At 42.9% G+C, this 72,089-nt stretch overlaps 1 protein-coding gene across 1 annotated transcript; it reads left to right on the top strand.

Annotated features, from left to right (window-relative positions):
- The first annotated feature begins 28,328 nt into the window (after positions 1-28,328).
- PCDH10 (protocadherin 10) lies at positions 28,329-67,516 on the top strand. The gene is given in 6 exon segments (XM_037495830.1): positions 28,329-29,426; positions 29,429-31,381; positions 32,967-33,025; positions 33,572-33,678; positions 41,236-41,541; positions 66,058-67,516. Coding segments are annotated over 6 exon segments (3,135 nt in total). The 5' UTR covers positions 28,329-28,736; the 3' UTR covers positions 66,078-67,516.
- The last annotated feature ends 4,573 nt before the right edge of the window (positions 67,517-72,089 follow it).

Here is a 72,089-nt window from a genome sequence, read left to right as displayed (position 1 = left end):
CAGAGGCTGTGGGCTGCTTCGCAACCCAGTGCTCAACCGCTGCACCACAGGGGAGGCCCTAGCCTCTATTGTTTAAGGATGCACACCCGCCTTCCAAAAGTGTAAAAGCAAATTCTTCCCATTTTATGGGTGAATTTTAAATGCCAGGAAGCAGGAAAAGGCAAACAGTCCTCAAATACACAAAGAAGAGTCTTGGCCTTACTATCACAGTGGCAGAAACTAGTTAACAGTTGACCTAGTATTATCCACAAAGGCAATGATGATGATAATTGGTTTAAAGTTTCTGTCATAATTTTCATGATGTGATATAACCAAAAAATTGCTACTTTTTGAAACAAATACCAAGACATATATTTATAGAGGCTACAATTTTTTCTACTCACATGAAAATAGCCACAAAGTCTCCTACACTCATTTTTCTCAGACTGAAATGATAAATGAAATTTGAAAGGACCTCACATGACTAGACCCTATGAAGATGTCTCTTCTCAACACAGAGCCACTGAAAGATTCTCACCAATGTGCACCTTTGCTAAAGATACAATAAAAAGATTCTTTATGATTTATTGTAGAAATGTCACAAAAGGATGAACAGAACAATAAGGAATCATATCTGTTGATGACCTCAAAGAGACATGAGTCCCTCAAAAAATTCAAAATAGAAATTCTACATGATCCAGTTATCCCACTTGTGAGTATTTACCTGAAGAGCACAACTACTAATTTGAAGAGACAGTTGAAGCTGTGTCTATTGCAATACTGTTTACAACAGCCCACAACTGGAAACAGCCTGTTTTTATCAGCTGATGAATGAACGGGAAAGAAAATATGGCATATTTGCACATGGAATACTACTCAGCTATAAAAAAGAGGCAATCCTGTCTTTTGCAACATGGATGAACCTAGAGCATCGTATGCTTAGTGAAACATCAGCAAAAAACAAGCACCATAGGACTTTATTCATAGGTAATATATAGAGGAACCAAGCAAACTAATAACCTAAATAAGCCAAAAATAAAATTTCGAACTATGAGACAAATGAGTAGCTTCTAGAAGGGAAGGGGAGAGGAGCTGCGTACTTCAGGAAAAAGGGAGCAATGGTTTGATGAGCGACAGATTTGGACTTTAGGAATGAACTTAATGTAGTCCGTGTACATGTTGATTCTCAAGGGTGAAGACCTGGAACACATAATATTATAATGCAATGTTACTTCAATCAATGCATGTATTAAATTAAAAATAAAGATATCTGAGGTGCTAGATGACCTATTATTTAAATTTTAAAACACATTTCCTTTATTGAATGTGTGTGAAAACTAAAGGTCCTGGCGACCTGGAAGGTGAGAGTGTTCAGCAAACATCCCTGGAGCATCACACCTATGCTCACGTGCATAGTCATTAAGAAACTCACAGTATGATTGTGACTGGTTATGTCTGCACTCTTCATATTAAAAGCCCGAGTTTATCCTTGGAAGATAAAAAATCTGTGGCTTATCGCCATTAAGACAGCAACCCACTGAGCTTCCCCTCAGTCTCCAGGGCCACAAGCAGGGCAGGGAGTGTGGCGCTCAAAGGAGTAAGAATCTGCCTTTACTTCTGCCTCTTGTTCCCAACACTGGAGGCAAGACCCACAGTTGGATTAGGAATCTCAACGTTAGTCCTTCACCGTCCACAAGTTTGCCTATTGCTGATAACTTCGACACTGAGAACCTGATGTTTAGTGACACATGTAGTGGATGTTGATCGTGAACCTTGGAAAATTTATTTTTTAAAAGTTAAAAAAAAAGAAGGAGGAAATAGCCTTTGAAGTGCCCTTCGATCCATGCTTTAGTTGTGGACATCAGACTGCCTTTTCTCCCCATCTCTGCTCTCTATCAGATCACATACAAAATAAACATTTCAGGCAGAGGAAGATCACTAACAGGAATGCTGGGATTTTGTCAGCTAAGAAAATCAGAAGTCTCTGGGGCTTCCTCTCCTCTTGCTCTCCTTGGTTGCTTCTGTCAAATTTTATAATAAAATATATCACTAAAGTAAAAAAAAAAAAAACTATATATTCTGTTTCTTCTGATTTTGTTGAGAAAAGAAATACCTAAATTTTATGCAGCGCTTTGAGAATTGCTTAGCCTGCATAATTTCTTTGATATTTTTAAGGAAAACAAATGTACTAAAATCCTACTCTTAGAGGAGATGGTTCACATTTGCACAGATTTTGACTTAATTTGATATTAGATTTTGTTCAAGGGAGCTTAGTAACCAAAAGGATTCTACCAATTACCAAGAATAAGGGCTTTGATCCCAAGAACAAAAGGCTGGCGAAGCTGCACCATTTTCTCTTCTGCTCTTCAATATAATTAGATTGTCTATCTGGACTCCATTTTCCTATATTTTCACATAATGTCCCCACTTTATTCTCCCTGTAAAAGCATTTTTCATTTCCTTTAGCCTTCACTTCACATAGGCAGCACTGGGGGGAAAAATCTGAAAACCATATATTAGAGCTCAAAAAAAGTTCATGTATTTCTTCTTTTTAATTTTTTTATAAAGCTGAAGTACTCCTTTAAAAGCACTACCTTGATGTACAATTGATTTTTCTTTCTTTATATAATATATGCTTGTTCATAAACTTCCTTTTAGGAGAACGCACTCCCAAACTGACCTTTAATTTCGGCATTCTGTTAGCGATCTTATATTTGCAGAAATGAACATTTTCCTGTTGGTTCAATTGTATGTATTTGAATACACTCTTTGCCACATTTTTCTTTTGAAGCTTAATAGTATACTCAGGTTTGCCATGAAGAATGCCATTAGCTGGAGAATGGCAGAAAGGACCCCGATACAAATTTAGGACACTCCAAACGTATTTCACCTGCGCGGAAATTGTGGCAGCCTATTTTCCCTGCGAGACCGGGCACCTGTTTCCTTTAGTGAAAGACTTTTCCAGTGTGTGTTCATTCACTTGTGTACATCTCTTTAAAAAATAATAAAAGCATGATGTATTATACTGTGTCTTCAGTTATAATAGAGTCTGCACATAGTTTGGTTAAGGAAATACTATAATTAAGGCACAAAGTCTAAACTAATTAGACACCCTTTTCATCCAAAATGGAACATAAAAGGCCCATTTTGGAACCACAGGGCACATTTTCAATGCTTTGACATATTTTTTTATCTGTTTTCAAAAGAATTATTATATTCACTTAAATATCTAGTCATGAACATATTAAAGAGCATTGATTGTCTATTATATGGAAAGGATCCCCATAAAAGAGCTTGTGAATATAACAAGAAATATCTTTCCAAAAAATATAGAGCAAAACATATAATTTGACATCTATTCTCAATGGGTGGAGTTTCAGTGTTCAAATATGCTATTTTCAGAATTATTAAATAAGGATGGATGCACCTATGGGCTTCCTCTGCATTGACAGTACAGTTGCTACCAAAAAATTGGACATGAATGAAATTATGCTGCTAAGCGATTAACCTTGAAGAAGGTGGCATGAACGCACATTGCACAAAGGAGAACCATTGCCATCCTGCCGCTCCGAAGGTGAGTGTGAAACTGCTAGAGACATTCCAGAGGGTGTAGGATTATGTCACCCTCTATGTGAATTCTAAGGGTGACTCCTCCAGATTTCACTGGAAGAATGAAGCTATCATTTAATTTAATTATAAGTGACTTTACACTATGTGGGACTACCCACAAGGACTTTTGGGTGTTTTGTGAAAACACTACATGAGCACAAAAACAGCACAGAATGCCTGCAAAGAGGGGGTGCAGGCCTCCCAGCAGCACCAGCACCTTTAGACACAAGCATGTAACATGCTTCCTACGCAAAGTCCCACCTGAGCGGAAATTGGACACTGAAATGAGTGTTGTCCACTTGGAGAAGTGCTTGCAAGTGTGTCTCTAAATGAGCAGACAGGCTTTGTGGTAAAAAGACAAAACCGTAATAAAGTGAATGTATTTTTTTTAATTTGTAAGTTTCCCGACCCTCCTCACATGAGTCTCATTATTCAGAAAATCCCATGGTACCCAGCACACCGGCAGGACCTCGGAGACCAGGGTTCTAATGGCCATTTACTATCATTTCACTCTGTGACGTGAATCAATGACCCTCTCTAAATCTTAGCGACCTCCTCTTCCAAGTTGGGAAATAGATTAGATGATTTCTATGTAGCACTAAGAGTCCATGATCCTGATTATCTCCTGGCTTGAGACCAAAAATCTTTACAGCAAGATCAGAGGTCGAGCTTGGCAGCACTTTATAAAGGATTCAGCCTCGCGGACACGCGGGCAGGGGCAGGGCCCAGCGCAGGAGACCGCGCGGCCCCCCCGAGGCACCTGCTCACGCCCTCGCTTCACCCCGGCCCTGTCGACCCTGTCAGAACACCCCTTCCCTGAACACGCCTGTCAACCCGCTTGTCTCTGCTTATGACCTTATTTTTTCTTCCTAGCATCCCTCGTCACCCCCCATCTTAGATTTTGAACATGTTGGATCTCTGTCCTTCCCCCACCAGGACAGACTTCAGGGGAGCAGTTTTGTTCTTTTTCTTTTAATTTGTGGTTCTGCCCGCACTGGAATGGGGCTCCCCAACAGGAGGTGTCGATGGGAGTGTGCTGATTGCACGGTTGATGCTTCAGACACTCTGTAGCCCCACACGCCCGGATCGCATAGCTGCGTGTCCATTGGGTTGAAGAAAAGGCAGCTGAAAACGCAGCCAGGGCCGCTGGATGAAACGCTCTGGTATGATGGGGTCTTCTAGATTGGTGCTGGGGGTCTCCAGGGTGATGTGGCCAATTCAGGCATCACTAGCCACATGCAGTTGCTTTACCCATTGGGGTAGAATGAATATACGCTTGTTCATAAACTTCCCTTTAGGAGAACACACTCCCAAACTGACCTTTAATTTTGGCATTCTGTTAGTGATCTTATATTTGCAGAAATGAATTTCATTCTTCCATTGGGGCTGGGGAACCCCATTTCTTTAAATAGCTGTGCATAACCAGCAGCTGTTGTGTTGACCTGTGAACTTTCCTTGAAACCTTAACTCATAACACAACAGGAAGCCAAGGCAGGAGATATAAAGGATGAGAATGAGAGTTTTGAGAGATGATACTCAAAGTAATTTTTCCCAATAAACCGGAGTAGAGAGAAACTGTAAAGTAAAATTGGCCTGCGAGACCCCGGCAGAGAGGTGGCTGTTAGGACAGAGGACCTGAGCTGGGCTAATGACAGTAGAGAGTGGAAGAGAAACGCTTGGGAAATACCACAGAGATAAAATCAAGAGGAGCGTGATGGTTTTAACTCTAACCCAAGCGGGCAGCTGTGATGAAGGGTGGATACAGGAACAACAGAGCCAGGTGGTGGAGACAAAACAAAGCAATCTCAAGAGAAGTTCACTGATAAAGACTGAGTTCACTTTGGATACTTTTTAAATCCAGAGACCCAAATCTCAATTATAGTCCCCAAAAATAATTGCTTACATTTTAAAAAGAAAGACGAAAGAGCTTGTTTTTTCAGTTGTTTAAAGAACAAACCCAAATAATGTTTGTATCCAGTTCAAAGTTGACACTAAATTGAGACTATTTCTAACATTGAATTGGAGGGAAGAAAAATCTGCCACCCCAAAATATGTCTTCTTGACAACAGTCGGATTCCACTGGACGCGGTCTGGTGGCTGTGTCAGCTTGCTTTGGAAGAAGACATTCGCATACAAACTTCTGTAAGAAAATGCCAGGAGCACCTGATCTCCTCAGCTGTTTTCAAAGAAGACAGAACTTAACCTGCAAATGTTTGTCTACTGTGCCTTTCCCAGTAACCTCCCTGACCGACCTTCCACCTCACCCCAACACCCACAACCCCCACCCACTCCCACCCGCCCCCCTGACAAAGTCCAGAGTCTCAGTTAAGCTGCTTAAGTTGGTGTCTATGTTAGTCTTGCTGGTCTCGACCACGTGTAGAGGCAGACGTGCTATTATTAAATTTCTACAGGGCTTTTTCACTTACGCTTGTGTTGATGCTTGTTTGATTATTTACCAACCTAGCAGAATTCTGAGGGGGACAAGCTGATCATCTTCTTCCTCTCTGAAGGGATATGTGTATCTAGCTATCTAACCCTGTGCATGCAGGTGTGTATGCATGCGTGTTTATCCGCGTGTGTGGATTGTAAGCCCACACACATATAGAACATATATTGTTAGAAAAATAATTTAAGATTTAAGATGTTATCCAGAAAACCCACTCTGTCCCTCATTCCTGGGGAAAGCCATCTGGGAGAAGCAGACTCTGCTTTCCTTAATGGAGAAATACAATTTTAATTTAAGTTTGCATCTAAACAGTGAAACCCTTTCTGTCACAACACAAGGACGACTTTTCCCATATTGGCAGCTGTTTTTATATGGTTGGCAGGTTTCAATGGGTCTGAACATGAATAAAATCCAGCCACACCACTGGATGAAAAGCTCATGAACTTCCGCCTTTCAAGATGAAGTAGAAAATAACTGTCAGATGTAAGAAAGCCAACGAGTGATTTAATATTTCATCAACAAAGAAGCCTTGACCCTTATTTGCACTATTAAAATCTTAATATAACAAAGCCCTATAACGGGACAGTCAGGAGTTAGCAGCAAATAAAATCCTTGGCAGACGAAGGTATTTTGCCATCTGTGTCTCAGAGCAGGAGGAAACACACTCTGTGTCCAGGCTCTGTAATGAGCACATTAAAGTCAAAGGTGTATCCATACATCCCAAACTAACTGAAAATGAAAAGAAATGCCAGAAGGGCTCATGTTTTGAACAAAACTATCTATATTTTGAGAAATTCCATGGACTTCTAATGCTTACAACAGCAGGAGATGGAACCAGAAGGACTCAGGGTAAATCAAAAAGCATGATTTTAAGGGAAGCCCCCAGCTCCCTATGGAATGATAACACAGATTTACTCAAATTGTAATCTATATGAAGTAGTAGGACACATGTTTGGATGTTAGAATATAATTTATCTGAGAGACCAGCCCATCACCATCATCACCTTTTCTATTGTCCTTTGCTTAGTTGTGATTACAATTATAAAGAAAGAAACTCTTGTTTTAAAGATGTGTATATATCATGCATTACTTGAAGGTTCATAAGTAAAATGTTTATTTAAAAGCAAATTTTCCATGGAGTCATGGAACTCATGTGACGAATGGCCAACAGGAGATTCTTGCTGGCATCTTGAGTATCCAAACTGAGTAAAATTGATCTCAAAGCAAACCCTCTTTTATCCACATTTATTGGATGGTTAAGACCCACCAAAAACAAATCTTTCAAGGAGATGAAAATGGAGAAGTTGAGACTGGCCTCCAAGCCCACCTAGAAAAAGACACATGTTTGTGTCTAAGAAGTACACAGCATAGCTGGGTGCGACAAAACAAGACTTGGTTTCACCATCACTAAGAAAAAGAGAGTCAATTACAAAACAATCATAATTATAAAAGCAGAAGAAGAAGGACTACAAACAGAAGCTCTGGTGGATCAGAGTGAGACAATATTTTTTAAGCACTAAAAACACTAATCACAGAGAAAAAGATGGATAATTTCAGGAACATCAAGCACCTGTCCCAGCGGGACTTAATTACCATAAAGTGGGGGTGTCTCTATTCTAGTCTGGTGTCTGTTAGTTATTTGTCATTGTATTTTAGAATTAAAATCTGCTAGCAAACATCCACCGGATACTGTTTGTCAAAGAGAAATGATAGCAGGGAAACAGAAATAATTTCAAAAAAGTCAAAGCATCAGACTCGTAAGCCAAACTCTGGCCCACAAAAAATCCATCTAAGTGAAGGTTTTTGGAAAACAAACCATTGGCCCTTCCTAAAAATCAACTGTCACTTTTTCTGTTCTGTACTCTTATTTGAATTCCCAGGGTAATGCCGCATGGTTCTTAACATAAAATTGTGGTCATTGCAACATAGGAGCCCACAGCATCTTTTTTACAAAAATAAAAATAATTCTAATTAAAACATCACCATAGTTATTGTGATTAGGCTTTATTGAAAGATTTAAATGACCAGAGACCAAGCAAAGCAAAAAAAAAAAAAAAAAAAAAAAAAAAAATCAGATGTAAAACCTAATCTCTGATTCCCTGTTTTTAAGGCAATACTTAAAGTTCACTAAAGATAAGCATTATTAACTATACTTACAGCGTGATGATCAACCTCTGCTTGGGAACCATCATTAGAATATCTTCCGTGGACATCTGACCCATTTTCCTGGTAAAATTGTTTTAAAATTTGTCATCATTACAGAGCTTCTTTTTTTTCCCCACTGAAAGCTTATTCATTTTTCAGAATTGTGAGGCCTCAAAAACATAACTCCCAGGACCCCTTTCTGGAGAACATTTCGCCTAAAATCAAGGTGAGATGGAGAGAAAGGATAAACAAGAGACCAAACACGAGTGAAAGGAGAAAGGAATTTGGGGATGATGGAGGCAGGAATCCTGGGTTGATGGACAGCCAAGTTGGAGATTAGAGTCATAGACTGGCATGAGAAGCTGACAGTGAGAAATGGAAGAATCTAGATAACCGGACATGTTCGTATCGAGAGGATTTCACAGCGTTTTTGGAGAATCTGGAGTGAGGTCTATGCAAATTAAGCACATCACAAAACAAATCACTAAAGTCAGATAAAAACAGTTGCACTAGAAAGCAATTATGTTCATAGTATATATATGGCATTTAGCTCAGTTATAAATATTAAGTACTCACAACAATATAAACACTGAATAATATTTTAACCAAAATTATAATGAATCTCTAGTGGGATAGTGGAGGTAGGGAACATGGGTTTTTCATATGTATCAGCAGATTGTTAAAAGCTTTCGATTCTGGTGCATTAATAAATATATACAGTCTAAACTTGGGAAATAAATAGTCATATCCCTAAGGTATTTAGATATGTCGGTACAAATAACAAAAGACTTACCAAGCTCAAATACTTGTCCCTAGTGATTGGGCTGTTAGATGGGGTTGGGGGAGACAGAAAATCTGTTTTTTTCCAGTATATTATTCAGTAAAAAATGCTAACAGATTACATTGAAAAACTAAATTTAAAAAATGTTTTTAAGAGACTATCGGAACTTGAAATATGTTAAGATCTAAAATAATCAAATATTTCTTGGGAAGATAAATGCTGTCATTAGTTAAATGAGTGGAAGCTGTCATATCTAAGTGATTGAAAAAGAACACTTTTGACTATTTTTAAACCTTCAAAAACTAATCTCCAAAGAGAGGAGGGAACACATGGACTATGGGAGAAGTTTGTGGGTGCTGGGGGTACGGTGCCCCCTGGAGGGAGGACTTGTATACCTCTAGTCCACAAAGGACATTCATTGTAAGTCATTGTTACCTCAATAGACAAAAGGAAAATGTTCAAAAAATGGCATACCTCTCAGAATGCATGCCATTCCGACCTAATTTTGGCTCTATTTGTTTAGCACACTGTCCACTGTGTCAAAAAATTTCAACATTGGGCCTCGCTGTTGAATCAAGGGGTTAAGTACAGCACTATGAAGCAATCTGCAGCCTCTGCAGCACAAGTTCAATCTGCGGCCGGCCAGGTTGCTACGCACATGGTGCATCAGACCTCTCCTGTCTCCCTGCTGCTCCCCTCAGCAGTGCATTCAGTCAGTCTGCCTGTTCTGTTCCCCACTCTGTCGCTGGTCAGCCCTCTCACCCCCCACATCTCTGGCCTGTACCCCAGCTCTTGTATGCATAAATAAATAAACCTTAAAAAAATTTCAACACTGACCTCCATCTTCAGAAGTTCTAAATGAAATGTGAATGAGTGTATGATAGATGCTAGACAGCAACATCCCAAATGCTGGAAATAGTCTGCCTTTGAATCCATCTCAGATGAAAAGTCACAACTGATAATAACCACCATTGAAGCCCCATATTTTACAACATGAAAAAATCACTATTAAGAAAAACCGTCTTGCTTATCTCTCTGGTTAGAGGTAGGAATCATATAAAATGAGGTTGCCCCAAGCCACTCCCCGTGCATTGTCAATTCTGCGATTTACATTCCCCTTGTCAGGTGTTAATTTTAAGATGCTGTGCTTTTTTACTAAAGTAGGAGGGAATTTGCAAACGTTTCTGGATCAGGCCAGGTACCGTGTGCATTTGTAAAGGTGAAACAAAACAAAATCATCGAAGAGGGCACAGGAAATCAAATGAGCTTAAGGATTTAACTAGAACCAGGGAATAAAAGGTTATTCATTTCTGCAAAATCAAAGCAGTCTGTGGTGAGTCTAATTAATGAATAAAATTCCTGTTTCTTTGACAATAGACCTTTAAATTATTTCTACTCAGCAGTCTCGGAATGATTTCACTAGGACTGGAGTGAGTGAGTGAGCTGACGTGCAGCTGCTGTTTCTCTCCCTTTCCATCATTCCAGAAAAGGACTGATAACTTCCATTTGGCTTCCAGACACTTGGCTGGCAACTGCCCTCTGCTTTGTGGATTCCTCCCAAAGTTTAATCTAATTTTGAGTATTCAGAGGGGAAAGATCTAGGTTCTTTTTCCAAAAGTAATTAGGAGTATGGTATCTTTTAGTCACTTGTTTCTAAATTCAGGTTGCCCTTTCAAAGAAATATGAAGCTGAAACAGATAAGGTTTCTCTTAATAAATACTAGAGTTATCTGGAGGAGGAGGGCTCTGAAGACCAAGCCCACTTGGGAGTTAGAAGAAGCAGCATGTTGCCAAACCCTTCCCCTCAACGATCAGCGGGACCTATTTTCATATTTGAACATTTCTTTACCATAAACGTATATTTGGGATCTTTCTGGTATCAGAACTGGACTGATGTCAACCCCAGATCAGCTCATTGTTGTCCAGCCTTCAATAAAAATTGTCTTTAGACATAAGAACGTAGTTTGGAATTTTTGAGTGAGTCATTTTAGAGCTCACAAAACTAACCCAAATGAGTGGGAAGAAATGCAAAAAAGGTGAAAAATCCTGATTCAATTAGCTAAGGGCAAGCTCCCTCAGACTTTTCACAACCAAAGATTCTGCTGAGGATACAACCAGGCTAATTAAATAGGTACCTTTGTGCTTCTTAATTACTCTCATGTCTCCCAGAAAGATATTATATGAAATTTAACCATCATTCTACAGAAACTAAAACACATAGGTCCAATTTTATGAGATAAAATTACGTTAGAAACAAGACATCCACAGGTAAATATGGATAAAGTCATCCTGAACAAGCTGTGCTAACATAGAGCTCCTGACTACAGATGGAAGATTTAAACATGATTCTTTAAACATTTAGAAGGATTATCCATGTATTTGGTGATTTGTAAATCTATAAAATATAGGGAATTCTTTATAGAAAAAAAAAAAACAGGTTTTGCCACACACCAGAGAAAGGTTATCAGTAAGCTAAATATACATGGAGCATTAAAAAAAAAATGGATTGAATACAATCTGTAATCCTGTGATTTATCAAAGTCTAAAAATAAAATAATCCATATGGAATCATTCTCTTTAAAAAACAATCTTAAAGTCACTAATCAAGAACTTTTCATGTACATTTGTATTTACATAATATAATTTGCATTTGTATTTATGCACATATACATATTTATATTTACAGAACTTGATCAATGTAAATAATTATTTCATTCATGGAAGTTGTTAGTCACTGGGTATAAATGTGGAGCACTGAGCAGGAATGACTCTGAAGTATATTAGAAATGTCTACCTTATGAAAAGGTGGATAAGCAGCAAGATTTAACCTTTCTCTTCGTGATGAATATCATGATCACTGAACTGAATTCACCCAGATTTTTGTTTTTCTGGACCCAAATCTTGTGATATTTCCTGCCTATTCCATCTCTCCTTTGCTCATTGCTGTAGGGCTGTCACCCAGAGAGGACTCAACGGAGGGTCTCCCGGCGCTGTATCTCCTCACCGACTTCCCTCGGGAGCTTTTCTATGCAGACAATGTTTTGGCAAGCACCTAATACAGTGGCCCAAATGCAGAGGCGCTCTTCCAGAGCCTTTGCAATAAGTCAGCAAATAAAGAGATGAAAGTGGTAAGTAAATAAGTAAGCCTAGGTCATGGACAAGCTGGGAAGACAAAATTATGAAGTTTTCACTGGAGAAATCTTCTGAGCAACCAGAGAGCTTTTCGTGATTGCAGATTTTGCAAGCAGAGAAGACAAGACCATCGCTGTCATCAGACCAGTGATGGTGAACATAACCTAGTGAACATAACCTTATGAAGAGGGAGTAGGCAGCAGGTCTACACTCCTGGCAGACAGCACCTTCCAGAAACAGTCCTTCCGCTGAAACTTAGCATGTGAGATCACCTGCTTCTTCAGCACCCCTGGAGCACAAAGCGTATTTGCAAAGGCCAGAGGCGGGCTCCTGGGGCAGTCAAAGAAGACAAGGTTCTTGGCAGACAGTGTCCACATGAAACCTTTTAGTTCATGGCAACTGGCTTTTATTTTATTTTCTATTTCTTTATTTCTATTATAGTTTAGCTATTCCCTATGGAAGACAGATGTCGTTAAGGACAAGAAATTGTTCATAAGTCTCCTGCTAAGAATCGCCATCCTAAACCAAACTGTCACCTCCACAGTCTTAAATGCTACCTGAAACACTGCATCAGGTTTCTGCCCCCAAAAGGCAACTATCAAAAAATGGAAAACTGCTCTCCAGCCATCCTCCTACTTGAAAAGACTTTTTGCCATTAGAATGACAGCACTATTTTAGTGGCTCTCCCACTAATTCAGTGTTTGGGGCAAATTGCCTAGTGGGGAAACATTCAATTTAGTGGCTAATGAGAAATCTACTTGAAAGCAACTCCTGCAGGAAACTTATACCAGAACAGCTAAGTTTGTCTGTTTTCTCTTGCCATCGTAAAACAGCCGTCGCTGCTCACCGATACCCCCTTCAAGTTTCAGATGCAAAACGACTCACAAATTACAGCAGGAAAAACAGCGTCTTAATTCAAAATTAAGAGAATAGGGCCTCCCCTGGTGGCGCAGCGGTTGAGCGCTGGTTTGTGAAGCTGCCCGCAGCCTCTGCAGCGCCGGTTCGATCCCCGGCTGCTCCCCGGCCACTGGAGGATCCCACATGGCGCGCAGACCTCTCCTGCAGCCCGCTGCTCCCCTCAGCAGTGTACCTCTGTCCTTCTGCCTGCTCTGCTCCCTGCTCTGGCTCTGGTGAATTCTCTCACCCTCTCACGCTTCTGACTGTACTCAGTGCTTGTATAAATAAATAAATAAATCTTTAAAAAAAATTAAGAGAACACTTTGACCTGTTATAGTTCTTACTTGTCATTGTACTTTTCTGCTTTTCACTAAGATTATGTAATGCATTTGCTTGTTATTTCTACACACACACACACACACACACACACACACACACACGCTTTAAAGCAAGGACACGAATCTCTTTTTCTCACTGATGCACCCCTAACACCTTCTACACATTTTAGCTGAAAAGGATGCAGCTGTGATGCTTGACTTGGAAGTTCTTTAGGGTGAAATCGTTCAAACAGGAAAATAAAACCTGGCACCCGCTGTATTTCTCCAGCCCAAACCTGAGACTTTGGGTTGGTCTCCTAACAGCTTTACAGTGCTTCCTTTCATTGTTAAAATGCAAATGTCTCCTTGAGTTTCTGTTGGCATACAGCTATTTTAAACTTTCATTGCTTAGGGTTTTCAGACTTCTAAATGCTGGAGAACCACACATATCAAAAAATAAAATAAAATTCACTAGAAGGTACTTATGGAACATTCACGTTTGAGAACGTATCTGATTGACCTTGAAAAAAGGGCAGACCAAAAAAAAAACGCCTGATGAATATAGTTTCGTATTCCTTTAGGTCTGCTTACTTCAAATTAGAATTAATAATGCGTATACATCGGCCTGATGATTCCAGAACAATCTGGCATCATTGAGGGACCTGCTCCCAGCCTGCTCCTGCCAGCGCCAGCCCGCAGGTGTGACTACCCACCTGACCCGCAAGTCTCTGAATCTAGTGCCTTCTGGAATTTCTCCTCTGTATGTTGGGAATTTGAATTAAACAAATGTATTATTTTTTAAATTTTTTTTCTTTTTAGATTAAAAGGGAGAGAGAGTGTGTTATTAAAAAAAAAAAAAAAAGGTCCATATGTAAAACAAAACAGCAGGAAAACTCTGCAGGGCGCCAGAGTTTAGCCTCCCTCCTCTTAGGTTCTCACTTCTTCTCCCCTGTCCTGCCACCACCTAACCCCTCAAGTTTCCCATCCACCTTCTGGAAAACTCTGGCTGCTTCTGTGGAGGTCCCTGAAAGGGATGATGTGGATGGAGGCTCGGATGCCTGAAGCTCTTTCTCCCTGGGAGAAACTCCAGTCTGGTTTTCCATCATCAATTTATCCTGTTTCTCTTCATCAGATAGATTTTATTATCATTTTCATGAATATCACATTCAGAGTGAATATCAGTCAAAAATAATAGCAATTTTGTACTTAACATTCTCAAAGATACATATCACACCTCAGAAGAGTAAATCAAGAAAGTATTGCATTTCTACAACTCAACAATCAAAGCACATTTGCTTGTAACTTAAAACAGAATGAAAAGAGAGAGAAAGAGAAATTCTGCTTCTGGTTTGCTATGGATGCTAAAAATTCTTTCAGCTTTAAAATTCTGATCTTAATATTAAATGCACTGGTCAGCGATTGTTGTACACGTTCTACTATAACTTTATTTAATAACATCAAAATGTTTTCTTGACTAACTTTTGGAAGGAACCTGAGATTGCACATAATGCCCAAGAGCTCTATTATCTGAAGCAATTTATTAGATGCCCTTATATTAACAATGAAAGAGGAGAGATTTGAGGGTTTGAGGTTAGATTGACAATAAGCTTAAATGTAAGATTGTTAAGCAATTGAAATACCTTCTATACATCTGCAATAAAATATGGAATTTAGCTGTGTATACTGCCACCTATAATTCACTGAAATATAATACATTCTTCTCAGATGACAGAAGGAAATTCACAAACATATACCTGAACACAATCAAAATTCATTAGTGACTGTGTTTACATCAGCAATGGGACCCTACTAAAAAGATATTCTTCGATGTCAGGGTCCTTATTTTTTTAGTCCTTTTATTCATGATTATTAAAGCTGAAATAAAACTCTAAGAACAATAACATTTTCTGCCTGTAGATAAGACTTAACAATAACATTTCATCTGTAGATAAGACTTAAGAGCAAAGAAATAAACAGAAAAAAAAAAACAGAAGTTTTTCAAGAGTCTCTAATTTACAAATTGGATCTCAGAGTCCCAAATATATTTTTATTTTAAATATAAAAATATTTCATAAGGTATAAGAATGCCAGCTAAGCCCAAACTACTCACATGAAGGGAGAGGAAGAAGAAAATGTTCTACAAGGCGTTCATCTCAAAATTGCTAATGAAATTTTCCATCTCAGTGTAATTTAATTATGAAATACTTAAAAAGAATCATGATAAAGATAAGTAGAATTAATAAATCATATTTATTTAGGCTGATATCTACTCATTCCTTACCTTTCAGAGATAAACATCTTATGTTTTTTAATTCTAGAAAAACACAAATAGCTAATCTGATAGGAACAAAATATTAACATATAAATGAAGAGAAAATTTTAAAAAAATTGAATTTCAGTAAGAAATAATCACAAAACAAACAGTAGCTTAGTTTTCCAAGCAGAAGAGATTGTCAAGGATCTATAAATGTTAGAAACAGATTTCGGTATTCCAAAAGCCCTCTCTAGCTGGAATCTGGAAACAGGTTCCTATTTGAAAAATCTCCAACTGGAAGAAGCCCCTTAAAAGAATTTCTTCAATCTCAACAATAACAAATAAGTAAAAAGGATTTATGTGTCCTTTAGATGAAGGGCATATTGAAAGGCTGACTATCTTAACTCCCCTCTTTCCAATATCAAAAGGAACTTACTGTGCAGTGCAGGTTTCCCCCACTTTCCAGAAGTACAGCATCCTGTGAAACCTTCCATAGACTGAAATGAAGTAAAGGGAAGACACAATCACCATTCATTTACATGAAGAAATGGCCGCTCCCTGACTGCCTGGGACTATGCACATGTTTCTGTTCACAACCTCTCCCCTCTGCAAAGGAGCAGTAGCCGCTCTCCTGGCTAGACCCACCTGTGTCTAGCCAGGTGCCTCTGTTTTGTTTTTTTTTCTTTTTCCTTTTCTCCTTTTCCTAATAAACCTGTCCTTTTAAAGTGTAAAAAATATACATGTGAAAAATTGTTGAGGGCCTCCCAGGTGGAGCAGTGGGTTGAGCGTAGCGCTGTGAAGTTGTCCTCAGCCTCTGCAGCGTGGGTTTGATTCCCGGCTGGCCAGGAAGATTCTGACATGGCGCAGCAGACCTCTTCTGTCTCCCCGCTGCTCCCCTCAGCAGTGTATTTCGGTCTGTCTGCCTGTTCTGCTCCATGCTCTGCCTCTGGTGAATCCTCTCACCTCCTGCACCTCTGGCCTGTACCCCAGCTCTTGTATAAAAATAAATAAATAAATAAATCTTAAAAAAAAAAAAGATGAGTTTTCCCAGACCCAAACATAACCTGTCAATGCCTGCCAAATAACAAAACCCTAAACACACTCACATAGAGTAAAGCAGGAGTTCTCTGATAAATCCACAGCTGGTATTAACCAGCTCTGGCCAAGACTGGGAGGAGCCTTCCTGGCATCACCCTTTGTCTTAATGGTGGAAATCCTCTTGGGTCTTCTTCTGTTTGGGGAAGACAGGTACCAACGTAAATCTTTCATAAAAGTGAAATGGTATCACTTAAAATTTTGAAAAGTGAGGGATACCTGTAATACATGGGGGTCAAAACTTCCAAGCCTGGATTTCCTCTTCCAGAATCACCTGTGTGGCCACCATCAGCAGCTTCAGGGGAGAGTGGCTTCCTAGAGGACCTTCCAGGAGGTTCACTGGTCTCCATTTGAGTGTCTCACACTGTGGAAGAGAGTCCCATTTCTGGGTTCTTCAGATAATTCTGGTTTCGTTTTGTATTCTGTCTTCATTAGACCTGAATGGCATCATGTTAGCCTGCTTTAGGAACTGTACCTGGTGTGATGTAAATGATCAATATAATAGATCAGTTATCTCAGGTTTTATATTTTTAATTAAACCTCACGATCCATCTAGAAGTCAGCTTCACATTTTGTATAAGAAGAAAAACTAGGGCCTCCTGGTGGCGCAGCGGTTGAGCGCTGGGTTGCGAGGCTGCCTGCGGCCTCTGCAGCGCCTGTTCGATCCCTGGCCACCAGGTGAGGGTCCCACATGGCGCACAGACCTCTCCTGCTGCCCGCTGCCCCCCTCAGCAGTGTATTTCATCAGTCTGCCTGTTCTGTTCCCCACTCTGACTCTGGTGAATTCTCTCACCCTCCCGCGCTTCTGACTATGCCCAGTGCTTGTATAAATAAATAAAATAAATAAATAAAAATAAATCTTTAAAAAAAAAAGAAGAAAAACTAAACTTTTCATATAACATCACTCACTTTGAATGCTCTACCGTGTTTCACTGAGAGGTTTATATTTTTCTTATAGTATAAACACAGTTTTTCTTTCTTCTGTGTGTTGTATGTGCTTTACATTTACACATAAAAACTTTCATCCTGGGCAACTCATCCTGGTTTACCAGCCCAGGAAAAGCCTCACTGATTACTCTTAATCCCACACATATAAAGTAATTTCAAACCTAATTACAGATTATTTCTAAATTCCATAATCTCTAAAGCATAAATAAGGTGGGTCTGTCAGTGATGAAATAAGAAAGCTGGAGAATAAGGAAAGAAAAGAGAAAATATAATAACCAAAAGTCCTTTTTGGAAGCAAGCTTTGTCCATTTCTGGACATTGAAGACCAGAGAAGCCAGATGAAGCCATATGTGAATGGGGTCATTTCTGGCTTAACATTCAGGTCATTTTTTAAAAATATAATCTACTAGCAGAGGACCCCTTGCTTGTCCTCATGCCCAATGAAGGTCTGAGACATTTCACAATTACTAGTCAATGTCCTTGCTCTACGCATATAGATAAGGTCAACATAGTGTATAAGAAATAAGATTAAAAATTAGAAAATAAAATGGCGTAAGACGATCTATCCCTTCTGAGTAGCAGCAGTAGCTTGGACACACACTCATTGGAATTTAATGAGTTGTAAACCAGCGATAAAGTGTTTTTAACACACTCTTAGCACTGGGTACTGGACTTTCCATCCTAGGTAAGTTTCCTTTGCAATAACCCATTGTTCTCACATACAGATTACTGCAAACACGACTTGTGGAATTGAGTATAACATCTTAAAAATATCTTTTGAGATGAATAATAGAAAGTTTAAAGGTTGAGCCTCCACTTCCTTAGTCAGCAAATGGCTACTAAGTGCTGGTCAGCGATGGCAGCCAGCAAACGCATCAAGGAAGGCCTTCCCCGCGCCTGCTGCGCTTCTTGCGCTCGAGCGAGGCTCCCCTCTCCAGGAGACAAAGGGGTTCTTGTGAAACCCTTGGTTAGGTAGTTTGACCAGACAAAGTTAAAATCGTGTGTGGAGAAAATCAGCAATCAGCGCTTTCCTATAGTAACAGCAGTAGGCGCGGCCCTCAAGCTCGTGTGCCAACGGGTGTGCCATCACAGGAGGCCTCCTCAGAGCCTGGTAGGCCGCGGCCGCGCCGAGGCAGGCTCGGGAGAGCAAGCAGAACCAGGACCAACCATCTCCGCAGACCTTGGCTTGGGCCAGGTTCTCGCGGGGGGCGTGGGGAGGAATAAATCAAGTCCTACTACATGGACGTTGGCTGCTTCACAGATGTAAGGAACTCAGTCCACAGTCCGACTAGGGGCGCATGATTTGAAACAGTCATGTGCTGGGGTTTTTTGTTTGTTTGTTTTTTATTTAAATATTTTATTTTATATAATTCTTACATCTTTTTTCATCTTTGCACAATGTATGCATTTTCATTTTGGTTATATTCCCCATACAATTGCACCCCCCCTTATTTTGACTCTAGTCCTTCCTCCCCTGCCCCAGTGTATCTCTGGTTTATAGTTGCTTGTTGATTTTGATTTTTGCTTTGTATTGATTAGTCTTTTTCCTGGTCCCTTATTTAGGTTTTCTAGATTTCTGCTATGAGTGAGACCATCCGATATTTTTCTTTTTCTTTCTGACTTATTTCGCTGAGCATGATCCCTTCTAGCTCCATCTATGTTGCTGCTACTAAACATAGAGCTTCCATAAGATCCAGCAATTCCACTCCTAGGTCTTTACCCAAAGGACACAGAAACATTAATTCCAAAGGGCACCTGCACCCCTATGTTTATAGCAGCACTGTTTACAATAGCTAAGCTATGGAAACAACCCAAATGCCCAAAAATAGATGACTGGATCAAGAAGATGGGGTACATATACACCATGGAATATTACTCAGCAATCAAAAAAGCAATGTGCTGTTTTTATGATCTCCATAGAAAAGCTTTTTGCCATCATGTGTGTCTCCCGCTGCGCTCGGTCACCAGGTGAGATCCTACAGCACAAGTGCCCATGGCCCCGTCCTTGCTTCATTATTCCTGCCTAGTCTTGGCCCTCCACGCTGTCAGCCCTGACAGTCCTTACACCTTTGAACAAGGCTTTCCTATGGTTTAAGGAAGCTCCTTAAACCTTTTTATGCCTATCCTTCATCACCTTGAATAGGAATCCTCGAGACACAGGTGCACGGTGACGCCGACCTTCCACTCTGTCGGCCTCCAGCCCCTCAAGAGGGACAGCACACTCCAAACAACAGCACTAGGCAGAAAATGCCAGGGGCGATGGCTGCAGAGCAAGCCAAACGCAACAAAGGTCTGAGGCTCGGAATGGGTCATCCTAACGCGCACTGCTTGAAGCAACTGATTTGCACCAACTTCTTGGACATTTTGCCCATTTCAGTGCTCATCAGCAAGAATGGTAAGTATTCATACTTTACACCAAGGAGTTGGAAGGGAAATAAGTGAATCTATCAAATAAGAGTCTTTAACTCTTAAAATATGATAAATATACAAATGAGAAACACAGTATTTTACAATGAAAAAGCCATGCTGTTATTGAATTTTGAAAAACGATCCGTAGATCCATCTGAGCATGGAAACTTATGGAAAATTTAAATTTAACTGGCAAAAACAAACAGAAGTGTGAAAACAATTTGATTATAAGAAAAGCTCATCACTGATTGTATGTTTTGAAGCTTCATCAAAATTGAGGTTCGTCTTCTTCATTGATTATTTGTATCTAGTCTTCAATATTATGAAATATTATTTTTTTTTTGCAAAACAGGCACAATGTAAAGTGGTTTTGCAACTCACAGTAGTTTGTATTTCATAAAGGAAATAAAACCACCCAGGAGCCTCCCTAGTGGCCCAGGAGGTTGAGCACAGCACTGTGAAGCTATCCGCAGCCTCTGCAGCGCGGGTTTGATCCCCTGCAGGCCAGGGAAATGCCCACATGGCATGGTAGACTCCCCTGTCTCCCCGCTGCTCCCCTCAGCAGTGTATTTCAGTCAGTCTGCCTGTTCTGTTCCCCGTTCTGTCTCTGGAGGATCCTCTCACCCTCCCACACCTCTGGCCTGTACCCGGGTTCTTGTATAAATAAATAAATCTTAAAATAAAATAAATAAATAAATAAATAAATAAATAAATAAATAAAATAAAACCATCCAAAAAACAAACACCAACTAACCTTGACCAGTACCTTATTTATGAACAACCTCTCCCAAACCATCTGGCTATAATAATAATGTCTACTGGGCTTCCCTGGTGGCGTAGGGGTTAAGTCTCAGTGCTATCAAGTTATCAGCAGCCACTGCGGCCTGAGTTCAATCCCAAGTCAGGTTGCTGACCCACGTGACCCACCAGACCTCTCCTGTCTCCCGGCTGCTCCCTTCAGCAGTGTATTTCAGTGGATCCGCCTGTTCTGCTCCCCATTCTGTCTCTGGTGAATTCTCTCGCTTCCCCCTCCCTGCCCCTCTGGCCTACACCCCAGCTCTTGTATTCATAAATAAATAAAAGTAAATCTTAAGAAGAAGAAGAAGAATGTCTTCTGAGAGTCAGCAATGGTTTGGGAGTTTCACAAATACACATTGTCCATGACTCAACAGGCCTGTGTGTGATCCTGTTTTAACAGATGTCAGAACATTTCACACACTTTGAGAGTTTCAAGGAAGTTAAGTAATTGGGCCAAGTTCAAATATTTGGAGAAGCAGGGATTTGAGTCCAATTTGGTTAAGTTCCCAAGTTTGTGTTCTTCATGATTTACCTGTCATCGCTGCCCCGTGCAGTTCCTTGAGAAATGAGTAAACTCCAGCACCAACACTGCACATGCCAGAAACTACTGGGTACACGTCTACCAGACCTATATTTTTTCTGTGTGCTCATTACCAAAGTAACAATCCATATTTTATTAACAGTATGTAAATAAGATTCCACAATCTTCCTTTATTTCTCTTCCTATTTAAAATTATTTTTTAAATGATTCCCTTCCATTTTCTGCTGGCAGGAGATTGTGAAATAAAGTTAGCTGTTTGGTTTTCAGAATTTCCTCACTGAAACAACCTTTTTCTGAGTTACAATGAAGAAGTGACTAGAGTTGAGGTTTTGCTTAAGGAAACCATTGGCGTTTTAAATTAAAGTCTGATGCAGAAATAAATACAAAATGTGCATGGATGTTTACATTTCTTTAAAGGGGTCACTTTTTGTGCTCCTCGGGGCTCTGAACCTCTGATGGATTGGGTGATGCTGCCAGTACCACTGATCACCATGGTGTTTCCAGAGAAGCACAGGTGATTTCTGTTTGGACAGGTTTGTTTTGTTAATTTCCACTTCCGTTTTCAATCATTTAAATCTATGATCCCCAAGTTAGTCATTTTCTTACCAGAATGAGGTGACTGCTCATTCATTTGTAAGAAAACATATTCAAGCTCTGGTTTCCTGACAAAACATCTCACACACACACGCAAACACCCACAGTTATATTTATGAATCCTTCCATGGAGCAACTCAAAGATAGACTCACTGTTTGACTAGAGAAAAAAAAAAAAAAACAGTCCTTCTGTCAGTCCAAAATCTGGATGAAACGCATCTCTAAATTAATTCACCTTTTTTTTTTTTTTTAACCGCCTAAGTAAATGCAACTCAAATAGACCAGAAGAACTTCATGGTGAAATAAAATGAGCCTCAACATGAGCATTAAGGGACCCGGATTGGAACTTTGTATGAACTTAGTGAGTTCCTGAAATTCTGAGCATCCCCAGGATACATCTCTAATGTTGGGATGATGGTACCTACAGCATTCTGTAAGAATGCTCGGTGCACGCTGCCTGATAAAAAACAGGCAGACACACCAAAAACGAATACATAAAATAAGCAACTGTAATAAATAAGTCACTTTACATATAGCACTGCCAAGTCTATTTAAACAAGATATCATGTAAATCGGGTTTCTTATGGAGTGATGCTACTAGACTGTCAAACTGTGAGTTTTCTTTTTTTGTTCATATTGAAGCATATATTTTACTATTTATCCTGATTCACTGCTGTAATTCTAATGTAATTCTAATTACTAATGGAATTCTCAAGCTGTGTTTGATATTCCTTCCATGGCGTTTGTCTCCAATAAAATTCTCAAACTCTTTAGAAAATAACTCCGTGACTTATAACCCTAATCATAATTTGGGAAACCACATCCTGTGTTTATAAAATCAAGGGGCGTCCCCTTAAGAAAACATTTATACTTGCCAGACAAGTACCAGTTTATGCTGAATGGATTAACTCACTGTCAAATAAGAAGCTACCCCACTGGGGCAGAAAACAAGAATTCTAGGCCCCTTTTCTCCTACCCATATCAACTTAATCAAAGCTTGCAATTAATTTTTGAAATTGTTCTCTATCGACCTCAAGTTGAAAGCTTCATTTCTACCTCTGAGCTCCATCAGTAAAACCCACACATCATCCCTGCCTGCAAAGCAGCTGGCTTTTTAAATGTGATGTCTTGTAGTTCTTATTTACAATCCTAATCACATCATTGATTTCAGTAATCTTTCAGTAAGAGTGATTATTAATGCTGTCAAAAGCAGAAGCTGGGATTCAATTTCTTTTTCTTTTTTTTTTATAAACCTGGATAATTAAGATTAAGCCTAATAATTGGGCTCTGGAGGCCTCTGAGTAATTAGAAGTTTCCATATGGTTGAGTACCTGTTAAAGACACTGCCTTCACTTAAACTTCCAAATGCCCCCAAATACTTACATACAAGCCACAAATGGTTAAGTAAAATGCTGTGAGCCCTCATCATCACATGAAGGTACCAGGATTTAAAAACATCCGAACCAAAAAATCCAGCACCATCTAAAATTTTAATTTGACTTGTTTTATATTTGTAATTTAAGACCATCTTAATATCTGTTTTGTCTACTAAGGCCAAAACAACAAAGACACCTGACCTCTTTACTAACTCAGGTGTGTCTTTAACACACTAAGCAACTAAACGATGTTCTAAAAAAAAAATAGGATAAACAGACACGAAGAGGATGAGACATTTTGGAGAAAATAGGTTTTTCACTGCGTATTCAAAGCGATGGGAGAAAAGGGGAAGATGAGGTAATGCATTCTGATTTTCAAACACAGAGGTCATGATGTAATTAAGTTGGTCATTGCAGAATGGATCTATTTATTTGCATCCCGAAAGAAAGTATGCAATAAAATAAAGTTTCCGAAGGACCACAAGTGTGTCACTGCAGAACATCAGGTGTGGGGGCTGACCAGGTTGCAAGTTCAATGTTCCTCACGCTCCCCCACCTCATACTCAAAAAAATATATACCTATCTGGAACCAGTGTCTAGCACTGATGCCTGATTTAAAAATATTCCTGGGCCTCTTATGGATCAATATGTCTTAGGGACGGGATGAGAGTAAAGCATCTGGACTGAAACAGTATTATTAGAAAATGATATCGTGAGCATTAGGATGTATAATTCATGTTGCTTTCATTTGCTCAGACCATTGTAGAAATCCATAAATCATTTTCTTGTTCATGTATTGCTTAAGTGCAATTTGTCATTTTGCATTAGAGGGCTGCTCCAGCTCCTCGGTGCTTTTAATTCACTGTTTAGAGTTTAACAAAATGCTGGCCCTGTTAGATAACTAAAAAGACACTGAAACGGTAAACCACCCAGATCGAGCAGGTTAAACAAAATGGAAGAGGACATTTCTCCTTCAGCATCAGGAGAATGGTGCTTAATGGAACGTTTAGCATCCTCAGCCACCAGACAGGGGTGCTGTCTGCCTGGCTTCCAGGCTGGCACCCAGCGTCGAAAGGGTTACTGCGAACAGAGGTACCACCTGCTATAAATCTCTGGCAGAAACTCCAGTCAACATTCCTTACTGTGGATGCACGAAAACTAACCCACTGGCCATGGCCTTGGCTGCCAGGCCTCGCCTTCCCACCTCTCAGCTAGGTCGCCCAGCTCCAGAAGAGCCTATTTCGTGGCCACCCAGGGGCATCACCCAGGGGCACCGGCGCCCAGCAGGCCTTTAGCTCGCCCCGCTCCCTGGGAACGTGCCAAGCACCGCTCGTTCAAGCCTGGCCTTTGGAAAGACTCCTTATCGACAATTTTAATTTTTTTCTGCCATTTCCTTTTTTAAAAAAGGTCTCCTCTTCTCAGAGCTCTGGGCACACTGCAATAAGAAGAGGATTGAGAAACAAATTGCTTTCAAGTCAAGTTAAATCACTGCAAACACTCGACTGTCCCAGCGCTAGTTAACAAACTTGTTTCCCTCTGTCTTTTGCAGACCAGGGGGGGATGCAAGGAACCCAGACCCCAGTTTCAAAGTTAGGGACCACAGGTGTAAATGCAAGTGGGAGAGCCTCGGCCTCCACCCTCGCCCACGCCCGCTGCTCGAGGCCAACCTGCCCCGCCCGGGCGCAGCTCCGGGGCCAGCCAGGACCTTCTCGAAAATTAATTTTGAAAACCCGCCCTCCGCTGACAGCCGCTTCCCCGCTGCCCAGGAGCAGCTTGCTGTGGCCAAGATGGTTGGCGCTGCTGGAAGGGCCCGGGGCTGCGGGGAGGTCCCGGCGGCAGGGATCGCGCCTCTCTCTCCCCGCTCCGGTGCTGGGGGGCGAGGGGTGGAGGGACCAGGATCTCTCCATATTCTGCGCTTCAAAGGCGTCCCCAGCCCCCCTCGGTCGGTGCTATTTATGCAATCGCGGCCTCGCAAAACCCTCAGCCCACCGAGGGGCGCCTGCAAAGCAAAAGGCAAAGGGGGGAGGGCATCTGTCGGGTCGCCCCACGAGGGAGAAAACAAAGCGCTTATTCTGAGAGGCATTTTTTAAAGGCAAATATACAGGATTTCGTTGTAGGGGTGAGGGGCGGGGTTCAGGGCTCCGGGCCAAGGGGGCAGCGCGGGCGACGGTGCCAGGGTCGGGCTCAGGCTGGGAGCCGCGCGCCCTCGCCGCCGGCCTGGGCTGCAGCTGCCGAGCGCAGGGCGGACCGCCGGGCGCGCGCTGGTTCTTCGGGGACCCCTGTCGGGCCGGGCGCCGCGGGGACCGGGAGTCGGAGCGGCGAGACCTCGGGAAGCCTCGGCCAGGCTGCGCCCTCTCCGGCTCAGGCCTCCGAGACCCAAGAAATCCTGCAGAGCCCCCCACAGGCGAGCCCTCGGAAGCCGCGCGCCAAGCACAGCGCCCGGGCTCGCCCTGCGCCCCTTCCGCCGCTAGGGGACGCCTGCACCCCACGTTTGCCGAGCGGGTCCCGGCGCCGGCTCCGCGGCTGGCAGGGGGCGGCCGCGCCGGCGATCCGGGGGAGGGAGCGGTCCCGGCGGCGAGGGCGCCGCTCTCGCCACGGCCGCGTCTCCACCTCCGGGCGCCCTCGGGTTCGCGGCGCGCACCCCAAACCTGCTGGAACTTCACCTGCACGTCCAGAGCGCCGGCCGCTCCCCCGCGTGCCCGGATCTGCACTGTCACCCGCCGCCGGCCGGCACGCGCGCACACGCGCACACGCGCGCACACGCGCCCCCACGCGCGCCCCGGGAGCGTTAGGCACCACCGGCGCGCTCGGAAGACCCCGGGGTCCTGGCGCGGCGGCCGGAGCGCGGGACCCTTCCCTCCCGGTCCGCAGACCTGGGGAAAAGCGGGGGGCTGGGGGGCGGGGGAAGTGGGGGGGCGACGTCGGATTAGTATTCAGGGGCGCCGTGGCGCCCTCTCCACCGAGCCACAGGTCCGCTCAGCCGCCGCCGGCGCCAGCGTCCCCTCCACTGCGGCGCCGGGTCTGCAGCAGCTCGGGGGGCGCCCCCGCCCCGACCCCCGGCATCCCCGCCGCCGCCCGCGCACAGCCGGACCCGCTCGGGGATGGAGCCGGGCCGGGGGGGCGCCCTCCTGGGGCGGGCGGGGGCGCGTCTTCCCCGTGCCCGGAGACACTGGCCCTCCGGGTTCCCACCCGAGGCGACGGCCGCGAGCCTCGCCTCTCCGCGCCCGCGGGCGGGGGCGCGCGACTCCGGGGTCCGCCAGCTCCCGGCGGCCGCGAGGGCTCCCCTCCCCCGCGCGGGGCCAGGAGGCCGGGCAGGGGCGGCTCCGTGGACAGCTCAGCCCCCGCCGCCCGGCTCCCCAACGGGGACCCGCGCGTCGCCCGGCCGCGCCAGGGCTCGTGCCCCCCACCCTGGCCTGGAAGAGTTGGCGCCGGCTTTAACTTCTCGCCGGCCTGGCGCGCGAGGCCGCTCGCCCCCCGCGCCCCGGGAGGGGCCCCTCGCCCCTCGCCCCTCGCCGGCGGGGTTCGGGGGAGCAGGGCGCCGGGCCGGAGCACGGAGGCGAGCGAGCGCCGTGCACGTGCAGGCGCGGCCGCAGACACCCGCAGCGGCACCCTCGGCCCCGCGTGGGCACGGCCGCCCCCCGCACCCCGCCCCCCGCCCCAACCCGTGGCCGCTGCGCGCCCCCCGCCGCGGGCGGGCCCCGGGCTGGGCCGGCGCCGGGGTCTGGCCTGGGGGGCGCGGGGGCCGCGGGGGCTCAAATTGTCAGAAGACGCAGAAAATCGCCCGCGCGCGCCGCCGCAGCGCAGCCCTCGGCCGGGGAGGCGCGGGGCTCCCGCCGGCGCCTGGCAGCGCCCGGAGGTGCCGATGCCGCGGCCCCGGAGCCGGGCGCGGGGCCGGCGAGCCCCGAGGCGGGCGCGCGGGCGCAACTCCACGGGCACTGGCCAAAGCGCTCCGCGGCGTGGGGTCCCCGGCGAATCCAGCCCTGGGGGGCGGATCTCCGTCCACAGGAAAGGCCGGCCCGAGAGGGGGCACGTCTCCAGCATCCCCCGCTCCTCCCGACGCCCCCGGCCTGCACGGCTCCGCCGGCCCCCCCTCCCCACGCCCCGCGGCGCCCAGCTCTCCCCACGAGCGCCGCCCTGCCCGGCCCGCCGGGGCCCGCGCCGGGAAGCCTCCCCGCGGCGCGCGCGAGTTGCCAACACCTCTCCAACTTTTCCCGGCGCTCGGCGAGGCGGCCGCGGTCGGCACCGCGGAAAATACCTGCAAGGGAAAAGAATGTGGGCGTCACTGGAAACCCCGCTCCCGGGAGAGCGGCGCGCGCGAGCGTGTTTGCGCCCGGCCGATGCCAGCGGGGAAGCCCCGGCGCCCGGGTGCCCTGCGGCTGGGGACCGGGAACTTTCCGCCCGAGTCCCCAGCCGGCGCCGCGGGCGCGCCGGGCTGTCCCCGCGCTCACACTCGCCTCCCCGGCCGCCCGCCCGCGCCCGCCCCGCCCGCGCGCGTGACGCGCCTGCCTGGCAGCCCCGCGCGCCTATGAGCCGCGGCCCGGCGGGCGGGGCCGCGCGCCCACTGGCTGGCAGGACCCGGGCGCTGCGCAAAAACAGAGCCGCCGCGCGCTCGGAGCTCAGAACCGCCAGCCGAGACCGCCGGCGCCGGGGCCGAGGCCGAGGCGCGCAGGCCGGGGGCAGCGGCAGAGGCAGAGGCGGGCCGGAGAGGCGGAGGCCGAGGCGGGCGGCCGCGGGGAAGGCGCCGCTCCGCGCGCCCGGGGGCAGCGGCGGGGCCGATGGACACGGCGCGAGACGCGGCCGCGGGAGCCCGAGAGCCGCGCTAGCGCGCGGGGGGGACATGCCAGCGCGCCCAGCCTTCCGGAGCCATGAAGGGAATCAAAGTTTGCTGCTGCAGAGCCGCCCTGCGCCGCTCCGGCCGCCGGCCCGCGCGCCCCTGAGCCCCCGCGCGCCCGCCCGCCGCCCGCGCTAGCGGCATGCCCGGCGGTGCCCGGGCCTCGGCGCTCGCTCCGCACCCCCCTCCTCCGCCCGGCGGCAGGCAGACGGCCCGAGGACAGGCTCGGAAGCCCGAAATTTCCTCCCTGGGATTTGCCAGCGCCGCGCTGCGCCAAGACCGCCGGGATAAAGGACGCCGCCGCCTGTCTTATTAGCTTATTAATTGGTCAGCGCGAAGCTCGCGGGCGAGGAGAGGGTACGCCTGTCACCCTTCCTGCGCTAGGATTGAAAAATGAGGCTGGATTGGGGGAAGCCCTGAAAGGAGGCGACAGGAACGAGATTTTTCTAAGGACAGCGAGCCGCGGGGGCCCCCACATCGCGCACTTTTATTTGTCATTTTTAATTTTTTATTTTTCCCGTGGCGGTGGGGGAGGCGAGCGGGTGGCTGGCGGGCTGCGGGAAGCTGCTTCCTTTCCCGTTGGAGATGATTGTGCTATTCTTCTTTGCCTGGCTCTGGATGGTGGAGGGAGTCTTTTCCCAGCTTCGCTACACGGTGCAGGAGGAGCAGGAACATGGCACTTTCGTGGGGAATATCGCTGAAGATCTGGGCTTGGACATTACAAAACTTTCGGCTCGCCGCTTCCAAACGGTGCCCAATTCGCGGACCCCTTACCTGGACCTCAACCTGGAGACCGGGGTGCTGTACGTGAACCAGAAGATCGACCGCGAGCAGATCTGCAAGCAGAGCCCCTCCTGCGTCCTGCACCTGGAGGTCTTCCTGGAGAACCCCCTGGAGCTGTTCCGGGTGGAGATCGAGGTGCTGGACATCAACGACAACCCCCCCGCGTTCCCGGAGCCGGACCTGACGGTGGAGATCTCGGAGAGCGCCACGCCGGGCACCCGCTTCCCGCTGGAGAGCGCCTTCGACCCGGACGTGGGCACCAACTCCCTGCGCGACTACGAGATCACCCCCAACAGCTACTTCTCGCTGGACGTGCAGACCCAGGGCGATGGCAACCGCTTCGCCGAGCTGGTGCTGGAGAAGCCGCTGGACCGCGAGCAGCAGGCGGTGCACCGCTACGTGCTGACCGCGGTGGACGGGGGCGGCGCGGGGGGGCCCGGCGGCGAGGGCGCGGGCGGGGGGCTGCCCCCGCGCAGCAGCAGCAGCAGCAGCAGCAGCAGCAGCGCACCGGCACGGCCCTGCTCACCATCCGCGTGCTGGACTCCAACGACAACGTGCCGGCCTTCGACCAGCCGGTCTACACCGTGTCGCTGCCCGAGAACTCGCCGCCCGGCACGCTGGTGATCCAGCTCAACGCCACCGACCCCGACGAGGGCCAGAACGGCGAGGTGGTCTACTCCTTCAGCAGCCACATCTCGCCGCGGGCGCGCGAGCTCTTCGGCCTGTCCCCGCGCACCGGCCGGCTGGAGGTGAGCGGCGAGCTGGACTACGAGGAGAGCCCGGTGTACCAGGTGTACGTGCAGGCCAAGGACCTGGGCCCCAACGCCGTGCCCGCGCACTGCAAGGTGCTGGTGCGGGTGCTGGACGCCAACGACAACGCGCCCGAGATCAGCTTCAGCACCGTGAAGGAGGCGGTCAGCGAGGGCGCGGCGCCCGGCACGGTGGTGGCCCTGTTCAGCGTGACCGACCGCGACTCGGACGAGAACGGGCAGGTGCAGTGCGAGCTGCTGGGGGACGTGCCGTTCCGCCTCAAGTCCTCCTTCAAGAACTACTACACCATCGTGACCGAGGCGCCCCTGGACCGCGAGGCGGGCGACGCCTACACCCTGACCGTGGTGGCGCGCGACCGCGGCGAGCCGGCGCTGGCCACCAGCAAGTCCATCCAGGTGCAGGTGTCGGACGTGAACGACAACGCGCCGCGCTTCAGCCAGCCGGTGTACGACGTGTACGTGACCGAGAACAACGTGCCGGGCGCCTACATCTACGCCGTGAGCGCCACGGACCGCGACGAGGGCGCCAACGCGCAGCTCGCCTACTCCATCCTCGAGTGCCAGATCCAGGGCATGAGCGTGTTCACCTACGTGTCCATCAACTCCGAGAACGGCTACCTGTACGCGCTGCGCTCCTTCGACTACGAGCAGCTCAAGGACTTCAGCTTCCAGGTGGAGGCCCGCGACGCCGGCAGCCCCCAGGCGCTGGCCGGCAACGCCACGGTCAACATCCTCATCGTGGACCAGAACGACAACGCGCCGGCGCTCGTGGCGCCCCTGCCCGGGCGCAACGGCACCCCCGCGCGCGAGGTGCTGCCCCGCGCGGCCGAGCCGGGCTACCTGCTGACCCGCGTGGCGGCGGTGGACGCGGACGACGGCGAGAACGCGCGGCTCACCTACAGCATCGTGCGCGGCAACGAGATGAGCCTGTTCCGCATGGACTGGCGCACCGGGGAGCTGCGCACCGCGCGCCGCGTGCCGGCCAAGCGCGACCCCCAGCGGCCCTACGAGCTGGTGATCGAGGTGCGCGACCACGGGCAGCCGCCGCTGTCCTCCACGGCCACCCTGGTGGTGCAGCTGGCGGACGGCGCCGTGGAGCCCCCGGGCGCGGGCGCGGGCGGGGCCGGGGGCGCCGGGGAGCACCAGCGCCCCAGCCGCGCGGGCGCCGGCGGGGAGACCTCGCTGGACCTCACCCTCATCCTCATCATCGCGCTGGGCTCCGTGTCCTTCATCTTCCTGCTGGCCATGATCGTGCTGGCCGTGCGCTGCCAGAAGGAGAAGAAGCTCAACATCTACACGTGCCTGGCCAGCGACTGCTGCCTGTGCTGCTGCTGCGGCGCCGGGGGCCCGGCCTGCTGCGGCCGCCAGGCCCGCGCGCGCAAGAAGAAGCTCAGCAAGTCCGACATCATGCTGGTGCAGAGCTCCAACGCGCCCAGCAACCCGGCGCAGGTGCCCGTGGAGGAGTCGGGGGGCTTCGGCTCCCACCACCACAACCAGAATTACTGCTACCAGGTCTGCCTGACCCCCGAGTCCGCCAAGACCGACCTGATGTTCCTCAAGCCCTGCAGCCCGTCGAGGAGCACGGACGCGGAGCACAACCCCTGCGGGGCCATCGTCACCGGCTTCGCCGACCAGCAGCCCGACATCATCTCCAACGGGAGCATTTTGTCCAACGAGGTAAGGCTGAAGCGCAAGGACCACCATCTCTCATCTCCTCCATCCGAGAGCCTCCTCTAGCCGCCCGGGGCCCCGGTGCACTGTGTGTTTTTAGGATCTTAGCTCATTTGTATCCCTGGGGGGAGGGAGGGAGGGCTGGGGGCACCCTCGCCCCTCCCCCTTCGTGTGTAACCTCAACCTCCTCTGGGCCCCAATTCCCCCTGCGCTCCCGCTCCACTCGGTGGTCTCGGTGGTTTCCAGGCCCTCCCCTTGGTGCTGTGCCACCAGGGATCCGCTTCCTCCCTCTGGCATCTCTTCCTTGAAAAGCCCGACCTCCTGTCCATCCTTGAAGCCCTTCTCAGCAACCTGGGGGGGCCAGGGGCGAGGGCCGTGCCCGGCCTGGGGTGGGGAGGGGTGAGGGCACCGTGGCCACGGGCCCTTGGGCACTGGCCTTAAAGGTCCTCCTCTTTGCGTGTGTCCCAGGCGTCAATAAAGTTCAACCTGTTTTGCTTTGTTTATGATGCTCTCCGTCGCGCGTGAAAGTAAGCTGTAGATTGTTTCACTTTGCACAGCCGTCTACACTCCAATGCATGTTTTAGGGAATGAGATTCTTGTCCTCTGAACTCGGGTTGCAGAAAAGCCTTCAGTTCGGGCCTGGACAGCATTGACAGACGCTCTTGAAGCCCAACGCCCACCCAGTGTGGACCTGAAGGAAGTTCCTTGGGCCAGCCCCTGGGAGCCCACACTAAGGACAGGCTTAGACACTCTTCTTCACTCTCTCTCTTAGCTCATCATCACCTCTTGCCACTGCTTTTGGTACCTCGCCGCTGTTGGCTTTCTTCATCAGAGATTCGAAAGATTCTGATTTCTTTTGCAAAGATGGAGAAGTGGCAAAGTTGGAAGGGGTGGGGCGGGGGAGCTGATTTGTGTAAAAGGAAGTTTGCACCGGCCAAGGCCAAGGGGGGAGGGGGGCAGGATGCAGAGGGCATTTGGAGGGGACAGCAGGAGTTGGGGAGGGAGCGGTGCTTATGAACTCCTTTCTTGGCAGGTTCTTTTATTTATTTGAGTCTTAGAGAATAATATTAATTGACTTTCATGAATATTTGTACAGCTCATTTGTATCTTAAGCACATTTTGAAAATAAACAACAAAATAATTCCATAAAACATACAAACTTTTTGCTTATTCAGCGTGCTCTTTTTCTTGTGTCAACCAGTATGCACCAGTATGCACCTAAACACTTTTTTAGGCCATGGAAAGAAGGTCTGCAGAGAGTAAAGAGGTCGACTCCACTAGAGAGGTAGTGAGTAGCACAGAAGTCCTGGCTAGGAAGTCATTTGCATTCCCCCTTTAAAAAACACACACACACACACACACACACACACATTTAAAATTGGCCTTTCATTTCTGCTTTTATTTTACCCTTACTGGAAATCTAGATGGAAGCATTTCTGCATGGGGCCCTGCCCTGGCAGGTTATCTCCAGGCTGAGGTCCTGAGGCAGACTGGAAATTCCTGAGAGCCTGTACACATGCCTGGAGCTAAGCAGACTGCTAGTGAAACCCTTAGCACTCAAATGCTCTTGATTTATTTATTTTTTTCCTAGACTAAACACCAGCGAGCAGAGCTCAGCTATCTAGTTGACAGACCTCGCCGAGTGAACAGGTATGGACTCTTTTTTCTGCCCCCTCTATCCGGGTGGCTGGCTGATTTACTGCCTACTCAAAGTAGGAGTTGGCTGTATTATTGGCTATTAAAGCATAAAGGGGAGCCGGAATTTCCAGTGAGGGAAAGACAGACACCCTGGTCCTGTGTATGGTAGACAATGCACCACCCCCCCAAAAAAAAATGGGCCTATTTCATCTGTGGGCAGCTTTCTCGGTATATTCCAGGGTGTCCTCACACAGCCCCTGGTGTCTTCCTGCAGAGCCAGGTGTGTACATATGGTCTGTTTGATGAAAATCATGCAGTGACCTCGGCTGGATCAGGGGGTAACGCCCAAGCATGACCTGCTTCACCAGCTCAATCCAGCTGCTGGGGCTCAGTGTCCAAGAGTTATACTTGAGGTGATGGAAACTAGTTTGGTGCAGAAATAGCAGGCAGCTGAAGGGACGGGTCTGCAGCACCGGCTGCGGCCATGTGGTGGCAGAAGCATGATTTTTGTGTTTCTTCACCTTTTTGATTCTAATATTCGCATCTTTGCACTTGTAGTTCTGCATTCCAGGAAGCCGACATAGTAAGCTCTAAAGACAGTGGCCATGGGGACAGCGAGCAGGGTGACAGTGACCACGACGCCACCAACCGCGGCCAGTCAGCTGGTAAGTGACATCAAGGCCCCGGGCTTTTATAGATTTTTTTTTTTTTAATCAAGCTAGAATGGATGATGTCCTGGCTCATTCTCTGCCAGCTGATTGTCGGTGGCTCTGCAGAGAGCGTGTATTGTGCTGTGTTGGTAACTGCACGGTCCAGGAGGATGGTGACCATGGGACGGTCCTTAGAAACTCCCTGTGGAGCACGCTCCGAGATGAGATGAACCCTGTCTTTATGTTGTTTTAATGGCCTCCAGTTGCATTCAAGCCCCCCTAGAGCGCCATCTGGTCAGGTCCATCTTCCATCAAGCAAGGGATTATGAGCCTTGTTTATGGAAGAGGTCACTGAAGATGAATGAAACTGGTTGACCAGCCAAAGGTCACCAGAGGCTAAGGGGGAGATATGGTGCCTGGCACCCAAAGTCCCTGCTTTTCAGAACAGTGCATTTTGCCTGCCCTCAGGATGGAATGAGGGAAGGAACAGGGTGGAAGTCATGGAGAGTCATCCTCTTGGGGTCCAGCTTCAGGACATTCGTCCCTGGTGACAAAAGTCGGTTTCTGAAGCATCTTAGATCCCCCCGTTTTCTGTGTGTGCTGTCAAGAGCTGGCCTCTGCGTGCTGGAGCGTGGCTCAGTGGCTCATGCCCGGGAGGGTCCTCGGCTGCTTGTTTTCACTTTATTTTGTTTGTCTCTTTGCTTTTCTCTCTGTGCCTTTAACCTCCAAGTACCTCAGGATCGTGACAGTCACTGCCACCTGCTAATAATACTTAAAGGCAACCCTTAAAAATAGAAAATATGAACCTGAAGATAATGGCAATACTTTCATAAACTTTGGGTTTTCTTCCGCTTCCTTTGCATCTTACCTGTGAAGGTGCTGGTTGAACTTCTTTTTTTCCTTTTTGGTGTGAGTTTTGTGCTGATCTGACACCTAAGAAATGGAAGGAGTGATTTTCTGTGGCTTCTGAGAATGTCCACCTTGGGAGCACCTTGCGCCCCCATCTGCTTGAGTCTGAGCTTTATTGTGCCTCATCCTCCCCAAGGAGTGGGAATCTTCTCCTCAGGGAAGCTGGGGCCCCCAGAGCCCCTTCTGCACACCCCCCACACCCGGAGGCCCCCCAGGGCCACGGAGGCAGTGGGTCAAAGGGCGGTGACGCCCCGCGGTCGCCTAGCAGCGGAGACTCCGCGAGCCTCTCCCTTGGCTGGTGCTGCTGTGTCGGAGGCGGCCCTGGTCTTGGGAAAGGCAGGCAGGAGGGGAGAGGCTGCTCAAGGGTCTCTTTATATTGCTGCAAGTCATTAATATGCAGACCTAATGAGACTTGAGCGCTGCCAGAAATCCCGGAGGTCCCTGCCCCTTGCGGGCCTTCACGCTAACTGAACAGAGCATCTATTTAGTGTCTGGGACCTGACAACACACCAGGTCTTGCCAGAAGTTTATATTTGAGCACAAAGTCCCTTTCATTTTTGGCCTATATATGGCATATGATTTATTGTTGTCTTTAAAAAAAAGCTGTACATTGAGAATGGCTCATTCCCATTCTCTTCTCGGGTTCTCATTTAGCCAACAGTCAGCCTTTTAAAACTTTGGAAACAAAATGTTTCATATTGGCCAAAGAGAGTGGGCTTTATGCTCCTGGCTGCTTTCTCCCTCCAGCTCGCTCCCCCTGTGTCTTTCTGAACCGCTCTGATCTCAATGCACATTTCAATTAGTTCAGACCCTCACACTCATTAGCCTCAGGAAGACGGAGAAACCAACCTCTCCCAAATGCTCAATCTGTGAGCCGGAGGGGAGGTTCGCCGATGGGTGGGCCAAGTGGCTTCGGCCCTCCGGGCACTCCTGTTGCCATTTTGATGATGCTGCTTTCAAAGGAGTTGAGATGCCAAAGCATTAAAAGGAAACTTAACATATCAGGGTATGTTCTGGGAAACATTCTTAAAAGTAAGGCAGTTTTTATTGTTCTTTATCAAAATGGCAAAAAAAAAAAAGAAAGAAAATCCTGTCTTTGAATGCCTAAGCATGTACACATTATTGCAGAATCCCTGCTCTGCGCATGCATTTCCTTAGCAGTCACAGGGCGGCCACTGGCTTCCCCATAATTGCCGTTGCCGAGTTGCCATCACACACTGGCGCTAAGAAGTAGTAGCTTCCCCTTTGTGTGCTGAACTGTCCCCGGATTGAATATGTCTGATATCACAGTGAGGATGGTTTGAAGTGTTTTCTGTTTTTAAGTAGAAAGCTCTAGAGGCAGAGAACTAAATGCATTTACTTAACGACTTGCTTCTCGTCTATACTGCGCTGTGTATGATGAACCTCATTCCAAGGAGCTAAAATGTCTCCCCAAAGTTAAGTCCATTTCAGATCAGTAAGTGCATCTGTTTTATTTCCTCATAAAGCCAGGTGTGACTTCCACTTTTGCCTTGTTTAGGAAATTTTGTTCATGGCACATTTATGTCCGGGGTTGGGATATGAACAAAAAAAAAAAAAAAAAAAAGCCACACTAAACAGTAAGCCCCTCTCGGGTCAGTTTTAGGCGGGAAAGTCAGATTATCAGAGCAGAACAAGACTGGAAGCACAGGCTCTGATTTCTCCTGTGCTCTTGTGTCCTGCACGCAGCACACACGATGCAGGCGAGGACCTCAGCTCTGCAAACTTCCTAACTTTCCGGCATCCCCACTTTGCTTGTCTATGGTAACGTGACTTTCTATTTCACGTCTTTAGATATTTCTTCAATTTATTCTTCCATGAATGATTTTCTTCTTTGTTCTTTCTGCCCCCCCGGCCTGGGTCTTCTCTCTCAGACATTTGCAGTCCCCCATCTTGTTCATAGAAAGCTCTGCTCACCCAGGCAGCTGCACACAGACAGAATCACACAAGCTTTGTCCGCTGCCCACTGCACCTGGCTCCATGTGTGAGGCCTTGGGGTCTGGCCACGGCTCTGTGGCACTGTCTCTCCATGTGCTGTCAAGGTGCTGGATGTTTCTTCAGGGCACGATTGATATATGGGTCAGATGTGGCAGCCGTCCAGGGAGATGCGGTAAATGCATGCATAAACCATCACAGAAGGAAAAAAAACCTGATTAATCACAGCTTAAATAGCCAAACCCCAGTCAAAGTAGACTTAAAGGGAGTATGTTTTCAGGGTTGTTTAGTGTGGCGTTAAAAGCCAGACTTCTGTTTTCTAATTTAGAATACTGATACAGCATTTTTAGTTCTATATGCTTGAACATGTTAATGTTACTGAAAGTATATTTTGGGAGCTCTATGTAGTTGGAAGGAGTTACTTTTCTCCATTTATTGAATACTAATAATGTGCATCCTCATACTAGGGTTGATGATAAATTTACTTTTAATAACTGCCTCTTGAAAACATATATTGACGAGGAGAAACCTAACATGTGATTCAGTTAATGTTGCTTGTTATAGTTTACTTGAAAAAAGCCAAATTCTTCTAACTGTAATTTTTTCTTTCAGTTATAAGAGAACTTAGCATTTAAATATGGTTATGTCTTCACTTATTATTATGAGATTTATACATGCTACATGGTTAAAAATTGAATTAAAAGTGATTTTTACTGCCAGTATTTTCAAGCTAACACTGTGAACTATATTAAGCCATTACATCACTACCACAATATCAACAAGATGCAAATTTCCTTTTCTTAACTCCAGTGACAATTTAGATGCTGGCAAATTAGCTTCTGACTTTAGAAATAAAATAAATTTCTGTCATGGTTTGCAAAACTTATTCAGGTTTCTGGTCAAAATCTGAGCTACAACTAGAAAATGTGGATGTGTAACTGGAAAAACTATATAAGGCAAAAAAAAATGTTAAGATAAAATGAAGAAAAGTCTAAACATTTCAAAAGTTGACCCACAGGCAGAAAATTTCCATGTCCATGTTTTGAATTTTTTATAAATTGTGATGCTAGATCTCCACCCCTAAAGCATCTTTTCCTAAAAATTGTAGCTTTTTTTTTTTGGGTTATAGTTAATATTGCTTGGTTTTTCCATTATAATCAGTTAAAGCAAGATTAGAAATTTTCTCAAAGAACTGAGTGTGAATTTTCTTTTACATTAATATATCATATTAAAAAAAAAAAAACATTTTGTGAGGACTTGCTGTTAGGAGGAAGAAAAAGACACATAATTTTCTCTTACTATAGTCACCAGAAAACAGCACAAATTGACCAGAAGTATATTTTTGAAATCACAATTTGTTCTCAGTGGTAATATCTCTGCTTCTGACTCCAAGGGACAAGTTACTTGCCACTTAAAAAAGATGGATTTTAAAATTTGTCTAAATATATCTCTGCATAACAGGCAGTCTATCACATCAGCTGTCATGCCTTACAGAACAGATTATTGCTGAGAAGTGAAAAAAATAAATAACTAGAAAAAGAGATTGCAAGTAAAATATATATGTTGAAAAAGTTTTTTTAGAAACTACCAGAATTTCCAAGGGGGGTTTGGCCTGCATTTTTTTCTGCTGCACAATTGTTATGCCTTCTACTGTAAAGTCATTTAAATGGGGCGGGGGCGGTGGGGGGTGGGGGGAGCTAAATTTGCTTTCACTTGGAACTCAGTTTGGGCAAGCAAAAACCCCAAGAGCCACAGGAAGGAATTGCATTTCATGTGTCTCTCGTATATAACATCCCGCTTTCCAGTGCTCCGTGCACTCATTCCTGGCCAAGCAAACTTAAACATACCTCTGCTTATGTGGTCATACAAATACTCTATGTGTGGGACAACTGATAAGTGCAAAAGGGTTAAATAGTGTTGATCTTTCCCTGGCACCATAAGGTGAGGACCCGTGAGAAACATTTACTTGGTTCTCAAACTATGTCTCTAAAAGACAAATGAAGGCAAACCCCATTTTCAGTGAGCGGCTTTAGTCCTAATTATAAGGGTATCGATGTATTATTTGTAGCTTTAAATCAATTTTGTTTCCTTGGAATTTACCTCATGAGGAAGAGAGACCCTGTTTATCAGACTCTGGGGGGTCCTCTGGGGGAGTCTGATAAAGGGGGGGGCAGACTCTTATGGAGTAGGGCACCTTGTCTTTATTCTGGCCTAGAGAGCTGTGCAAGGGGAGCAGCTCTAAATGAAGAAAATTATTCACTAGTGTGTTTTTCCCGTTCTGTCAACTAACGTTGTTCCAGTCAACGCAAAGAACCGCTATCCTACGCCTCACTTTTCTAGTGCACACTATCTACTATTTTGGCAGGTTCTCAACTCGTGAGAACTTTGCTACATCATCAAAGGAGTGTGTATCCTGCCTCTAGTAATTAAAAGAGGCAGAAGACCATAGCTATCAAGAGAAAAAAAAAAATGAGCACACTGAGTAGAATTTACCCATGAAACCAAATTGGACCAAAAGCACCTTCTCACTTATCAACCAGCAGCTAAGCAGGAAAGTTGGTGTCAGCATCAACATAGTGAATTGACATTTATGTGTGTGAGCTTATCATCTTCAGAATCACCAGTCCTTGGGTACCAGCACCCAAAAAGATGTGAAAGGTTGTCGATGGTCCCCTGTGGGATATTTTAAGTGATCATTTTTCAGTCACGTGTAGAAAAATTGTTTTAATTCCAAGCTCTGCCTTAGTATCTATATTTATTAGGCTCTGGTAATACACTCCTAGCTTATTATTTGAATTAATTCCATCCATTTCCAAGTTAACATAACTTGAATTTATTTTTAAAATAAATAATTGCTTAAAATGGCTTTACCCTAAAGGGAGTTTCAGCTGTCAAAAAAGTCTTTTCCCCATCACTCTTTCATAGGGAGCATTGGTGGTGCGTTGTGACCCTGTGGCTCCTACCCCCCTATCCATGGAGGGCATACGACTGCTAAGTCCTCATATTGACAACAAGGATGGCTGGCGATCAAGTGACCCAGTCTGTCAATGTGTCCCGGGGCCATTGCCTTCCTTTCTCTGTTTCTTCCTACGTATCTCCTTGCAGAGACAGGATAAAGAACTGAACTTGTCTGGTGTCTAGAGAAACACTGACATGTCTGACACGCGGCGCTTAGGATGGTTCCTTCATCCCAGCTTCAGCTCACGTCTAAACTCCTCAACAGTTCACTGATCAGTAATTTATTTCCAGACTTATGCATGACAATTATCAATGGAATGTTATAATAGAAGTCAGACTTGGCATTATACATAGTTCCATTTAAAATACAAAGTCATTATAAGGTGAGATTAATATGTGATAAGAAGCTTGGTATTATTTTGTTGAACATAATTTATGGAGGGATCTATTCAGAAATCCAGAGTACTTGTGGGTAAGCCAGAGGATCAGTAATTTGGAAAAATTATCACCTTTATTTTGTATAGACAGATGTTGACATACACACAAGCTCGTAGATCAGTCTATGTCAGAACACCACCAGCAATTAAAACTAGAACGTGCTCAAGAGCTGAAATCACACTTGATATTTGTAGAAGGAACAACCAAGTATGGTCATTAAATAAATATTATTCTGTTGGTCAAGAAAGATCTGTCATTTTTGCAGCCTAGACTCACATTTGAGAGTTTCTTTCATGCAGACTAATCCCGCTTTGTGTACTTCAGATTGATCCTGTTTTAAAACAGGTTCAATAAATAAGTTACTATTTTTAGAAAGACATTAAAATGCGATTTTGGCTCACGTTCTTGTTTTTCTGTATAGTGCTAATTATCAAAACGAATATCAAACAGTAGTCCCTAGTGCTTGAAAATTGCTATACTTTGCTTCAGCAACTGAATGAGCTTCCTTGAGTCGTCATCAGATAAGATTTAATAGCCTTGTCCATCTGTGAGACAGTGAAACCTGAAGTCCTCACTCGCACGCCAGCTCTTCCAGGACGAGGAAGCAAGGAGCGCTGTGGAGCAGGCCGGGCTTTCCAGGCGGGAACCAGGATGAGGTGTTTGTCAAGAGCACCTCTGCGCTCGCCCGCCCTCCTTTTCCTTGTTGGATTCACTAATGACCGTCGCTGGTTCCCTTCTGGCGGCGGCCCGCAGTAGGATGGGCCGCAGAGTGTCCCTGGGAGATGGGAATCCTTTCCAGAAGCCCCGAGAGCCTGCATCGGCCTGTCCCTCGCGGGCGTGTCCGGCGCGGCCAGTCTGTCTTCCCCTGCCCGGGTCAGGTGCATGTCCAGAGCTCACCATGTCAGCCTCCTGGTCAGTGTTTGGCTGTCGAAGGGTTAAGAAATGATCAGGGGCATCATCAGTATTGATTGTGGCTGATCAAGACTTTGCCCTTGGGTGCGTTCTGTTAGCCATGTTGTCAGAGATTCCTTTAAAAATTCTCATTCTCTGTCTGCTCACTGTTTCCTAACTATTTAAATAACTTTACAGCCAATGTTTTCCCTCCAGGTACCCCGAGTGGCTTAGAAACGTCTATCTGAGGGGTCTTTGGGCCAAGAGTCTTACCAATTCCCAAACCATGCAGAGAGACTTTTGGACCTGCCGGGTTAAGAGGGTGAAGGCAGTTGCGACGCCTTCCCCGCCTCTGCCCCTGGCCCTGTGACTTGAGCGCGCTGTGCCTGAAGCCCACCTCTGGGTCTCGTGTCTCGCCCGCAGGCATGGACCTCTTCTCCAACTGCACCGAGGAATGTAAGGCGCTGGGCCACTCGGATCGGTGCTGGATGCCTTCCTTCGTCCCGGCAGACGGGCGCCAGGCCGCCGACTACCGCAGCAACCTGCACGTGCCCGGCATGGACTCAGTCCCCGACGCAGAGGTGTTCGAGGCTCCGGAAGCCCAGCCCGGGGCGGAGCGGTCCTTCTCCACCTTTGGCAAAGAGAAGGCCCTGCACAGCACCCTGGAGAGGAAGGAGCTGGACGGACTGCTGTCTAATACACGAGCGCCTTACAAACCACCATATTTGAGTAAGTATCACCCCAGAGGCTGCATCAAAGTGTTCCCGTGGCGGGAAGAGAGCGCAACGCGCCCTTCCTCGTACAAATAGGGTGCACTTGGGTCTCGGAAACCAGGACAGAAGTGCCTCTCAGGCCTGCTTCGCCCTGGGGACTGCCCTCCAGGAGCAGGGCCCCTGCGTTAGGATGTGCTGGTGATGGCCATCCACATAGCTCTGGCTGCTAGTTTGGAGACTCTTTCCAGTCCTCTTCGTATTTCCTTTGACGTTGTTCTGCCACTGACTCGATTTGCTTGGGTTGGGAAGGATGGCAATAAGGTGGGAATAGGCTCTGGACATGTGAGTCTCTGAGAGATGTCCTTTCCTCGTGGGGCCAGCCTTCTCCTGGACACCCCTACTTAGTGACTTCGAGCGCCTTAGGCTGAGGTGGGAAATCATGCATCCTCCCTGACCAGTCCGCAAGGTTCCATCACCTTGGGTGTGGCCTGGAGTCTGTAGCCAGAGTCCAAGGGCTGGGAGAGGAGGCGTTTCCATACAGAACATCTCCCTTCATTTAAAATAATAGTTCCTTTCGCATTGAGATGCTGACCATTGCAGTTTGGGGACCACATTCTCTAAGTGGGTCCTCTCGTACAGACTGTGACCAGCAAAAATGCTCGGAGGTCCTGCAGAGTATCCCCTCTGAGGAGCTCGGTGATGACATGAATCTTTTCCTTTTAGTTAGTAGAGAAATACCAGTGCCCATTCAGTGTTTTGGTCAAACCACAGAAACTAATATTGGATAAGGATGGAACGCATCACAATTCAGTCAAAAGATGACTTGTGTCTTGTATAGGGGTCCATGCTGCATGTTTCGTTAATTGCATCTTCCAGTGCAAAATAATGATGGGACAGACTGCAGGTGAATCATTTCTCATGATTTGTGAGGTAGGGGTGGGGACGGATCCTTACGGGGAAGAAAATACTAGACCTGGGTGGTGCAGAAGTCACGGCTAGGTTGATTGCGGTGGGAATGTGACAGCTCTGATTCGATATTGATGATAAGGACAGACAGGACCGTGATAGCAAGAGCAGGCAGGCCCTGGCAATCAGACATTGTGATGGCGACGGAAGACCACCGGGTGCTTTATGAAGAAGTGTGCTCAGTTTTTCAGATTGTTTAGATGAGCCATGAGCCCAGAGTATGGTATTTTAGCATGTCAGTGCCCCGTAACTCTGCCTTGTGATAAATAAGGTGAGCACACACACTCGAAAGGGAGCAGAGGTCTAACAGGCTAGGGTGTGATTTGGATAATAAAGGTCTAAAGATTACTCCCCCGTTGATACATAGCGGTGATTTCAAGTAGCCTCAACATCGAGTTTGAATAAGTGAGGACTCTGATGCAGCCTAAGTTCTGGATTTTCAGTTTGTTATTAAAAATCAGGCAGCTCCCAATTTTGAACCATATCTCCTCACTCTTGATTGACTCCACCAGTCCACATGTTAGAGAGAGTATCAGTAATTTCAAGGCCAAATTGGAACAAGGATATGCTTCAGAATAATGGAAAGTTGGCTTTATGAGTAAATACCAATATTTGCTGTAAGTATAGATTAGCTGATACGTTTACTTCAGCTATGAAAAAAATATATCAATCCATCTTCTTTTGCTCTTACTAAGCCTCATTCACATCATCATAGAAAGGAAATTTTAAATATCCAACAAATAATTTTTTCCAGGCTAGTCTTTTTTGTTAATTTTAAGGACTACAGTCACAGTTTGGATTAGCAAGGATATTAATGCTGCCTATACTGTAAGGCCCATTGCTCTACTTCTCAAGAACCTAGTGTTTCCATTGAGAAGCCTTGTTTTGGGGATTCTGAGACAGTTGGCAGCTATGTGTGTTGCTACATATAAAAACAACGGATCTATCATTTCAGCAAGAAAATGACGGTGTGTGTACATGCTCTCCAGATAGGCATTAGAATAAATTAGTTTCTAAATAACCATTTATTTTTTCTGCTTTAGCCAGCTTACGCTGCTCAGAATTAGGCTTTGGGTAAAATGTGACTTGGCTGAAAAATAAGCAGGAAAATGGCAGCAGTGTTGTTTACATCTGTCCTTATTTCACATTGAAATTTGACCACATCTGAAATTTTTTTTTCAATCTTGTTGTTTTTAATGTTAACTTAGGCTCAAATAATTTTCTTAAAAATTCCATCATGGTTCTGATTTAATAGGCATGATCAATTTTATAATTAATGTCATATTAAATCTATAAAGTAAACCATACCTGGCCATTTTGCTCCCAGGCCCCCAGCGGTGTAGGCAAAGCTTGCCTCATTTGTCATCAGGAATGGAAACACTCTCATCTTCTGAGTGGAAAAGCACATCCCTTACGTAATTAAAAGAAGCTAAAAATTGACACTAATTACTTGCTTTTAATCAGGATGCTTAAATAACTATTGAGGTAGCAGTTTTCCTTTTGCTAAACATGTGTTTCGTTTTTAAATGATCATAATGTACATTTTCCTGTTCGGGAAAATCACTGTACATTTAGTTATTTTTGTAAATTCTAAAAGAAATCTGATGAGGCGACCCCTGTTCTTTATAAAAGGATGGCCAGGAAATGATGATCTACTTGATGATACAAACCAGATCATTGTTTAAACGCCAAGGTTTTCAGTTTCTATACCTCTGTAACATTAAAATAAAAAATAGCAAGAAACCTCTTTTACACCAAAGTAGGTGTGTTCACAAAAAATGTACTTTACTAAATAGGATCACATGTGCTTTCTTTAATGTCTAAGAAAAGAGCCATAAAGAATATGACCATGCAGTTTTTAGATGAAAGCCTTTTTTATCAGCAGTCATTCTGACCAGCTACTTGCCTTCTCATTATGAGCACTTTGTGAGGTTGCCTCTTACATTTCTTTTGTAATGTAGTTTGCTCAGACACGTATGAGGACAACAGGGGTAGGCTGAGAACAGGAAATGAATTTACACTCGTGCACTGTTGTCTTATATTCAAAGGGCAGTGTTTACATGGATGGTAAAATATTCATGTATTTTAGCTTATCTTTGCCTTTAATTTTACTAGACTAATAATACTAAACTACTAAACTTTAGCTTTCCATAAAAATGAATCCTTGATTTCAATCCTTATTAAAATGAAACAAGACAAAGTATTCTTTGCAGGTTTGAAATTAAAAATAAAAATTTGCATTTTTATCATGAGGACTTCAAAAATTTGTTGAGCATATAGACATCTTATTTAAAGTAAGCCTGCCAAATGAGGCAATCTGATAGCCTCAGCAAATCAGAAACAATCATTTATGTTCAGGAATATAATTTATACAAGCTATTCTAGGAATATCATGTAGAAAACCCACAAGTTAAAACAGTATCTTTGAAATCATTTTTGTAATCATTCTTGCTCATTATTTGGTATGAAATTCTGAACATCATCTCTTAAGATGTCTGTCCATTCAAAGTAGCCTAAACATCATAGTACTAAAGATATAATTGGAAACTTGTTCATTTCTTGTCAGCAAAAGTAGTTTATCCCGAAGAGGAAGTAACCAGTGAAATTTCAGCCAAAATGTATTTGTGGAAATCTTCCCTTCATTTGTGTTAAAGGTTATATCGTAACGAATTATGTTGAATAAAGTAAAAAAAAATGATGTCAACATAATGCCATTTTATATCCTAAATCCATAACATTTTCTGTAATCCTAGGATTGTGGAGAGCCCTCATTGGATAAGCGACTCGGGCCATCCTGCCTTCATACCCCACAGCAGTTAGTCTACTTCATGTTGCCAAAAAAAAATCACACTCGCTGTCTCCTGATCTGACTTTATTTTTGCCAACTTTTGAGCCTTGTGAAGTTGCTCCCCAGCTCTTCTGTACCATAACACAAGAAAAGATGGCAGAACATCACATTTAAATATTGCCATTTAAATATTGCTAACAACTAGGTAGATGTTTACCATAAACCTCACTTGGTGGAAGTTCTTTCCATCTAAATAATTTCCATGGTGTGCTGCCAACTTTGAGTTGATTGAGACTGTAGAGTGTGTTTTACTTAGTCTTTTGCAGTCATGCGAGGCGTCGCCATTTATTGAACACAGTAATGTGGCAAGAGCATGGGGTCGGGGGGTCAGAGTTGAAGGATGTCCCATCCCAACACCTCACTCTCCAAGAGATATGCCCTGGGAAGTGTTTCCTCTGGGATTTTGTCCCTTGGGTGTCACATGTGCAGAGTGCTTCCTCACACACTCTAGCCCTCGACCAAGTATGTTTATTCTGGGTCTTTTGCACAGTTCGATCTCAACAGTTCTGTCCATTGTGGGGTGAATGGACATCTCTTTCAGGATTATTTTTATTTTCCTCTTTTCTTCCTTTTGTATAATATCCTTTTTCTGAGTTTTTTGTTCTCTCTCTCTTTATAAGAATACGTTTAGATTTCTGAACCTCACTAATTTTCTTATTTTGTTACTTTATCTCTTTGGAACAAATCTCAGGTCTTCAAGTTACACCAGTTTTTCAATTTTTTAATTCAACATCTTTATTAGGGAATTAAGAATTAATCTTTCATAATCAAAATAGTTCACTCACATCAACTCTGTGGGCAGGAAACAAATAACTTGGGATTAAGAAAACTCTCAACCCCAATTCCTCTATATTTACTGTTCACTGAATGATTAACTGAATATGTTACATGTTCACTGGATTTTACATTTTACTACTTGGAGAAATGACAACCCATTTACTAATTATCTCATGACTCCGGTAACTGGTGAACTAGTCCCTCTTCTTCTTCCTTCGTTGGTGTCAATGGTTTACATCAGCTGATATAATTAAACTGAAAGTCATTGTAAAAATCCTTCTGAGGTGCAGATATGAAACAGAGCTCATTTTACATCCATGCATACCTGCCGGTTTCTGTAGGCAGCTCGTCTATTCAGATGTTAGCGCTTTTGTGTGACTTACCACGTGTCACTTAAAATGTGTGCCTTTGGGTACATGGGGACTGCTAGTGTCCCCTACTCTCTTGGCGTCTTGAGACTCATCACCCAGCTAGGCATGTAATAAATGCTAAATAACTGCGTGATGACAAATGAATGATGTTTCTAGAGTTTTCACATGGTTTTTAATGCTGTGATAACATTCTTAGTCATACCCCATCCACATGTAATTTTTGATATCTCTAGGCAAACTTTATCCTTTTCCTTTTTTTAGTGTTAAATTAGCAGCATTTCCTTCTAGATGTACCCACACATTTTTATATGGGAGGTAGATTTTGAACTCATTCAAAACACTGAAATGCAGTTAACTAGTGGGTTTTGTAAAATGTGCTGGCGTTTTTCAATTCTTTGAGATTTTAACGACTTTGAAATTCTTTTGGTCTAAGAACATATTTTACATCCTCAGGAGGAGTTCCATTTGTTTCACATCTTAACTCTCTTAAAATTTTAATTACTCATCTTTCTTACCTGATCTTTGAGTCAATTTCTCTTTTAGATATTTTAGTTATTAGTAGCTTTATAACTTAGCTCTGATTTTTCAGCTTTTTATAAGGCTAGTGGGTATATGTTTTCCCCCATTTTAATCACTTCTGTCTTATTTAATTCTCATGAAGGAATTATTTATCTGCATGTTATTAAGTACTAGTTTTTGAGTTCACAAATGTATGGTTAAGCAAAATATTATACATTTAAAGGTATACAGAAAAGACCGAATTGATCGAAGTAATTTATGTCTTTAGCTAATAGTTTGCACACCTTTGAATGTGAGTCTTCATTTGTTATTTACAGCCGTTTGATTTGTGCAGTTTGTATATTATTGAGTTAACATTTAGCATATTAATACGACTATATACCTCGTTTTATATTACAGATCATTTCCATCCTCTTTCTTATTTTGTACATTGGAAGTAAATCCATATAAGCATTTTTCCTTCATGTGAGCCTAACAAAGGAAGATTATCTATTAAAATATAAATAGAATTATTCAATGAAAAAGGAAATCTACTTGAGTATTTTGTCCTGTCTCATCATATCGAAGATTTATGGGTCAAAATTTAAATGCATTAAGTTATAAAGATATTGTATATAAGTCTGGAATATACAAATTCAATTGCTTATAAATATCATTAAACATGATTCAATACTCAATGTGCCAGACTTTTTTTGGGCGAACCTGTGTCTTCTGAAATACTTTTAACTGGAATTAGATAGTGTCATTAAGAAAATGTAGATGGAAACCGTCTGGACTCTGAGGTTCACTGTTCAAGACTAAATAACACACTGAATCAAGACTAAATGCCACTAATGTGAGGCAATTTAACGCTCCCCAAGTATAATAAAATCTTGGGAGTTTTGTACTGAGGTCCCACTAGACTCCCTGATTTCTGCATTAGTGGTTCCTAATCGCCAACATCAGTTGGGGTAAAGAATACAGGATATCCGAAAAACTGAACCCCAGAATGTAGTTACACACAAAAGAAAATGATGAAAACACATCATAAGCTGGAAATTTTGCAGATAAAAATCAGGCATTCATTTCTGACATTATATTGATGCCTTATGGCTAGGCACATGACTGTTTTCTTTCTCCTGGAGATGCATTCCTTGTTGCTCTGCAGATTAAAAACATCATCTGTGAACTTGATTTCAATAAAATTTCTATAATCAGTACAATAGAGCGCTACTAAGGTGTCAGTGACAGCTTTGAAGTCACTGACATCAACAAGTGATTATAAATATATGTGTCTTCTGTTTTCATGATTCCTTTGTAAATACATTACACCTATATACTTTTCATAGAGAAGCATTCTCTTTTTTATCTAAGTTTAAATTCTGTCATTTGCTAGAGAAAGAACAGACAGTGATTATGTTTAACAGAGCAAATTTGTTTAACTAGTGGCTACTTCATTATCAGAAGCTGTTAGCATGACAATATGGTCCTTAAGAAGCAGATAATTCTCAATTTTGGTCTGTTCCTTTTTTATTTTTTTAAGCAACTGCTTGTACTATTTATTCTAGGACCAGTTCTGATGCATATATAAGAAAATGAACCATGACACTGTAGAGAAAGTAGATATCTGCTCCCAGTATTTACACATTATGAGGAAGAAATTTTTTCGCCTTGTACAAATGTGTGTACTTGGTTGAACTTTTTCCTTTTTTAATGTTGGAGCTAACCAGAATCCCACACTCCACTCCAGCATTACCTCTGTAGGATAGTGAATTGTGTATTACACATGCTAGAACACTGAATTTACTTTGCCATCAAGTTTTTAAAGCTTAATATATGGAACCAAAAACTATTTCATTTGAAAATTTTATTCCATAAAAAGCATGTTTGTTAACTCTCTTGTAAAAATTTTCCAGTAAGTGTCCAAAAAAAGATTTAAACATTGAAATAATACATAAATGAAGTTAAAATCAAATGTATCTATCTCCTGGATAAAACTATGAATTACCCTGCAGAAACAGCCAAGCTAGAGACCTTCTCTCATATTAACTAAATACATCATTGGATTTTGTCTCAACATGCAATGCCTCACATGAAGTTCTGGGCCAATGGCATTGGTAGACAAAGGTATGATACGTTGTCTGCAGGATGTACACCCGAAATTGTGTGTAAGTGAAAATATTCTACACGTAGGTTTAGCTGAAATGGTGGTAGGAATGGCCATAACTACTAGAGCTAAGGTTTTATTTTGACAGTTTCTATTATTTTATTCTGAAAAATATATAGCAAATCAGAAGCTGACCAGTAAAATTAGTGTACAATTCTTGTAGATTTTTTTCCCCCACCATGAATGTACCTGATGCCAGAACTGATCCCAGTGCCTGTCACTATGGGTGTGATTTTAAGGTTTATTTGTCATAGAAGGACTCACCAGATATTACATTGGAAGTCATGATCTCTCCCTCTGCTTGGGTGGCTGTGTTTTCATTCTCTCTCTCTTTTTCTCTCTCTCTCTCTCTCTCTGATAAGAACAGCAGCAAAAGAGAACATTATTATAGAATCTTTTCTACCACTCTACCAAATTATATTATGAAACATGGTATGTGCCTGCATAGTTTCAGGCACATATATAAATAGTGAGTGGTGTACTAAACCTCCTTCTTCTCCAGCTTAAACAATTTTCAACTCTTGGCCAAATATTTTTTCATCCAAAAGTCACACAACTGCCCCTTACTTGGTTTTTTAAGCAACTCCAGAGATGCGCTGATATTTCAGCATATGCCTATTAAAGTTTATTTCAGACTCGCCATTCCTCCTCAGAAATGTCCTTCTTATTAATTATCTAGTTTTATCAATTCTCATGACTGTTATTTATATTTCCATCTAATGTCTTGATTCATTATTAGAGTAAATTTCATAAATTAGCAATTCATGTTATTTTTTATTAAAGCATAATAAGCACATAGAAAATCATAGAAGTGTAATTCAAGAAATTATTACAAAGTGATCACACTGGTGTAATCACTGACCAGGCCTCAACTAGATACTGATATCTCAAAAATATAGTATTCTGTGCCTTCCAGCCACCACCCCAAGGGCTCCCACTGCCCTGGCTGCCAAAGAGAAGTGTTTCTGAGTTTTAAAGTTTATATAATTTACATAAATGCAATAATGCTGTCTAATTGAGGTCCACTGAGATGCAAGAGACAAGTTATTGTCTTTGATAACAGGGAAAGCGATCGGTGGAGCCCAGTGGATACCAGCCTGAGAGCTAAAGAGACGATTTAGTTAGGATCCACTCTCCTTGGCTACAGTTTCTCTATCTTTGGCGTTCTCGTGTCTTCCAGCAATGCTTGCTAGCTGTTGTCTTCACATCTTTCATGTTGACAGAAAAATAACTTTCTCTTATTTAGTAGTATTTTATGGAAACAGCCGTTTAAATGTTATCCTGAACACAGATTATAGGGGGCACGTAGAAAAATGGAAAGAACTAAAATTCACATTTCTTTGAAAGACAATGGAGAAGGCCTTGGGTTTTATTTATCTCTTTCCCTCCTTGTTTCCAGACTGATGACTTATTTGTATTACTTTGGGATTTTGAAAGGAATATTTTTCTTTCTGAAAGTCTTTAGCCCCACCACCACCATGTTGAATTGCAATAGATAATTAAATGCCCCGGAACAAATACTAAGAAATGACAGTTTTAGGAGGACACCTGGGGAAACGGGTATACTGCAAACGTTGAGTAGAAATGGTCTAGTATATTTTCATAGAAATGTCTTTCATTGGAGTGAATTCTAAGTCCTTTGAATTTGAACTAAGCTGAAAATCTGAGAAATATATTTGTTTATCATATATATGCAATAAATAATATAGGATGTTTAAAATATTAAAAGTGTACATCACAACTTGAAGGATTAAGCTTCAATTTGCATAAAATAATAATTTAGAAAAGATTTCAAATATCTTGTCAAACACTGAAACTTCCTCTCACTGGGTTTGTCAATTTCTCTTATAATAAGAAATTTCCCCTTTTATTATATTATCTTCTGCTGTATTTTAAGGTAAATCCTTTTTGCCAGGTACTGTGAAGTGACTCAAAATAATAGCGAACAGCCATTAGCAACAATTGAAGGTCAAGTTGCCTACTCTCGGCAAGCCTGGCAGTAATACATGCTTTCAGGATTTGCTGTTCGCTAAGATACAGCAAATAGACTCTCTATGACCATTTTATCCCGGGTTGATATACCAGTGCTTTAAAATGTAGCATTAACTTGGTAATGTGGAAGCATGAATGAATTACACACTTACAACATAAAATGAAAGAAATTAATGGGGAATTCTGTTAAACATGAGGCGAGATTTACTAATTATACTAGTAGCTCCCAGGAAGTGTGCATTTGATGGGCATGGAATGAAATGGCATGTTAGAGACACCAGTTCCAGAAATACATGAGGAGGCCATTATTCTCTTAACCAAGCATCATGTAATAAGTCCTGTGACACTCAGTCTAGAGCAAATAATTTAGAATTAGATTTATGTGTTCTGGTTATATATATAAATATACTTAATTTTTACAGCAAAGAGTTGTTTGGTATAACCAATGTAGAAATGTCTTGTCGAAAGATTCCAGTGAATTCTAACTCCTTGAGCTGTAAGCATGCTAAGGATTTGGAACAGCTATAGATTTTAATTATGATAGAATGGTACGAAGATGGTTATATCTCAAGTTTAAAAACAAAATATTGACTCATTGAAATTGTTGTAGAAGGTATATTTTAAAGCAGACTTCCATTAGAATTAACCTTAGGAAGTACTTGATTCTGAATAATTTAATTTTCATCTCTTACACTTAAAATTGAGTTCTAGGAACCTAATCCTTGAGAACTTAACTTGCTTGCTTTGTGGGAATTCTGCCTAGAAATTATGCTTTTAAAAAAGGGGGCTGTATAGGTAATCTGAGAGATTATCTTCTCTTTAAATATCAACATTTAACACAGTTTGCAAAAGGCATATCCTATTTCTTTAAGTTAATTTTAAACCTCTGTCTTTTTAAAATTCTTCTGAAGCTCTCCACATTTCAGTTAGTTTCTTATTTCAGAGGAGTGTCAGTCAGTGCTGTTATCTGTTGACTATTATTTACCATATGGTGGGGTCATGGCAACTTAGCGTTGTAAAGCATTCAACCAGCTGCTGTAGGCAGACCCTCCAGGCTACAGCAGACATGGCCACCCACACTGGCCCCAAGCGGGGGTCTCCAGATGTGGGGGGTCTCCAGATGTGGGTCCCACCAACTCTGCTAGGTTCTGTGCCCCCCCCCCACTAGACCCTGTACCTGTTCTCAAAGCCTGCTTGGGGGGCTGCTGAGGATGACTGTGGTGAAAATAAAATCAGTATCTTAAATTTAAATGCAAATCGTTACCTGAATCAACTCACACCTGAGCTACCTTGGGGGAGATAGAGAAATACTCTGCAGAATCAGGTGAGACTATCAAGGGCATCAGGGCCTTTTCACTGACAGTGATCACTAGCCTGGCGTGCCCTCCCTCCTGCAGACACTGCACCAGAGCATCTCCCTGTGACCTGCCCTGGGTGACAAAAGCCTTTGTCAACATGCAAAAGCCTTTACAATGGCTGATATCCTGTTCCCAACCTGCAGGCAGCTGCCAGCCCTGCTTTGAGATAATTTTCAAGAAATCAACATACCCGACTTGGGCATGTTGCTAAAAGGGGGAGCGTTTCTCATTTCTTTGGTGCCTTTTAGGTGGACAGGAAGCTCCCTGCTCACCTGGACAGGGCATTCTTGTAAACAGGTCAAAAATAGTATTGTCTTTAGGATGGGTGCGCCTAGTCGTCACTAATGGATCCATTTTGACCTGATGGTTACTTGGAACTTTGGATTTTAGAACATATCATTTTCTGATTTTGTTCTCAAAATACCTATATGCCTCCTGTAGGCTCAGGTGTACCTCAGGTTTCTGTGAGGGTCTTCACCCCTCCCCCAGCAGAGGAGGCTGTAGGGAGGCAGCCGCGGCCGGGGTGACCTCTCCTCCTTTAACCTTCCTGTAACTCATTTTCCTCATCTGCCGCATAGATCCTCCAAAGCTCATTGCGGAGATTAAATTATTTAACATCTTTAAATCAGTGAGTGTCCGGCCCAAAGGAAGCACTCATTAAGGGTTCAAGACAACCCCATATTCCATTCAAATTGGACAATGACATCAGCCTGAGTGTGGTGTAAATTAAAATTCTGGGCTCAAATAGAACTAATTATGCTCTTTTACGCCCAGAGAGGAAATCAGACTCCAACAAATGTTCTTTTCACCATGAATCAGTATTTTATATCCATAGCAGAAATTCTTTAACACAATATATACATTTTAAAGTGGCAATATGGCTGTTGTTGTCGTCTATAAAACCAATGAAATGGATCGAATAGGACCAAAGGTAAATTGCTCAACAAAGAGAACGTTGTTTTAATTTATGACAATGTTGGTCACAAAGCTTGGTTCTAACTTTTAAAAGCCCATCTTCTGATTATTTTACTTAACTTGCACATTGACAATACTTGACTAGTTAGCATGAGCAGTGCTGGCAGCCTGATCAGGAGCTCTCGTCTGTGAAACAACAGGCTTTTTTTCAGCATAGACACTAGCATATTTTTTTTAATGATTGTAGGATAATTAAAATTTTGTTTCTTCAAGGCAACATTTTTAAAGTGTTGAACCCGATGTCCATGTCCAAAGAGGCAGACTCTGTATTTGACAGTGGTATCCCCCATCGTGTCAATTCTGCCTTTGGATAATAACATCTGAGACAGACACAGTTGCCCTAGAATCATCACACATAGTCAAGGAAAGCCATTGGTTAGTGGGGAAATTCACCTCTTCCTATAAGCTCTACAAAGACATCTACGTCCACCCTCTGGGGGCATTCAAATCAGAATTTCAAAGATGATTTAGTCTCCCTTCTCCACTAAAATCCTATTATCTGATTGATTTGATTCTCTGTCAGGCTTGTTTTTATATTTTTGTATCTTTTGTCTTTCAAAGCCAGACAGAACTAGCAAGTGATGTCACCAGCCCACTGGAGAGACGGCCAAAATGCCCAAACTTTCCTTTCTTTTTATGACTTATTCATCGGGCTCCTGTGTCACGCTCATGGTTTATGATTCTGGGTGCTGTCTGTCTTCTGTCTCCATAAGCTCTGCATAAATATCCCTCTATGCCTGAGCAACAAGAGGCAAAATAACTAGGTTCTGGTGCCCAACTGCACCTCAGACTCATATTCTTATTCCGTGTCTCATGTGAGGACAAACTCTTCTCATTTTCGAAAACACAGGGTTTAATAGCTGTTTCCCAACCATGGGAGGAAGGAAATTTTGAAACAAACTTCACTATCATTTCGTTGTAAGTGACATCGCAGTGTCAAGCAAACACTTTCTTGCTACTGAAATGCACTGTTTCCCACGACTCCATGTTGTTGTGAGTTTCTCATCCCATTAATAGATGAACAAGACAGTTACTTTAGTAGAATAAAATGTTGGTGGGGAAAAATCCCTTAGAGAATAATCAAGAAAGTGTTTACAGAACTGGACTTCTGGGCTCAAGGAGCATTCTCTGCTTGAGCTCCACTGATAGAGATAAAGGACATTCCAGGACTATGGATGTGTGAACAATAGCGCAAAATTAGTATGGTATGCGAATTTCTTACGTTGCCAAATTTATAAGATGAATCTAAGAGAGATAATGGAAGTTAGAGTTTGAAAGTTGTATTTTAGGGTAGGTTAAGATGTTTCAAATAACAATCCCACCAGTAACAGTTGCTAACAATTGCCGAGAATCTATATGATCTGTACTCTTCTAAGATGTGGATCCTCTGTGAAGGCCACTGGCCGAGCAGAGTAGGTGTTCTCCTGCCATTTGATAGATAGTCAATTCGGAGGAGCCATGGGATCTCCTGTCCTTGGTCTCCTGGCTGGGGGGAAGGGGGGGCACCAGACTTGTGTTTGAGCCCATTAGGGTTTGGGGTGAGCATGTGCAACCACCTCACTCCTTGAACCCCAGGCTTAGGAAACAGGACAGCATTTGGAAGGAGTCAGCACGGATCTGTTGTATGGGGTTGTATTTTTGGTTTTGTTTTACTGGCAGAATGCTCTGCAGTGGTCAAGCTTTGTGGCAATGAAGGCCTGGTGGAGAATGAAAGTGAAGAGATGGCCAGTAGGGAAAGCTTGGGACAAAATGGCAGGGTTAGTTTCCTAATGCGGCACCGGGAGGGAGAGACATTACCACAGACGGGCCTCCGTCTTGAGGCTGGAGATAGAGGAAGACTCAGCTCATGGCTGCCCCCCTGGCAGCGGCTTCTCCCTCCTGAATTCTCGTTGGGAAAGAGTCCTTGTGGACTGTGGACTGGAAACCGAAGCCTATTAGGATCGCTCTTGTGAATGATTTTAGTAGAATGGAAAAGGTAAAATGAAAAATCACACACACACACACACACATACATACATACACACACAGAGCTGGCTTTGTTCATTATTGTTTTCTTGTCACGCTGATGAGAACAAACCCATCCCTCATGATTTGCACATAGCAGCACAGAGGACGTGGTCTCCTTGTGAGTGGTTTTGCTGGGAGTCAGAGTTTCCAAGAACCTCTCGAGATGTTAAGTGAGGACTTACTGTATAAAGTGAGGCCATGTACGAACAAGTGTGTGTTCTTTCGGAACTCAAGATTTTTGGAAGTGAAAAGTAGACACGAGGAAAGACAGTGACTAAAAATACTAGAAGATTCACATTTAGCAGGGGTTATTTTTGGAGAGGGAAAAATCTGATCAAATGTAAGAGACCGATATCATTTAAAATCTATTACTTTAAATACCACACATCGCACTGGTTTTGTGCCTTCGCTGTTTCTGGAAGCTGCAGGCCAAACACACCGGGCATGACAGACGTGCGATGTGTTTCTCTCTGAAAGAATAAATGCAATGACGATGTCTTCTGGAGAGCACCCGTCTCGCGGTTGTAAAGTGAATGAAATATTAGGCTGTGATTATTACTCGCCTTATCCTTTCGTCCTTAAATGTTGGGGCGCTGGCCAGTGCATGTTTTTGGATCCCTGGCTCTTATTGCTGCTGTGACCCCAGGCTTGCAGTCCTAGGCAGACTCTTGTCTCCGGGGGCTTATTCCCCCTCCGCTTTCCTTGTCACAACCACCCTTAAAAGTGAGTTATCGGCCACAAAACACCCAGAGAGACTTTTTGATTATAAAACGTTTTAGTATTTGGAAGATTTAGGGTTTTGGGCTGCAAACCTTCACCAGATCAGCAAAGGGTCAACCCCAGCGTTTCTCCTGGCCTCTGCGAGGAGACCCCAGGAGACCCCGTGTCTGTCTCTGGCTTCCCCAAGCCCCATCCTTCCTGCCTGACTGACCAAGATTGCCCTCTGCTTCTCCATCTGCCTCCTGCTGTTAAATAGTGAGGGTATTTCCCAGAGACATTTCACTGCAATATTCTCCTCTTCAAAAAATAATTTCAGAGGCTCTCTGTTGTGCTGGGACACCGTGTACAGTTTCAGTGGCTTGAAGCTTGTTTTATGTTCCCCCCGACCTACTCACCTGGCGTCATTCCATTCAGTGGCATGTCTTGAGTCACTCATGGCCCCAGGTTGGTGCTAGCAACCACCCCTCACACCTCTGATCGGCCATCGCCCTGAGTCAGTCACAGTCAACTCATTTTCCCCCAGTCACAGTTGCCTCAGACAAAGATTCGCCCTTCTGGGGCCTTCTAGACCCTTAGCCAGGATTGCTGCTTTTAAAATATTGTGTAAAGCTTTGCTTTGCCTGCCCATCAGGCTAATCAGCCTTTCAGAGCAGAACCCATGTGTAGTTATTCTAGAGTCTGTGTCCCAGACACTAGGTGCTGCCCGTACATGCCTAATAGAACATGTCTGAGAATCTATGAGCCAAATATCCTGAAACCAAGAAGCAAATGCCTGCTCTCCCCGATGGTTACCCAGGCAGCTGCCCTGACTTACGTGCGTTCATGCGATCGCGTCTCTGATGCCAAGACAGGCCCCCTCAACACCTCACCACGTCCGCTCCGCACCTGCTGTCCCTGGGATGCATCACTTCCAAGCCTCCCTGGTTTCCATGTTCTTTTTTTTTCTGGACTTAACTATTCGAGTTTTTGTCTGTATTTTCTCTGATCCATCTCTTTCCTTTTGACAAGTGCTTCATCTTCCTGTTTCCCCACCACTAGCTGCTCCTTTCACTGATTCCCCTTGTTAATCATCTGCGATGCACAATCTACAAACACACACACACTGAAGTCAATGTGAGGTGGTCTCTGAGAGGAACACATGGGGCATCCGTGGGGTAGGAGGGGCCGCAGGTGTGGGTGATGGCAGAGAAGCGAGGCTAGAGGCCACTTACCTGACTTTAGGCTTCAGGGTTTGCAGGTGACAGCTGCGAGTCTGGTGTCTTCAGGATCCGTGTCGCATAAGTTACTTCTGGATTTCTCTTGATGTTTCATAGTATTTCAATAATGGTAGCTTGACAACTAATGAGAATTGCAGATGCCTTTAAAAAAAATAATGATACAAAATTTTGATTTCTTTGGCAAGAAATTTACTGAGATTGATAGATTTTTATTTTTCTCATATTTTTAGAGTGATGCAGGTATTTCATGTAGAAATACAATACTGTTTAGCCAGGATCTCTCACCAGCCTCAACAGAGACTAGTGATTTAAAATTTAAACTTTTCCCTCTATCTTTTGGGATAATTTTCATAGCCAGTAGATCTACAACATGATTATTACTTATTTTATTTTTTTTTAGTTTATTTATTATGTGACTAAATAGTCACAGTTATCAAGATGAAAATGCAAAGTTTAAAATTATGGAATGTAATAATAACCATTTAAGAATCAAAGTTTTATCATCTAACTAGAACACAGCTAAAATGATTTTTAACCATTAAGAAACACATGGCATCTTATTTCAACAATTTAGCACTTTTGTGATTCCTCTAAAACTGAGTTGGATTCACTGCCTACCAGTTTTCAAATCTCTAATTATTTGAAAATAGATTAGATTAAAAAGGCAAGAGGGGGTGGTTTAATAAGTTTCTAGGTGATAACTAAAATTATATACCTAGGCTTAGATTTTAGAATACTTAAATGGTGTTTATTATGCAAGAAAGAGATTATTTTAACTAATATGAATATCACAAAAACAAGATCTCGCTCAAAACCAAGGTTAAAATTTCAGAACACAAAGAAATAACTTAAATCACACTCACATATGTTCATCAGGCAATTAGACACTAGCTATGGACATATATTAGATAATTGAATTTATTCTTTACCTCCCTTTGAATATTTTTTTCCTTTGAATATTCTGATATCTTAATTTTACATTATGACAGATGGAAATATGCATAACCTTTATTACATGAACTGCAGGGCTGCAAAATTGTTAGAAAACCCTGCAACATTTTTCTGGAAAACACAGTGCAACCAGCTGCAGTGGCAACTGGCTTCCCCTGTGGCCACGGAACAGAGGCCGGGAGCCTGGTTGTCAGGCCCGACAAAGAGTCCACAGCTCCCACCTGCTGCACAGGACACATGTGTCCTCACAGATGCCACTGCTGTCCTCAGTCCTAGGGACGTGAGTGTCCTGCATTTTACCTGGCAACCCTGCTCCCCGGCTTCCCGGAGCCCCAGATATCAGGGTCCCCAACCTGCTGGGAGTGAAGGAGTTTTTGTGATAGAAAATGACACTTGTCACTTTTCAATTTTCACTGTGTCAGCAATTCAGCCCCCTCTGAGGCTGAATTCCTGTCTTTAATGGGCTGCTTGCTTTGACATAGAAGTGACTGAATTAGAAGTCAGAGCGTCAAGGATATTAAATAGCCTTCTTTTCATGCAGACTTCCTGTGTTGTGTGTTGTATGTATTTTTTTGAAAACAAGCTGGTATCCAGTTGTGTTAGAGTTTGGTTTTAACCACTTATTTTTTCACTTATTTTCATAATTATTTATCTGAGGTTATAAAATTGCACTGAAATCTTACCCGGTGTAAATAGGCTATTCATGGTTAAGAAACGAGACATGGGTCTCCATATTTTTAAGATGAAGGATCCATGTATTTATCATGTTTTCATATAAAGACACATCTGTGTGCATTTCTATAGTTTGGTCTTACATTGTGAAACAAGGATGTTTGTTGCAAATAGTCTAGGCAGAGATTACATTCCTGGGTTTATAGGAATAAATAACCAATCCCATTCAGGCATTTTCCATGCTTTCTGTTTTGAAAAGTAACTAATTTTACCCCTACAGGAAATAATTAATTTGATCTCTTTACAATGTTTTAAAGGAAACTACTTCAGCTACAGGTTTCTAGATGTGAGTAAAGTATGATCAGCTTCATAGTTCTCAACAAGAGGACCCTTTTATTCTTTACAGTAGAAATGACTATCTTGTAGGATTTTAGATATGCAAAGTAGCAACATTTGTCTCACATAAACGAAAGTATGCTTTGCTGTGCTGCAGTTGAGAGGACTGTCCTCAAAGAGAAATTTCAAGGGTGCTCCTTTGCTGCCAATGTGAAAGATGTGACTTTCAGAGAGTTCTGAAGTCAGTTTCCATATTTTGGTAGATTCTGATAGTCTAAAAAAATGTGCAATACTTTAAGCATGGAGACCAATGTATGTTAGCAATATATGTTTCATTTTTCCAATATAAGTTAATGTAGGTCAGAACATCTAGAAAATAATTTAGTCTCCAAACTTGATTAAGAAACCAATGAGGCAATGGACTTGACAGCCTGGCACGGCGACTACAGTGCCCTGGGCAGGCCCAAGTCCTTCCATCATCCCCCTCACAGACAGTTTGTTAAGCTTCCAAGGCTTAATTTTGACATTTCTAGATATATATGGAACAGATCCCTCCAATTTATGAATTTTTATGCAAGCACAGTTTTTTAACAAATATTTTAATGTTACAGTTTAATGATTTTGGTGCTAGAAAAAGAAATATATAGAATATTGACAATTCTTGTCTCTAGATGGTACAAGAACACGTGATGACTGTGTTTTTAGATATCTTACTCAAATCAGTTTGGATAATGATAATATTAAAAGTGTGTTGTCTAATTAAAGAGGATGATACACCAGCACTGGTTTTTGTTATAGAGTTCAAAGCACTCTTAATATAATTAATTAGAGATAAGGATTTTTAAATAGAACAAAATTAAGTTACTATAATTATATCTACTCTGTTAAAAATATTAGTGGTACTTGACACACTTGTAGAAACACAGATTGCGTGTCCTGGTAAGCCAGTTTTCAGTGTACTGGAAGGTTGTTTGAAGCTACACATAGACACACAGACACACCAGAATACAGACATTTAAGAACCCACAGATCCTCTGTCTAGAAGGACACCTGATGTTGCAGGGACCCACTCCCTCGACACAGCTAAGTGAGGCTGACGTCACATCCTCTTCTGGGGCCTGCACTTGGGTAATTTGCATTTACCTTAACAGGAAAGTTGGCTTCAAAATCCATGTAGGATTGTAGGAATGCTCCCCTCAGGTGCGGCCACCTTAGTTTTCCCACCACCAAGGTGCGCACAGCCCTCCATTCCACTCTCTCCCCTATTCTCTTCTCTCCCCTGCCCCTGTCCCCCCACCCTGAGTCTCAAAACTGACCTGCTTTCAAGGGTCCCTCTTACAGTTTGTCTTCGTCTGAGCCCTTGTTTGATTTCCCGAGATGCCACATACACGCGGAACCTAGGAGTGGCCTTGGCTAAATGACATTGCTCCCTTTAACAGTGCTCATTTGTGCTGCAGCCCTCCTCAGCCTCGCTCAGGGCCTCACCCATCCTTGCAATCAAACAATCATTTGCATTTAAAAAAAAAATCAAGCAATGTTAAATTTTGAAAACTTTGCAGGTAATAAAATCAGGACTGTCCACGGTCCTTAAACTCTACTGGATGTTGAGGGTTCCTTCCAGGTTGTAAAATAAATATCTTCACACACGCTGCATTTAGTGAGAAAATGAGGCCCGATTCCTTTTAATCCGTCACCCTAAATTGGTAGATGGTCTAGATCACCCCGAAAGACAGCAGAACTGGTAAGATCAAATTCTTAGCAGAGCTGGTGAGTGAGGGTTGCCAGAGCTGGAAGGGCTGTGACGAGAATGCGGTGATGGGCAAGCGTGTCTGCTCTCTCAGGAATGGCTCGTTTTTCTCATACTAAACGCACATTTCTTTCTTTTTTTTTAAGATTTATTTTATTTATTTATACATAGAAGAGCTGGGGTATAGGCCAGAGGTGTGTGGTGGGAGTGGTGAGAAGGTTCACCAGAGACAGAGTGGGGAGCAGAAGAAGTGGATCTACTGAAATCCAGTGCTGAGGGGAGCAGCAGGGAGTCAGGAGGGGTCTGCTGTGCCATGTGGGTATCTCCCTGGCTGCACATTGAACTTGTGCTGCAGTGGCTGGTGATGGCTTGATAGTGCTGAGACTTAACCCCTTGCACCACCAGGGAGGCCCCAGTTCTGTTCTTTCATTTCACAAAACCATACTTGCTGATTTTTGTCTTCTAAAGTATCCATGGATTTATCTTTCCATTTAATAAATATTAATTAATTGCAAATGATACTCTAAGTATAGCATACACATGTAGACCAGCTAAAAATAATCACTTGGTTTTATACAGATTTACTACATGAATGATCTGAGGGATTGTTTGAGTCATTTGGTTTCTCTTCTAAAAGACTCACCAAGTTTACATCTGGAAACCATCTCCTCTAAATGAACTCTTTTTGTTTTTTCTTTTTTTTAGAAATATTCTATGATTCCTTAACTCTGTCAAGTTAGAATAAAGAAGCGTAATGTTTGATGAGAGGATAAGAGGAAATTTAGCATGGAGATGGCTAAACATTGTGAAATAAATTATTACTATTACTGGAGAGAAAGATAATGCATCATAATAACAGAAGGCCTTCAGGGTTTTATAACTAACATCAAGCCATAGCACAAAGCAATTTTTCATTATATATATTTTTAAGAATTATGTGTGTGGAAGAACATTGGCAAGCTGAATGACGTACAGCTCTGATTCTCAAAACAAAAGCAAGTAGAAGGGTGCAAAGATAAAAGACAAAGCAAAGAGTGACCCACTTTTAATAACCAACACTCAGATGCTCGCTTCTGCACCTTAGGGTTTAATAGACGAAATTTCTTAAGAGAGACTTTTAAAGAGAATCCTCAGAAGCAACTGAGGAAGGAGAGACAGTAGGGAGGCCTGGACAGGCACCCTCCACAGGAACGCGCTCTCAGTCGACTGCTGACCCCAACCTCTGGAAGTTTCTGTGGGGATGAGCAGCTCAGTCGTCAGGGTGTCCTTTCATCTGTCCACTTGCATACCGGGTTAGATCTCTCACAAGTGTTATTTATCCTTTTTCCTCTGTGTGTTACACTATCATAAAGGATAAAGGGTGTTTTGCTTTCTGCAATCCAAGTATAGAAATCTGAATAGTCAACTGATCCAATTTTTATTTATTTTATTTTTTAAAGATTTATTTATGCATATAAGAACTGGGGTACAGGCCAGAGGTGTGGGGGGTGAGAGGACCCACCAGAGACAGAGTGGGGAGCAGAACAGGTGGATCCCCTGAAACACACTGCTGAGGGGAGCAGCGGGCGAGACAGGAGAGGTCTGCTGGGACTTGTGGATAGCTCCCTGGCTGGGGATTGAACTCGTGCTGCAGTGGCTGCTGATAGCTTCATAGTGCTGACACTTAACCCCTTGTGCCACCTCGGAGTCCCCTCAAATTTTTATTTTAATATATCATACAAAATCAGTTTTCACCAGGCTAGGATTATACTATTGCAGGTGTTATAAATAAGAGATCAGTACTGATGATTTTACAGTTATTTTTGCAATACACATGTTTACAGTAATTCTTCTTGAATGATTAATTGGAATTTTTAAAATACTCCACAGTTTACTACACCTCATGAATTGTCAGAGGCAATAACAGGACTTTGCAATAAAAGAAAATATAAACACCATGAAATTTTCATTAAATTTATATATATATTCCAAATGTATACATATGTATAAGGGCTAATGACAAACATAGATATGCCAAATTTTAGGAAGCTGTATGCTTGGGCATCTTCCATTAAGAGTAATTTTTCTTCTCTAGTTCAAATATTAAGATAAATGTGCCTTTTCTGTGACTCGCTATGAAGGACACACGTAGTAAATGATAAATTCAGAGGTAAAAGAGAAAATTGACAGTCTCTCTCCTATTTTTAAATGATTGAAAAGGAAATCTTTCATCCATATCAAGAGACCAGTTCCCTGCTGTGCTGATGAACAGCTAGGGGAACATGATTTGTGAAATGAAAAGAAAAGCAGAAATTCTTCAAGTATCATGAAAATTCCAAAACATACATTGACCACATCAGAAAATGCAGAGATTCCACGGTTTGAGCCCTGCCTCACTTGAAACGCTGCAACAAACATACAACTATGCCAGCTGATACTGTAGAATGACTGTCCTTGGGGCTGACTCTAAAATATAATAGCACTGATTTTGAAAAACAGTCTTTGGGAGTTACTTTTCTATCATTAACCCAAATAGCGCCCAAGAATAGTCACTCACTGTTCAAACTCACCTTTTCAAAGCCGTGAAGGAAAACTGCACGCTAGTTTTATCTCTAGAAACAATACACTATTTCATTTTTGTGTAGTTTTTCTGGCGGCCCATCACACTTGGGAAATTAGCTTCCCAAAGGGACAAAAGATCTTCCCTCCCCAGGATCATTTGTCCTGACCCGGCCTTAGTCCTTGCACTGTTAGATTTAATAAAAGGCAATTAATTACATTATTCAGGCAACTATTGGAATAGGTGCCCTTTCAATAAAGTCGGCACACATGTAATCCTACACTGCAACTAAAATATGCCATTTAAGCTCATGTTTATGTTTAATATACTTTGTATAATGTGCCCGAAACGTCTGTGTTCTTTTGACTGAGATCCTTTTTAATAAAGCAATTTATTTTTGTGTTCTGACTAAATCAAATGAACATATATCTGTGCTCACACTTTCCCCATAAGGAATCATTTAACCTAATTAGAAATCCTCTAAGTTTAAACATGTGCTAGGGTGACTAATTTCTGCATTTATACTAATATGGCGTTTTCCAGTATAGTCATTTTTTTTTTTTCACATAATCGTTATAGGTTGAGTAAGCGTAGAGTTCCTTTTATCCTCGAACTTCTAGAATGAGATTTTTCTATAAATGAGTATTTTCTGATTTATAATTTTAAAAGAGAAAGCTTCAACCTATAAGTAATATTTCTGTTGGTTTTGTAAATTAATACTATTTATAGGGTGACTGTTTCTTTTGTGGTCTAGGAAAGCACAGGACTATGTCTTGTGTAATTATTAATAATGCTCCCTTTCACTCACACGATTGTTCCATTTGGACACGAAGTTATTTGATCACTGTAATTATTTGTTCCAATTCATTTCATAGTCTTGAATTTCTGTGTAGCATACTATTTGAATTTACTGAAGAATTTTAAAATCCGATTAGTACATACAAAAGACATCTGAATCACTATACTCAACTTATTATGGAATGGGAAATTTGAATTCCAGAGTGTAGGAAAATAGGATTTGATATTTTTAAAAGATCAAAGTTCCTACTTGTTTCTACAATTCACTGTGTAGCTTTATAACCAGGTAAGTCATAACAGCGTTGGCCTTCTTCGTAGCTAACTCGTGTTATTTTTTGTGATATTGCCAAACAGAGTGTTTATTTTCAACACCAGTTATTATACAATCCATTTTCACTTTAATTCTTGTCAGTGAGGATTCCTTTTACAATTGTAATGGATACAGGTCTGCTGAAAAGTAAATTAGTGAAGAAATGTTTGATGGTCTGCTTAAAACTGATCTGTGAGAAAAGAAATGATGGAATCAGGGAAAATAAGGTAGGAAATATGTAATTAGATCATGTACTGAGCATGACTGGGGACTACAGGAGAGGAACTGAACTGGCCAACAGGCTCTGATATTTATTTTTTCAAAAAAAGCATCCAGTCCCCAGGTGGAAACAATTCAGTTACGCTATTTAGTGTCATTCTCAAATTTTAACGTGCACATATCCATGTATATATGTGCCAGTGTGTTTTCTTGATAGCATATTTGTATCTTACATTTGCTCTCATTATGTTTATGATAAAATATCATAAAGACCATATGTGATGGGAAGGTATATCCTTTATAACGCTAAATAAATAAAATACGTATACTATCCAAGTGATGGAATCTAAACATGCTCTGTCATGGTTCAATACATTTTTTTTTTTAATTGGACCATTTTTTTAATTGGAAAAAATCTTTTTTCTCACCTTTCCTTTGCTCTCTTTCTATGAAACCTGATTTCTTTGAGGGAATGAATTTACATTTAAGATTTTCATAGGTCATAGAAATATTTAGTTTTTAGACAAAAATTTAAAAATGAGGTAAAATAAACCTTAGAAAATGTGAATCGTCCTTTAATTTTTAAAGCACTCCCTGGTTCAATGTTCTCTATTAGATATGATTTTATATATTGATAGGTATATCTATAATTGAGAGTTTATGAAATTAAATAGATAACAAATTATTCACGGATAATCTGAAGACTTGTTCTAGAAATCTAAGGACCGCCCGTGTGCCCTCTGATCTGGCACAGAGAGTAAAGTGGGGATGGTTCTAGGGTAACTCGGAAGTTATGGCCACATCACTGGTGTCGGGATATAATCTATTCATACCCCCCCGCAAAACTGACTTGTAAAAAACATCAAAATTGTCATTTTCAGGAAGCCCAGCCCCCTAATGACTGTGTGTGTTTGAAGCCAAGGTGACACTGCCCGGCTCGGACAGGAGGGGTCTGGTCTGGGGTAGGACATGACCCCGGCGTTGGCCTTGATGGCCATAACTGCAGTTCTGAACTCCCAACCGCAGGCTCTTTTTCTTAGAGTCTTTTTCTTTCTTTTTCACAGCACGGAAAAGGATATGCTAGTCAATTCTACAGGACTTACCTGAAGCAGCATGATTTGCACAAAGTCGACCAACAAAAGCATCAACTTTTCAACTTCATTATCTTGGCCATCAGTTAGTTGCGTGTAACTGAGTGTTAGATGCCGGCGGGATCATCGTGGCCGCTCTAGGACCTAATTGCTCTCAGCAGGCCTGAGAAATGAGTTGAAGTGTGCAGAACTGTAGAAACTTTTGAGGCAGCTGCTTCTGCCTCTGCGATCAGTGTGTGCCTGTTTACAGCACTCTATCTTTCTCTCTCCAAATGTCACTGAGCCCTCTAGATGTTTCTATCCACCACGAGAAGCCAGTCATAATGAAAAAGGAAATTTTTGCATTCTAAATGCAATACCACTGTTTTAAACTTGACTGTTTTATATTATTTTTGTGTGATCAAGTGTCCCCCAAACTATTCCAACTTTACAAGAGAGATTGTGATTCTGTTGTTTTCACCTGTGGGTTATAAAAAATGTTGTATTCTGACGACCCACAAAATATCAAAGACATTCTGTAGTTTATACACCGTGTGGCAAAGTGTTTACTGTACTATTTCAAAGCTTCTAAATAAATATAAAATATATATATTATATTATATAAATTTCCTAAAATGTGGTACAACTCAGTTGGTTTTTGACTGGACTCATGCAGTCCACATCATACTATAAATTAAAAGGTAATTCAGGGTCCCAAAGATAAAGTTACTTAGGAAAAAAAAATCACCATTGGTAGTTTCCTCCCAGTTTTCATAGTGTATTCAACCCTGTTTTTCCTTGTTTAAAAGAAAGAGAAGCTCTAAGCTACAAAATTTTGTCGAGAACTCAAGCTGAATTTTCAATGCCAAAGATATAGCTGTCGATGTGTGAGGAGCACGGAAGGGCACTGTCAAAATATCTAACGAGCAACGTTATTTCGATTCTATTTCTATGGCTTTGAATTTAGACTCATTTCAAGCTTTTATAAAGAATCTATAAATTCACCTGTATTTGTTGTTAGAAAAAACACTGGGTGTCTGTACATTTTGTGGTGTAAAATATGTAATTGAAGATTACTATTTTGAGAAGTCCTCAATCATAGAACTCACACAGAATTTTATTTTACATAGTTTTACATAGTTTTGTGACTCTTAACACATGGATATAAAATCTATTTATAACTCTCTATGAAGATATAGAGACAGATAAATATCTGAACTGGTAAAGAATAACTATAAGATAGAAAGCATCTCTAAATTTGAAGCAGATTAACTTGGAAGTAGACACATGGTGCATAATTGTTTTAATATTATCTTGTTTGTGACAATTTGATAGCAGAAATGTAGTCAGTGTTTTATGAAGGAGAAAATTCTTCATGAATCAACCTTGAAAAGTGAAGTTTGCCATTTCCTTCTATGTCAACATGGTCAATTATTAAATTCAGAAAGATGCATTCTCCTTTCTTTTACATATTTTTCTTTTTTCCTACTGTTGTTTATTGCTTGTTGAAACACAATGAAGAGAAGAAAACTTAGACAAGGTGAGACAATCTTTTATGCAAAAAAATATAGAGAGAGAATTGTCACAACTGCCCTCTAAAAAAATCCCTCCACGTTACATCTAAATGTTTACCAAACAGAATTACAGACCTATTTGGAAACATCTTTCTTAATCTTTGGCTGATCTCATATGCACACTTAGTTTGAACTGTGTTCTTATCAAAGAACAGACTGAAACTTAACATATAACGAATGTTTCCATCTAATTTTATCTCATCCGAATGGGACTCCTGGCCCCTAGACTGAACATTAAAATGCATATGTATCTATGGAGCCCTTGATATGTATATACGAGTGATATCTTGGTGCCTCTCACTTGACTGTTACCACATTTGTTATTAAAATGCCATAATCCCAATCAATATATGTGTCCCAAGGGTCAGGCTTCCGGAGACCCTGACCATATCTCTGAAGCTAATCCATCCTCCGGGACACAGAAAGACACCCATCCTACATACCTATTTCCACAGGTTATTTTAGCAAAGAAATATGTCTCCACATAATTTAACTGGGGGGAAAAGTCTGTTTACTGTAACTTCTTTTTAATTAAACAAGAAAATAATTTTCTTGTTGAATCACCCTGCTTCAGTGAAAACCTTTCCATCCTCATGTTACCTTCATGGAGGGAAATGCCTCCATCTTATTACACGCATTGGAAAGAAAGTTATAGCCCCCTCACCAACAGTAGCGATACCAATTCACTCGACTTAAAGAAAATGTCCTTACCTTCCATTATTTAGCCTTTAATATCATTGCATAGAATCTCCCTGGAGCCAACTTCTTATGCTAAGTGTTTGCGTGTTAGTTTTTTTCAATATATTGTGGTAACCAGTTTTAATAGTTTGTATCTTAGTTCTTAGGTTATATCATCAATCTACAAGAATAAAAAAACAGCAAAACCGTGACCCAACTTAGTGGGATAAATAGAATTACTTAAATATAAAATCCTAATGAGGAGGTTATTCATTCAACTATTTGCATCCAGAATAAATCAGAAGTTACACCAGAATAAAGATATGATTTCAGTGATTTGTCTGAAACGTTATCCGCCAAGGAAGGGGGCGGAAAATGGGAAAAAGCAACCAACCGATCATGAAGGTTTCCAGATAATCATTTGTTAGATTGGTATGCAGAGATTGTAGAATAGGTTTTCTATTTAAGCTAGTCATCCTAATATCCAACGCCCATAGTTTGTATGTGTCTGATAAAATAATCTTCAAATTATTAGACAATATTTCATCAATAAACTACTTCAGAAAGAACAATCATGACATCATTCCTTGTTAACATGGTTAGTTTTAGTGTAGTCAAAACTCAAAATATTTTCCTGTGGAAACAGTGTCTAAATGTTTCAAAAGTATGTCAAATGACAATTTAAAAAATAATTCATCCACATGTAAAATTTTAATTTTTAACTTGTGAGCATAACTTTGTGAAATCGTTTTCCATCAAATATTTAAATACCACATCTGAATTACTTTACAGATATAATGATGTCTGTATCATAATAAATAAATCATCTCCGTTGGGCAATAGTAAGGAAATATGTATATTTTATTTTATGAAGATATTAAATGCAATGCCTTTATCAAACATTGCAAACTAAGTACAGTAGTAGAAAATTTACTATTTTAACTCCTAATTCACCTATTTCACTTTTTAACGGTGTTCCAATTGGCTGTCAGATCCTCTGTAATGTAGAAATCCTCCTGATTTTCCAATAGAAGGAGAAAAAAACCTCTCACCATTTTCAACATAAACACTATCACACATGAATTCTAACATTTTACCTTCCGCAAGTTACTGACTGCAGTTAATCTCTCCACGAGTGACTCCGTCAGAAGGGTGCCAATGTGAAGCTGGGCAAGCAGGTTTTCTTGTTCCTGGCTGATAACCTGGTCATCACCTTTGAGTTCACTCTCCTCTTATTTGTACGTGTGCCCTTACACCCCAAGGAACTCAAAAATACCGAAAGCATTGGTATACTTGGTAATTTTTCTGAAAATCTTATATTTTTTCATATTGTAACTTCTTGGGTTCTTTCTCTTTTTCAGCTCCGATCTTGTAGTGGTAAAGGCTTTGCACTTAACATCCTTTTTGTGTTCCTTTTTAACAAGGAAAAACAGAAGATGACAAAATTCCATATTTTTCTGCTATGGAGTAGTCAAATTATTTTATATATTGTTAGCACTTCAAGGAAATCGCTCTGCTATGTCAAACTAAATCCTTATACAGTAATTTGTGAAACTGTTGCTCCATCAAGTATTTTTTTTTTCTTCGAGAACTTGACATAGGTTTTAGATTCCAGCATTCTCGGGAATGCAAATAGTCGAGCGCCGTCAGAGTATTGCAGGCAATAATATGACTACGATTCTAATACCTTTAGTGTGCATGCATGTATTTCTAACCACTGTTATTTTTTGAAGTATTTGTAAAATTAGAAAAAAAATGGCTTTTATTTCTTGAAAACTTGTCACATGCTTAGTTTGAGGTGTTACGCTCTGAGTGTTTTTGAGTTGCGTGAAAACACTGCACTCACGATGCAAAAAAGTTCTAAATTTTCACGAGACTCAAAAATGTCTAAATGATGGAACTCCAACTTCCAGTACATCCATACATCCTCGAGCTGAAAGTGAGCAGGGAATTTCAGCTCAGAACACATTCTCAAGACAGTTGTGTGAGCGAAAACAGGGTATTATAACAAAAGATGAGTTTCAGTCTTAACTCTAGTGTTTGTTACTGTGAATGCTATAATAATACATGAGTACAATGAGTGTAAATGTAATATATTATTTTATACTGCTGTAAACATATGAAATAAATAAAACTAGGGTACAGATTCTGCCATCTTTCCCTGCCTGGATTGTCCACTGACACGTGGGAGCTTTGAACAAAAATCAGTGGCAAAATATGGCCCTAAGTTTAAGTGATGATGTAGTCTTTTTGCTGTTAGTATCACAGGTCTGAGGGGACCGCTGTCCAAGGCCGAGTCTCATTTGAAGCAACGTATGGTAGGTTTCGAGGATTTCACTCTACTGAGGGTTTTGAAAGCAAGTATTTATCTCCCTCCGGTTCTCCTGATACCCACAAGGAATATTTTCAATATATATTTTTCCACCTGATGTTATATTTTCTTTGGAGGTTTGTGATTTGTAAGTAATCCCAAGAGTTCAGAAAGATTAATCTAGAGGTTGTACATAGGATACGAGTGCCTTCAAGCAATAAAAGAAAAACATTTTATCTAAAATTTTAGACACAAATGATTTCGTATTTAAAGCCAACAGAAGCATAAGGAAAAATAACGTTTGCATGGGTATCATTTTCCAAGAAGAAAACATGAATTAAGGTACATTTTTTTTTTGCTACATAAAAATAATCTGAATGAATTTTAGAGAAATACATGTTCTGAAATAGTTGGATGGTAATAGAAGACATTCTGTGCTTCTTAATCTCATGGGTGGTTTGTTTCACTGATTTGCTTTGCTTCAAACTACACATTTTGGGTGAGAGGTTTGTTTTATGAAACAACAGGGTGAGGATTAGGTATTTCTCTTGCTTTAAACATCTACCCAATCCTATGGTGGAAAAGAACTACAACAATATATTCATGGATGATAAACTATCTTGAGATAGTTCTAAATAAAGTGTTAACAGCTACAATTGCAACTTTCTTTGGTTCCCGGTAGACCTGTGTCTCCTGTCCCTCAGTTTTACCCTTCCTGGAAATCCTTTCATGGACTCTTCTCTTTAACCAAGATTATGAATTTTCAGAGGTAAAATCAAATTTCTTAGATTGTAAACTTATATTAAGCTCTGACAATGAGGGAATGTAAGACTTCGTGGTAATACTTACCTTCAAGGAAATTCCAGTTTGCTCTTGGAACCAAAGAAATTACTTGGAACCAAGAAAAATATTAATTAATGGATCAAATAATGAAGTGATCAAAATCTGTGATCAATCCAACAGGGGGTCACAAGAGAAATTCAATGTATAAAGAAAATAATATAAGAAAACAAAAATAAGTAAATAGGACAGTAAAAAAAAAAGTAGACTAGAAAATTGTCAAAACACATCATTCATGGTGAAAGCAAATAGTTCTTTGTGAAACATTTTCTCAATACACATGTCAGAAATAGGTCAGAATGTGAATTATATTCCTCACAGTGCATCCTTGCCCCAGAGGCAGGAAAAGCACCGCACCATCTAATCTGTGCTGCAAATCCAAACTTATTTAATGCTGTGGCAAGTCAGGGAAGAACTTCTTGCAAAGTGACTTCCCATCTGAATCTTAGCCTTGACCTTTGTAGAATCTGCAGAAGTGCACGTAGTTGTAGACTTTTGTGAGAGTAGGCGGTTGAGGTCGGTGAAATATTCAGCACAATCCTAATGCACAGTAATGGTGTCTTTCATTATTAATGTCACTGGCTGTCACTTTGACCCTGTCCCTATCTTGGTTATTCAAAGTA

Source organism: Talpa occidentalis, unplaced genomic scaffold, assembly GCF_014898055.3.
Source record: "Talpa occidentalis isolate TD23 unplaced genomic scaffold, MPIMG_talOcc4v2.1 talOcc4.8, whole genome shotgun sequence".
NCBI lineage: Eukaryota > Metazoa > Chordata > Mammalia > Eulipotyphla > Talpidae > Talpa > Talpa occidentalis.
Note: the sequence above shows the minus strand (reverse complement) of the source record. Positions and strands in the feature narration are given on the sequence as shown.